At 25.0% G+C, this 72,089-nt stretch overlaps 4 protein-coding genes and 1 non-coding gene across 6 annotated transcripts; 2 read left to right on the forward strand and 3 right to left on the reverse strand.

The window, feature by feature from the left end:
* Positions 1-4,749: 4,749 nt before the first annotated feature.
* LOC129614088 (uncharacterized) lies at positions 4,750-32,656 on the forward strand. 2 transcript variants are annotated; one of them, XM_055528477.1, is made up of 10 exons: positions 4,750-4,950; positions 5,741-5,962; positions 6,198-6,441; positions 8,121-8,284; positions 8,683-8,757; positions 18,764-18,870; positions 19,391-19,509; positions 19,801-20,089; positions 21,085-31,083; positions 31,147-32,656. In XM_055528477.1, exons 1-10 carry the CDS (start codon positions 4,886-4,888, stop codon positions 32,247-32,249), a joined length of 12,387 nt encoding a protein of 4,128 aa, XP_055384452.1. In that variant the 5' UTR covers positions 4,750-4,885; the 3' UTR covers positions 32,250-32,656. The 2 variants fall into 2 exon arrangements, with proteins under 2 accessions (XP_055384452.1, XP_055384450.1); XM_055528475.1 differs by having other exon boundaries at positions 19,394-19,509; positions 21,085-32,656.
* Positions 32,657-37,922: 5,266 nt separating this feature from the next.
* On the forward strand, positions 37,923-40,968 carry LOC129614060 (FERM, ARHGEF and pleckstrin domain-containing protein 2-like). Its single transcript, XM_055528446.1, has 6 exons — positions 37,923-38,315; positions 38,421-38,892; positions 38,961-39,473; positions 39,727-39,828; positions 40,329-40,836; positions 40,902-40,968. The coding sequence occupies exons 1-6, from the start codon at positions 37,923-37,925 to the stop codon at positions 40,966-40,968; spliced, it is 2,055 nt and encodes a 684-aa protein (XP_055384421.1).
* Positions 40,969-49,302: 8,334 nt separating this feature from the next.
* Positions 49,303-56,444, reverse strand: LOC129614041 (ubiquitin-conjugating enzyme E2-17 kDa). Its single transcript, XM_055528426.1, has 3 exons — positions 56,218-56,444; positions 49,568-49,853; positions 49,303-49,442 (listed from the first exon to the last, which is right to left on the reverse strand). Exons 1-3 carry the CDS (start codon positions 56,259-56,261, stop codon positions 49,317-49,319), a joined length of 456 nt encoding a protein of 151 aa, XP_055384401.1. The 5' UTR covers positions 56,262-56,444; the 3' UTR covers positions 49,303-49,316.
* Positions 56,445-57,465: 1,021 nt separating this feature from the next.
* Positions 57,466-58,897, reverse strand: LOC129614081 (uncharacterized). The gene is made up of 5 exons (XM_055528469.1): positions 58,759-58,897; positions 58,239-58,356; positions 57,908-58,168; positions 57,782-57,832; positions 57,466-57,722 (listed from the first exon to the last, which is right to left on the reverse strand). The coding sequence occupies exons 2-5, from the start codon at positions 58,350-58,352 to the stop codon at positions 57,639-57,641; spliced, it is 510 nt and encodes a 169-aa protein (XP_055384444.1). The 5' UTR covers positions 58,353-58,356; positions 58,759-58,897; the 3' UTR covers positions 57,466-57,638.
* Positions 58,898-61,343: 2,446 nt separating this feature from the next.
* Trnaq-uug (transfer RNA glutamine (anticodon UUG)) lies at positions 61,344-61,415 on the reverse strand. Its single transcript has one exon. It is a non-coding gene; the product is annotated as a tRNA-Gln (tRNA).
* Positions 61,416-72,089: the final 10,674 nt, after the last annotated feature.

Below are 72,089 nucleotides of genomic sequence, written 5' to 3' on the forward strand. Positions count from 1 at the left end.
TGTATATATGTACTCGTATATATTACGGCTCTTATAAAAGGATAAAAACCTTATTTTCAAATATCCTTGTAAATTCTTTCAAAAACCATTTGGCTGTAGTATATTTAATATGAGCTATTAATTAGCATATATTGTGCGGTACATATTTGAACACTATTTAAAGGGCACATGTTTTACTTCGTGTGTTTTTCCATAACACATCAGCTTCAGTATATATCATTTAAAATCTGTTATATGCTTTATATAATATGTAAATTTATAATCGAAGAGATTTTTCACACAAATCCTTAGGGCATCGAATACATATATATTTTTGATATTTTTAGAATTTAAAATTCACAAATGTCTACCAGTGAACTATTACACAATAACAGGAAATGATGTCGAAATTTATGCGTATATATGTTAATATTTTTATTATAGAACTGTAAACTATTTAATTTTATTTTTAGGTGTAACAAAATTTTCAATATAATTATATTAAATTTATTTCTAAAAAATCATTATGAATTTAGTAAAATTAAAATATTATATTGCCCCTAAAAGTATGCAAATAAATTTAATATTCATAACAATTTTTTTGAATTTCATAATAAATTAATGTTAAAAATTTTATATATTATGTATTTCCAAATATTTTATTTTGTATACCGTACTAGAGTATAAAAATTTTGAATACTGAAGAGTATAAAAACTTGAGTATAAAGTTTGTAATCGCTTGAAGGAGTCGTCTGCGGTATGGACTGTTATATGTATTTATATTTTCGGTCAGCTTAAAATTCTGTGATAATTTGGACTTGTATGTCATTCCGTACACTCGATAACTGAAAACAAAATGAGGGAAATACCACCACACTCTCAGGTGCCTGTCATACAACTCAAAAAAATCTACATATTTATATAGCATATGAACACTTGGATATGAAAGAAAATTAGTACAATGTAAAATTAATTAGCAAAAAATAAAAGAAAGCAAGTGCGGGTACATATAACGTGTATACATTATTAATATCTATATACACTATTTAAAATCTCCAACTTCAATCTTAAACTTCAACACGTAGAACATCTTTAAAAAATGTATTTTCGTGAGCGTACATAAAATATTTATTTTATATTCTTAATATTTTAAAGATAATTTTGTTATAAAAACTTGTTGAAAATATCCTTAAACAATGAACACATTTCATACTATCATAAGTTCAACGTTCTTCTAATTCAATTCCCTGTTCTACTGTAGTAACATAATCTGAAAATTATTGTTTCTTATATAATTGGTCCCGTGTTAATTAGCCAGATTTTTTATGAAACGAAATGTTAATAATAAAATGCGTACATATTTTCAAAAGCCAAAATCGTAAGTCATGCTTAAAATATTTTTTGGCTGAAATGCTCAAATATTCTCAGCAGTGCTTTACAGCTAATAATCAAGAGTTTTATTTCTGAACTAAGCTAAAAGAAAACAAAAAACCGCTTTGACATGAATTTAGAGCTAGAATTTTTCAAAAATTAGATATTTGTTAAATTTTGGCTTATGTCTACATTCTTACAATTTTATTGCTCACATTAAAAACCATTTTATCATGTTAGTTTTTCGTTAAATCTACAAATCAGATTGTATCGTGAAGCGACACTTACGACAAATGATAAATAGTTAAAATTTATAAAAAAGAAAAGGAAAATAACTTTTTTACTTTTTTATTCACTTTGATTTTTATTAATTTTTTTCTCTTTCTTTTATTTTAGTTTTGGAATGAAAGTTGTCTTTATTTTCTTTTCCTCTTCTATATTGACAAAGTCCTTGTAATAATCCTTATGGCACTATACGTGTCAAGAGAATAATTTTTCAATAAAAGTAAACTAAAAGAGAAAATAGAAATGAAGTGTTTTTTAAGGATATTGTCATCATTATTGTTTCTTTCTTTTGTTTTTCAATCTTCAATCATTTTTTTTTTCCTCTTTCAAAACCAATTCCTTATAAAATTTTGTTTGCGTACTCAATACGAATTTAAAGTTCGGAAAGTGTATAGAATTTTTTTTTTGTATTTCTAATAAATTATAGCCATGTACAAAGAAATATGCTTAAAATAACATTATATAAAATATTTCTATGCATCTGTTTTTGAAAGGACATCCCAGTATGCTGAAAATATTCACAAAACATTTTACTATATAATAGATTGCGGATGGATATTCAATATTACCGAATATAATTTTGAAAATGTTAGTCATTAAATGAACATGTTGTTTATTTAGTAATCAGACAATTTATTTGTTTGACTTATTGAAAAATATTAAAATTTTGTAAATATTTTTAATCCAAATGTAAAACGATGGTCATAGGAACTATTTATATCACACAAGCGGGAGTTTGATCACAAATCTTTTCCAAATTAAAATTTCATTGTTTGATTCGAACTCGTGCGAGCGCATTCGGCTCATTTCAAACAAATTTGTACATATTTATTCTCTCTCTCTCTCTATACGAGAAAGTTCGTTTAATATCAGATTATAAAATGTATTAAATGATAATAAAATAAAATGTAATAAATTAAAAAATGTTTGCAAGAGAAATCAGTTCAACTTGTATAAGAAGATCAAATTACACCAACTTTAATATTCACGTATAGAAAGGCATTTATGTATACATACACATACATTATGAATAGATGTATATACAAAATTCTATTTTATAATTCTAAATTAACTCCATCTCTCACGAACAATAAAAAAAATATGTACATAAAAAATTTGCAAATATCCATGAGAGTTTATTTTTCTTATTTAAAATATTTGTTATTTTAATCTACATGACCGCGCTCTATTAACCTTACGAGTATTAAAGAAGCAATGATAAAATTATTTATATAACTCGTACATGAACTATTCATACATATGTACATAAATATATAAATTTGATTATTTCCTAAAATTTTAGATAACATATTAATTTACATAACTATACTACATAGTAGTATAAGATAATTATTACAACAAAATTGGTTTCCTGTTATACACACAAAATATGCCCATACACAAATAAAAATTTCCTGATGTGTATTCAAGGATTCAATAAATTTACCTTGCATCTGTATGTTTTCTTATATTATTAATACCTATATATGTATATATACTTAAATACATATAAATTTTAGTATCCAAATTTGGCCTTTTTCTTTTGTTATAGGTCAATGACGCTTATAGGCAAACACAAATCCCATGAGAATAAATTTAAGACCTAAAAATATATTTTTTTTTTCAAACAAAAACGAAGAAATAATAGTGATAAACCTGCTGAATCTATACTTATATACATATATGTATACGCATGTAAATATATGTTTATGTATGTGTATGTAGGTATAGGGTAAAGTCATTCTAAAATAGCTACGAAAATCTTTTAAAAGAATAGTTTTAAAAATAGAAATGAAAATGAGTTCAAGAAGAATTTCCATTTTTTTTTTCATTTCTAAAGTCGAAGAGAAAACAGCATAAAAATATCCGAAAGGTCAGGTGTAAATTTCAGAATGCCGCACCGTTTTAAGAGATAAATTTTTATTCTTGCTTTTGTCTTTGTCTTTTCCATTTCTTTTTCCACTTGAAAAATCTTAAAATATGATAAGAATAGAAAAGATATAGAAAGGACGAAAAAAAATATTTAAAAAAAATTGAGGAAATCGGTTTCCTATTTTATTTATTTATGTACATGCATAATTTTTCGAATTTAAGGATTTTTTCCTTTTTTTATACACAATTACATATAGACATTGAAAATGTAAGTGTAATTATGCCCGATATTTATTTTGTTTTATTTTTTTTCGTTATACCCTTGTACCAAATAAATTAAATGGGTTTTGGTGTTGAATAACAAAAGTCTATATGAAAGGGAAATTGTATTTTTCAATTTGTTTCAAAAACTTATCCATTTTCAAACTAATCTCGACAACTTCGAGAGTAGTTTGAAAACTTATTTTCCTTGAAATGGGCGCACACTATTCCGGATGCTATTCCACATTGCTGTAGGGAAAATGCGACCATAAATTACAAATTTCATGTCCATTTTTTTGTTCGGGGCTAATTATAAGGCGATTTTGTATACAATTGTTATAATTTTGATAAATTTTCAAAAAGAAAAAATTGTAGCACAAGTTTTTTCCTTTATTCAAAATTCTAAATCTGGCATATTTTACTGTCTGAATATGTTTTCGTTTCATTTAATTTAATTTTAATTAAATATATACATACATACATGCATACACACTTAAAATAAAATATAAAAACTTTATAACACCTTACCCTTTTTCAATTAATAAAAAAACAAAAAGAAAAATTGAATACAAAATTAAACTCAACCCTTCTATTTTCTCGGCACGTTTTGTAATTTCAAAATAAACAACAAAGGAATTTTCACTGTAATTTTAGAGAAATGTCAAAGGAAAAACAAAAAAAAAATAATAAAAAAATAGAAAGTAATTATTCTGAATCCTTGAAGGTATTGATGTTTTCAGTAATAACAAAGGTGACATTAAAAGGGATTCAATAATTTAATTTTATTTTTCAAGTCTATTGAATTATTTTAATTATTATTCAAAAATGACAATTAAAAAAAAATTTAAAAAAAAAAGATTTTTCTATCAAAAAATTATAAAAAAAAATTTTCTAGAAAAAAATTTTTTTTAAATTATGTGTTCATTTTTAATTCTTGTTTTTTTAATAGGCAAAAGCTCTTGGAAAAGTATTATTCGAACAAGTATGCCGCCAACTGAATTTATTAGAAGCTGATTATTTTGGATTAGAATATCAAGAGCAATCAACACATACAAAATATTGGCTTGATTTAGAAAAACCATTAAATCGTCAAGTTGGCCTTTCATTAATTGATCCGATGTTAAGATTTTGTGTAAAATTTTATACACCAGATCCAGCACAATTGGAAGAGGAATATACAAGGTACGTATAGATAAATGAACTCTTAATAATAACCAATAAATTTTTGCCATTTTTTACATTGAAATTATTCATATTATTTAATTTTTATGATACAAACTATATGTATACCATTAATATCATTTACTCCCTGCCATGTCCGACAAATTAATTTTGTTCGATTTGATAATGAAGAAAATGATTTGGTCTGTTAATAATTTTATTTAAACCAGGCGTATGTCTGCTGTTTCTATGTATGTTTTAAAAATTTAATAAAAACTTTATAGAACTGTTTATTATTAGCAATTTGAATCAATATAATATAATTCCTGAATTTTCATAATAATTTCAAGAATAATAATTTCAATATCGAGAATACGATATTGACAATTCTTTATCACAATTTTACTTATTGCAATTGACTACACTTTACCCATTCAGAATTCAGAAATTCCTTCTGCTATGTGATGATTAAAATTATAAAATAAAAATTATTGCCTTAGTCTACAGTTTTAACCAATAATCGACTTAATGTTATCATTATAATCATACAATTATTTAATATATATTTTCATACAAGCCATTTTCGATGTCCTTTTTTAAATAAAATTATCATGGATATGTCCTTATTACAAATACTTTGTACTTTAATAACTCCAGGACATTTTGACACAATTTATATCTTTAAAAACAAAATTTGCAAGTTGTATAAACATTTTATTACACTCATCCATACACATATTACATATTTCTGCACGTAAAAAAAATATTTTGCTTAACAAAAAATTTTTTTGCTACTTGTTTCTTTCCCCAGATATTTATTTTGCTTACAAATAAAACGTGACTTAGCAACTGGCAGTTTACAATGTAATGATAATACAGCTGCATTAATGGCTAGTTATATTGTACAGGCATCATGTGGTGATTATGTTGCTGAAGATTATCCAGATCATACATATTTATCATCATATCGATTTGTACCACATCAGGATTCAATGATGCAACGTCGTATTATGGAAAATCATAAAAAGCATGTGTAAGTATTAAAAATATTGAAAAACAAATTACATATAAAAAAAATTTATATTTATTATAATAATTTAAGTATTACAAGACATTCGTATTAATTATATAATTTTATAAGGATAAGATTAAAATATATTTTTGCATCTTATTACTATAAAATTTAATATTTTTAATATTATAATTTAATAGTAATTTAATAAATTTAATATTTTACTATTTATATATTCAAATATTCAATTAAACAGAGGTCAATCACCAGCAGAAGCTGATTTAAATTTACTTGAAACAGCGCGTCGCTGTGAATTATATGGTATGAAAATGCATCCAGCGAAAGATGTTGAAGGTGTACCATTAAATTTAGCAGTCGCACATATGGGTATTGCCGTCTTCCAAAATATAACGCGTATAAATACATTTTCATGGGCAAAAATTAGAAAAATATCATTTAAAAGAAAACGTTTTTTAATAAAATTACATCCGGAAAATTATGTAAGTATATATAAGGAAATTATATATAAGGTATAATAGGAACACAGAATGAACACAAATGCGCTGTAAACTTTCTCAATTTAATTAATTTTTTTATGTACACGAGCTTCTGCCATATTATATTCTTATTAACACAAATACTCACATAAGTATATAAGAATGGAAAAAATTAGCGTTATTTAATAAAATCTTGTAACTATAAAATATTAGACAAATTTCATATTCATACATATAACAATACAAACTACACGTTTTTGCACATTCAGCAAGAAATCATTTCCATTAGTCAAGTACATATTTTTCATACAAATTCATTTCATCTCCCAAATGAAGCAATACTTTCAACAGTTTCACACGAATAATTTGTCAATAGCTTTTTTTTCTCAGACTGAACTTTTTTCACCAAAATCCTTGGATGTTTAATTGCCTTTTCTAATTTACTACCAAAATTCTTTGAATTAAAAATAAAACGAAAATTTCAAGAATTTTTATAAAAAATTTCAAATTTTTAAGAAAAATTTCTAAAATTTTTCTAGTTTCTAAAGAGATCATTAGATATATTGAAAGTAGTTTAAGAAAAAATTCAAATTTTCATCATTAACTAAATTTTCTGTAGCACAAATTCTACTCAATTCTATTTCAGTGCAAGACAAAATTTGATATGCACCTGATTAAATTTTATTTAAAAATTTTTTTTCATAATTTTTTAAGAAGAATTTTTAAAACCTTTTCAAATGTAAAAAAAAACAGCAAAACTAAAACCAAATAATTTTACAAAGGAATTCAATAATTTTTTGTTTTTTCAAAAAAAAAAATTTTTCTGGAAAAAAAAACATTAACGTTTCTGAAATTCTTTTCAGTCAACTTATGTTTTTTTTATATTTTTTCTTTTCATTTCACAAACATCTTTTTTTAGATAAAAATTTTAAATTTTGAATATATAAATAAATTTACTTAATTAATTTCTTTCTTTAATTTTAATTTAATATAAAATTTACAGAAAAACAAGAAAAACATTTAAGTCGATCTCCTAACCGACTGAATTATACCCTACACCAGGGGAATCTGACTATAAAACTCTTGTTTTTAAAATATATAAAATAAGGTTTTAGACACGTGTGGCAGTTATCCGAACTAGTAAAGCCATTACACAAGAATTCAAGGCAAAGCTGGAGTGTAATAGGACACACACAGCTTACTGCATTATTTTTCAAATATTTGAAATAATCTTTTTGAATAGTTGTATGGCAACTGTCTGAAATCGTCATTCGGATTAGTTTAATTACCATAACAGCCGTTCTCTTTTTGTTTTCTGACGGACGAACAGACTGACATGTCTAAATCAAAGTAAATAAAATTTTACGCCGAATAAAAATATAAACATGTTGATCCTGTGCACGGCTCTTCAACTTGTTAAAAAATTCCATATCAAAATCTAAGGGTGTAACATAATTTTCTCTAAGGTGTAGGGTACAATAAAATTTTATACAAAGCATACATAAAGAAAAACAAAACAAAAATAAAGAAAACTCAAAAAAAAAATTTTAATTGTTTTCCATTTTTCATCGCCATTTTCATTAAAATATTTTAACTTTGAAAAATTTTTTTCTTTTTCTGTATTTTTCTTCTTCCAATCTTGTATTCTCTTATTGTATTTCATTATATTTAAAATTTTTAAGCAGGGCTATTATAAGGATACTGTAGAATTTTTCTTTGATACTCGTAATGAATGCAAAAATTTTTGGAAAAAAGCTGTTGAAAATCATGGATTCTTTAGATGTGCTGTTGTACAAAATCAACCGAGACGAAAAACACGTGTATTATCGAGAGGAAGTTCATTTAGGTAAAATGATTTATTCATAATCACGTATTATTAATTATACTTTTTAAAAGCCGTTAGAAAATGAGCTGCTTTCGATACTGAATTTCTATAATTTTTTAATTGTTTTGATTCATAATCTAACATCTTAAATAAATTTTAATAAATTATCTTAAATATACAAATTTGTTAAGTGTTAATATTAAAGCAAGCTTTTCTCAACAAGTTGTAATATTGTTGCATATTTTTAGGATATAAAAATTTTTATGCGTATTTCTTTTCATTACTGACGTAAAATAAATTTTTTTTAATCGAAATTCAGTAACGAAATATTTTATTTTTTAAAATACTAGTTTTATTTACTTGTACGTGATATTATTAATTTTAATATATTTATTTATATATATATATACATTATATAGGTATAGCGGAAAAACTCAAAAACAAATTATTGAATTCGTAAGAGAAAATTATGTGAAACGACAAAACTTCCAAAGGTAAATATAAAATTAAATAATCTAATTAATAAAATCTAATTAATAATTTATAAATTAAATAAATATTTTATTAATATAATATTTTTAATTATACATAATAATAATATTAATAAATTTTTAAATGTTAATTTGGTTGATTTTTTCTATTTCAAAACATTTTAAAAAAATATTTATAGCTATATAAAATTTTCTTTTTGTTTTTTCTATTTATTTTTAAGTTTCGCTTAATTTTTCAAAATTTTTAATATAGATACATTATTCATTTTAAAAGAAATATTTTAAATCATGCGTTCATTTCAATATTAAAATAAATATTATGAAACAATAAAATCTTAATTTTAAAATCATGAATTAAATAATCAATTTTAACAATTTTATATTAATGCCAAATTTAGATTTAAACATGATCGATTTCCATAAACGCAATACTGTAAAACATTAATTACAAAGCGAAATACTGCGAAAACATAACCTAATTGGTATGCAATATATTTTTGACTATTTTATAAGAGGAAAAGAGTTCATATTATTTGGTTATCGTCATACTTATAAGTATATTGTCGAAAATTTAGAAAACTTTATGAACAAAGCATATTAGCAACATTTGTTTATAAACATATATATAGCTCTTTTCACCACATATATATCGCGTTATAGTACGTTAATGGCTTAATTTAATTAATAATAATACGAATTTTTCAGCGACACCTATTGAATATTGAAAGAATTTATAATATTATGGCTGAAATAACCCAAAGGTTTCAATATCGTAAACGTTATTTTCCTTCCAAGTAAAGAAAAATATTAATTTAATTTTTAATATTTTAAAACAAAAGTTATTTAAATAAAATTTGGCAACAAATTTTGGCATAAATTTGATACTTTTAAAAAAAGATATTTAATAATAATGACAAATCGTATATATTAAATTTATTCTTCAAATATTGTTAGAACGCAAAAATGATTTAAATAAAATATAATTTTTATTTTCAAATTTAATGGAATAATAAAAACTAATCTAATTTTCCTGTTTTTTTTAAATGGTAACTTTATTTTAATTTTTTAATCGTAAATTAAAAAATTTATAAGTTCTAATATCGTAAATTTTAATTTTATTATCGTAAAATATATAAATGTAATATTTTTTGTTTATAATTATTTCTTTTCAAAATTTAAATAAAATATATATTTTGAAAACAAAATTTTGATATTAAAACGTAAACATTATTAAATTGAAATCTACGTCATTTGAATTCTTGGAAACGTTTAGTAGATGCTTAAAATTCGTCGTAAGAATTTTAAGAACATTACAACATATAAAATGTACTTATCGTATATATGATGCAATATGTTTTTTTTTCTTTCATTATACATTACCCAATCAATAATACATTAACACATTAACGGCCAATTTTTTATCTTCTAAATAATTCAATAATTATAATAATGATTCAAATATTTTTCGATTATTTTGGTTACGACTTCCAATTGGGTAAGTTGGTTCTAATTTGGAAATAGTATGGGTATCGAATGAGTTAATCGATTATTTATAAAATCACTTTCATTATTCATTTGAAGTTACAAAAATTCAGACATTGTTGATTTGTTTAAGTAAAATTGCAATAGAAATAATTTTTGTCAAATTATAATCGAAAATTAAATTAAAATTTAAAAAAGGAAATAAATTAAGAAAAACCTTTACTAATTAATTACTGTACTAATATCAAAATTTTGTAAGAAAATTATAATATAGTTATTGGAATATGTTATTAAATATTTTATTTCTCTATTCTTGCACATTTTAATATTTCTGTTTTTTTTTTCTTTTATTTCTATATTTTAATTATAATTTGAATTATTTTCGAATTAATTGTATTTCTTTATACTATTTTATAATTTAATTTTCATTTTTTAATTTTTAAACTTTATTTTTTATAATTAATGTATTTTCCACCTCATTTTATCAGATCATATCTTCATCAGACGTGTATACTCTTAAAGAAAATTATAATTGTGTTGTTTTTGTTATGTATATATTCATGTGTATACATACATACATATATAAAATGTTCGCATTAATATTTTTAAGTTGTTAAATCGCAATCTATATGTTTTTTTTTTTAAATCGTTGTTGTTATTCACATATCATCGTCATCATTGCGTGTAATCATTAAACACTTCTTATCATTACCATAACCAATCAAAGTCACTACCATGGATCGTAATTTTTCTATAATTTCTTGTGTCTCAGTTTAAAATATTCTTTTTTTTTTTTTTTATGTTTTATATTTTTTTACATATTATATTCATACATACAATATGATAATATTATTAACGTTGATTAATTTCTTGTGTTATTACTGAAAAATATTGTTGAAATATTGTTGAAATTGCGTTTAAAAAATTTAATTTAGTATTCGTTTACAATATACAATAATTTATATTTTGTATAACAAAAATAAAATTATAATTAAATTTAAATTTAAATATAATTAAATTTAAGTAGATACTAGAAAAATTTTCCTTAAAATCACCCACAGAAATTTTGTAAAACCTTCATTTATTTTATAGCAAAATTAATTGAGAAGTTTATTTCTGAATTTTCTTTTATTTTCGCTATAACAGAAAAATTAATTTTGAAATTTCTGATTCTATAATCCAAAATAGAAAAATAAGTATAAATTTTTTTTTATAATTATTAAAAACTAAATAATAATTCCGGCGAATATAAGTACGTATACGTATTCAAATGAATTCAATTGAGTATAATAAAGAACTCTTCACAAAAAAATAATTTATATTAGGTTATTTGAAAGCTATAACTAACTATCTAAATCAACTTTACTATTTTTTAGTTTTATTATAATAAAAAATCAAATTTCCCATATTTCAATCGAAATTATGAACAAAGAAATACTGAAATTTAAAATTTTCGTTAGACTTTACTCTCGAATTTTTAAGAAATTTAATAGAAACACGAATTTTTGACTTGAAGAGTTTTTAATAAACATAGATATATAAAACTTAATAAAAGCAGTCATATATTTGATTATAATAAAATTAAAAATCATTAATTGTGTTCTACATTTTGGTTGAACTCATTTCAACATTTTTATTTTTAATTAATTCCCCATACTTCATTAAACAATTACAACTAATTTAAAATAATGATGAATTATTTAATATAACTTAAATATAAAATTTATTCCCCCACTGTCAAATTGTTAAGGCTAAAGTACGAAACCATTAATTTTTTTCAATATAACATTATTTTTCAATATTATTCTCACAGACACAAACCAAGCGCATATATTATTATGGTTTGTGTCTGTAATATTAGTATTTTCAATATGACATTTATTTAATATTTTATTTTGAAAATTATTATGATTAAAATAAGAATAATTATTTGTGCATATTATAATATTTTACTTTTAATTTTTTTTTAGTAAATCATTAAATACATACTTAAATATTTAATTTTTATAATCATTATAAAATTATTCAATTTAGAAACATAATTCATTTTCATTATTACAAATATTATTTATTAAGTGTTTGTTTTTTGTTGATTTTTTGGTTAATTTCTTCTAAGCTTTTAATATGAATTTCCTTTTTATTATTAAAAAATATTGGAATATATTATAAAAATATTTAAATTGGTAGAAAAAATAAGTATGAAAAATTTTCAAAAGAAAAATTAATTTATAAAAATAAAATGATAATGAAAATATTTTATATAATAACGTGAAATGTAAAATATAAATTTTTTTTTTTCAATATTAATTTGAAAAATTTTAATTAAAAAAATTCAAAGAAAACAAAAAAAAAACAAAAGCTTTAGAAAAGAAAAGAGGATAAAAATATTTATTTTTTTTTTTTTAATTTTATAAATTTAATTTTCAAAATTTATATTTCTAATATATTTTCTTTTTGATCTCATATTTCTTTTAACACCTATGTTTTTGTTGTTTTGTAGTAGAAATTTAGTGAATTTTATTCAAGTCTTGTTTAAAACATAACCTCATTTTAAGTTTTTATTTTTAATTCGTTTTTTTTTTTGGTTTTTTTAATGCAATTGGAAACATTTTTTATAAATTTGTAATATTATTTTTGTATATTTTCTAATTTTATTTATTAAAAATAAAAATTTTATTCTTATTAAAATAAATAAACTTTTACAATTTTTATAAAATTCTAAAAATTAAAATCTATGTAGTCTTCAATAAATGGAAGTATAACAAAAATATTAGTTTAAAATTAAAAGTTACAACAATTAAAATAAAAATTATAATATTGAAAATAAATACATGATAATTTGTAATTTCGTATATAAATATTAATATGGAAGTTTGAATTTGAAATGATTAGTGTATTGTGACATTGTAGTAGCTCTATATTTTTTCAGTGCCGTTCATTTATTCCGCTGTTGTTACATGCTAAAAAGCTGTCCTAAAAGACAGCTTTTTTCTTGCAAAAACTTCGCGTCTATCTACGTTTATCTATATGAAAATACAAAAATTAAATCAAAATATTATGTAATCGCTATTTAATATCGCCCATCCGGTCATTAGATCAGTTATTTAGAATAAGTCCAAAACGATTTTGAATAAATTTGAAAATCTTTAAATATGATTGTACGGGGTATTATCGCAAAAGTTTCGGCGATATTTTTGGAAATCAGTCCTATGTAGGCTCTAGGTCCTAAAAAATGTATTACAAAAAAGTACAACGTTCACTAAGCAACTGTTTCCTAAAAATTTGTTATTGAAGTAAAAAGCAAATCGCTTCAGCTATTTCGAAACAAAAGGATATGGAGGTTTCTTATATTAAAAATCTAATTTTCTTGGATAAGAAAATAATATAAAATACAATATGCGCCCAATTTAACAGCTATATTTCTTTTAAACCTCTTATTTCTTCTACTTTAGTACTATACAATTGAGTTCCTCTATTTTGTTATACTGTGATATTGTGAAAATAAATTTATTGAAACTGTTATAGTTATTGAAATATTTTGTTTCCCTGTTCTCGAATCTCGAAAACATTTTAATTAGAAAAAAAAATTTATTAATTATAAAATATAAAATTATTACCTTATCATATTAAATTTTATTTAAATAATTGAAAATAAATTTGATAAAAACTTCAAATTTTCTTATAATAATATATAATTAAAAATATATAATATACATATATGTAAACATATAAATATATATATATATATATATATATATATATATATATATATATATATATATATATTAACTATATTTAAATTGTTCTAATTTTATTTTCAAGGATAACCTTGAGACTTAATAAAATTTCATAAGAGCTAAAAATAAGAGCATTTTTAAATGAATAATCCACTTTTAATATTAAATATTTATGTGTATATGTGTGTATAATATAGGACTTTTAAAAGGATAAAATTATCACTACAATATTATGAGATAAAAAAATTTCCATTTTATTTCATGTCATATAATTATAATATGCACTCTAAAGAGAAAAAACAAAAAAAAAACCTTAAAATTATTCACTTTAAGTTATATATCTGCATATATATACATACTAAGTATATATATATATATATATATATATATATATATATATATATATTTATATATATATATATAAGTATATAGTACATTTCATAGGGGAAAAATAAAATGTCGGAAAATATTATGGAATAGAATGCAACGCAAAATTATAATATTTAATAAAGTTTTGCCTATAACTTGCTCCAATAAATACATACTTTAATATTCATTTACATTATAGGTATAATGAGGGCAAATATAAATTAAAATAGACTCTACTTTTATCAAAACTTTCACAGTTTCATTAAATATATTTCTTTCATTAAATATTTCATGTCACATTTTCGTATATCTTCTAAAATCCTTACAAAAATTGCAACCATGTTGTCTTTTATGTTTTGTACTCAAAAAAAAGCTCTAAATTCTTATCGTTATCCTTTTTTTTAATTTTAAATTAAACTAAGTAGATATGTATATGTTTTAAGTAAAACTTTTAAACTGAATATGTCAATAATTTAACTATGTATGACTCCCTTTTTATGAAAATACATATTACATGAGACGACATACTAATATATTCTAGTTGTATTAGATTCCATATGTATAAAATGACTTTTTATGTTGCTTATTACTTAATCTTCTATGACATAAGAAAATTACTTAAAGAATTTAATTATATCAAATATAGCAAAGGTTAGAATATTATGCATGTACAATGGCAATGACAAGCATCTTTAAAGTGTGAAAATATTCACTCACTCACATATACACATATTTGTATTGCACAAGGGAAAATATAAATTTTTAGAAATTCGCAAATGAAACTTAAACAAAATACAAAAAAAAAAAAAAAACATGAAAAAGAAAATTACCGTAAAATGCATTTTTTTTTTAATTTCTTTTTTTTCTTCGGTTCATAACAGTTCAAGGATAATAACTATTCTACTACGTATTTTATGAAAGTTTTATGAAAAGTATAACATAATTGTGAAAAAAATTTTACAGTTTTTTTAAAAAAAAAAACATTATTAGCTATAAACATGTGTGTTTGTGTATGTATTTGATATGCGTATCCTTTGGTATATATAAAAAACAAAAACAAAAAGCACCCATTCAGAAATTTAAGTATCGTTATTTTAAAGAAAGCAAAAGTTTCTACATAATATAAAAAGGAAAAATTAAAAAAAAAAAGAAAAAAATAGCAAAACACAAGGATAAAAGCATAAGAAAATTTATTATTCTTTCCCGCTCTAGATATTTAAACAGTTGCTTTGGTGGTTCTTTTTTCCTTTTATACCCTCAAGTGTTTCATAAATTTTAATCTTTTTAAATGAAATTTATTTTATATTAAATTTTCTAATTTTTATGGTGTTTTTATTACAAGAAAAAAGTGAACATACATGCATATTTGTTATTCTATTCTTTCATCTTTACATAATATTGCAAAAAAATATTCTAGGTTATTAAACTAAATTGATTTATTACATTAAAATTATTAATATTATAAGGATTATTATAAGTTGCTCTATATTTATTTGTCGTATTGTAAAAAATTTTTATAACCATAAATTTTCTATATTTAAAATTTTCACTTGATAGTCTTTTTTCATTTCCTTTAAAAAAAAATTTATGATGTACTACATTAGATTCCCATCAGTATAAAACTGACCGTATAATATTAGTTTATGTAGATTTAGTATAATTACCAGGTTTAATTGAATATAAGAGAGAGAAAGAGAAAGAGAAAGAGTTTGATAAACTAAAATATTTATAAAAATTTATTGAACAAAATCAATCATAAATTATATTACGTTGTATTTTTTATCAAGTATAAGTTGTTAGTAAGATACCTCCATTAAGAATCAAATTTTTCAGCAAAACATAAAATGTCATCCATTACTCATCTTAAAAAAGAAAAAGGTAAAGTTATTTTACCGCCAATGGTTAAATTCTCGGTGGTAATTTCGCTTGATTCTATGAGCAGTCTCATTTATATAATCTATATTTTTTATGAATTTTGACATTTCTCCCAAGAAAATCGCTCTTGTTATGCTTTCAGCTTGAAAGAGAGAATTATTTCAATAGCGATTAATGTGATTTATATTTAACAGGTATACTCTTCTTCAATTCATTTCACCATTCTTCCCTATTTCGAATGAGCCGAAACAGAAAGACGAACTGTAAAACTATTTAAAATTCCATGATTATTTGCCTTTCGTTTTCATTGAAGCAGAAATTTCTATTGTAATACCTTCATAAAATACCGTTAACCATTTGTCTTACGTCAAAATTCATTTCTGGTTTTAACATTGCCTGCCACTTTATATAATATTATTTGCTCAGAACATACATAATTAATATATTGTTATATTGTTAAATGATTCATGCTTGCAAGTAATTAACATTTCTAAATGTTTCATTCTTAATTTACATTGTGTTATATGTATAAATTAAAACTATACATAAATTATTCACAAGTTACCTTGAAATGTTTTGTTTTAATATTTCTTTCTGTTTAGAATGAAGGAGAAAAAAGGATTTAGTGTGAAGAATTTCATATGTGCATAAAAAGAAAACAAACAAAAATAATTAGTAAAAGGCTGAAAGAGACCATACACTCATTCAAAAAAAAAATTTTTTGTTTATCTTTGTTAGAGGCTTGTTAAGCATAATACGATGATCGCACATAAATTTCATTATTTATGAAAATTACAAAAGTTGGATCAGTCGTAATGCTTAAGATTTCAATTTTAATTATGCAGCTACATATATTATAGACAAAATTTACATTTTAGTTGATTGTTATTCATAAAATTTCACTTACCGTCGAACTTTTTCCATTTCACTTTTCATCGTGCTATACAGTTATCTAGTATTGTTTTATCGTTTTCGAATATGTATGATCTAAAGTTCGGAGTCCTGTTTTAATTATGTGTGAAGATTTAGCTGGAAATATTAACTTTATTCAAAAATACATAATATTTTTACTATTATGGTGTTTTATAAGAGAATTTGTTATTGATGGTATTTAAATGTCATAATCATTTCATATTTATAAAGAAATAAGAAAATTGTAATTTAAATGTTAAATTTAATTAAATAAAAATTAATATAAAATTTTTAATATGTATAAAACATAAAATGATATTATTTGATTAATAATAAAATATAGTTTAATTTAAAATATAATAGTTTTTAATGAATTTTAATATTAAGTTGAAATTTTCATCCCTAACTCACAAACTAAAAATTTCTTCTTCCTATATACAAATTTCTCATATTCACTTCAAATACTTCACCATTTGGCATTTATCTTAATCGTTCCTAAAACTGTAATATACCACATTATATAACTTAATTATTTTTATTTTTGTTTTTCAATTTAATAAACACTTATGCTTAGACGAATTTAATTTTTCAATCATTCAATCATAATTTTATCGATATTTTGATTTTTTTTTGTCTAATTTATACTCTTTATATTTTATAGTTAGACTTAAATTGATGTTAAAAAAAAATTTAAGATAACAATTAATAAAATTAATTTAATTAAGAAAAAAAAAATTAATGAAAATTAAAATTAAAAAATATTAAAAATTAAAAGTAAATTTAAAATTAAAAAGGAAATTAAAAAATATTTCGAAGCACAATAAATTGAATTTAAATTAAATTTATCTATACATTCGTACATACATACATACATTAATATTAAATAGTTTTGTTGTTTTGTCATTAAAATATGTAGGGTGTATAATAGAGAATTTGCTTTTATTTATGAAATATTCGGAAAATTAAACAAAAATAAGTAAAATATTTGAAATAAACAAATTTTTAAAATAAATACAAATACTAATAAAATAAAATTAATAATTTTTTTAAATTGGTTTTTTAATTTTGTTTATTTTTTTTTTAATTAAATTATATTTGTAATTTTTTTTTAAATAAATTTATTTATTAATGAATGACGAAAATAATAATTTTAATTAATTATATATTAATTAATATTTAAAATTATTAGTAGTTGTATATATATAAAGAAAATGTGATGAATATTTTATATGTAAAATTCTTAATTTTCAATAATAATTTAAAAAAAACTTCAGTTGAAAAATAAAAGGCATTAAAAAATCTTGAATTTTTGTTTTGACTTCATAATCAAATCAGCTTTCACTTCTTTCTTATCTAGTTTTAAATTAAATCAAATTTTCATTTTAATTAAATCACGATTTTCAGTATTTCAGATATAATATTTTTATTTTATTATAATTTGTATTCTAAATATATATATATATACATATATATTTTTTTTTAATTTATATTTTTTATTTAAATATTTTTTTATATTATTGTTTTTTAATTATATTTTCACGTAAAAGAAGAAAAAAAACTATTATGTTTTTGTATTTATTTTTTTTGGTTATAATTTTAAACTGGGATCCTCTTGTCTTTTCTTTTGCCTGCAGGTCTCAATCATTCCGTCAAGGTCCTCTACACGCGAGTAGCCGAAGTCAATCGCATAACTACGTGAATTCCAGCATTTCAGCTAATCCCCTCCTACCAATTGACACTGGTTTGTATTTTATAAGTTTTTTATGTTTTCTTTTTTATTTTTAGTTTCTATTTTATAAGTTATGAATATAATATTAAAGATATGTATGTATATTATACAAGTATAAATATATTAAATTTTAATTTAAATTATTTTTTAATTTATTTAAAATTTTATTTCTGTTCTTTTTAAGTTCTTTTTCGAAAATTAAATATATATATAATGTAGTTATATAGAAATATTTTGATATAAAACATGAAAAATTTAATTTTTTCTAATAATTCTAAGACAATATATACATAATATATGTATGTATATGCATAGATATATTAAGTTAAAATATATGTATACATATACATATGTATTGATACACACTTTATACATAATGTTTACCTATATTTATTTTTTATATTTTAACTTTAGCTTGATCTTATTTAGTAAAATATTTTTTATATTTTGATAATTTTTTTATATTTTGTTGTAAAAGAAATTTAAACACTTTTACTAATTTTCTACTCTATTTAATTTTTCTTTTTTAAAGCAGCGGACTGGGATTATCGCAATCAATGCACAGGCTCGACGATGCCTTCTCAGACGAAGAAGGAAGCGGGTACCTTGGATCGCCGACAAGACAATCCTATCGACCACATGCGATCTCAAGTAAGTGAATATCAAACAGTTACTTAATGAAATACTATTTTGATTTCGATTTCGGATATACTTAAACTTTTTTATTTTGTTTTTTATTACTATTTCTAATATTCCAATATTATTTTATATTCGATCAAACTTGTTGTAAGCTGTACTATTATTCCGAAAAAAAAAAACAAATATATTTGGTGAAATTTGGCAAAAAATTTTAAAATATAAATGTTCCTTTTTTTGAATATACAGGACTGTAAGAGCACGTTCAAATATGAAAAATAATAATTTTTTTTTTCAAACAAAAAGGTCACAGCAGCCCAGGTGGAGATTTATCAGACGAAGAATTATGCGCGGGAATCCCCAGCATCGGTTGCAGTGGGAGCATCGGGGGCGGTGGGACAGCAACACCAATCGGGAGTGGGGGTTATGGAATCATCGAGCAACATTTCGAATCGCTCTGTATCGCCGGATCAAATGCGAACAGCGTCATGGAATTCCCCCAGTCATCTAACAACATCCATCAGCAGCAGCAACAACAACAACAGTATGCGAGGTCAAGATCGGGGTCGTGCGCTTCAAGGAGGTCACAGTTCAGGTATTGTTTATTAAATATTACATTCAATATACATACATATATAATAAATAAATGACAAATAAATCATTACTGATGAAATTTTAATTTTGATTATTTTTTCTTAATATTTTTATAATTACATTATATTTTATAGTTTACAGAATAACTTCATTTCTAATTTTTTAGAAATACTTTTATATTTATTATCATATTTTTTACTTATACTTTTGATTTATTTACGTTCGACATATTCGGGGCATGGTTACAACCATATTGTTTTTTATTTTATGTTATTGTTTTCTTTAAGAAAAAATGTGCTTAAGAAATATATATTTTATTTTTTTGTATAGTGCATGAGTGAAAATTATTGTTTTTAAAGTCTTGACAAAAAAAAAAATATTTAAAAAATCAACACAAAGTGTAATTTTGAAAATGCAGTGATGTCCAAATATAATTTATTTTTATTTAAAGAGCGCTTGAATTTTGTAAATTTTATGTTACCAAAACACAAAACGTTGCACGTTAGTATTCAAACTTTTTTAATTTTATTATTTTAATTTAGAAGCCATTAAGAAAGAGTAATGCTAAAAATCATTGTGAAACGCGTCAAAATTCTTCCTAAGGGGAAGGCCTTTCAATGTTGTACTTTCTAGCAATTTGTAAAATTTTTTTCAAAACTTCGAAAATAATTAAAAAAATATTTTTCAAAATTTTGTTACCCCCTTCTTGTTCAAAGGATGCTATTTTGCTTTGATTAAGCCAGACAAGAAAATTAATCAACTGGTTTTGACAATTTTAAGAATAAAATATTTTAAACGTATTTGAAATAAATATAATGTTATTAGACTAAAAATGTCATTAGACTAAAAAGATAGCTTTTTTGTTTTTAGGAAAGAAACACTGATTCTTAGCTTACTTGCTCCATTTACTTACTATCGAAATTTAGTTTTCGTTTATTATTACAAACACATATTAAAAAATAATATTTAGATAATAATTAAATAATTTTTTTTTAGGTCCGAGCCTCTTATCCCTCTCGTACAACAGTACCCCGCGTCGAGTCTCAGTGGGATCTCAGGTATATGTCCCTGTGTCGTCACCTCTAATGCTCCACCGGGAACAGGCACCACACCTCACTATCACCACCAGCAACAACAACACAATCACCACTCACACCAAATGCACCAACACTCCAATTTTGGTGGATCTCAACAACTCTATGGAATCGGACTATCAATACCAGGAGGAGGAATACCTGGAGGAGGAGGAGGAGGAGGAGGAGGAGGAGGACTTAGTAGAGGAGGAAGTGGATTCGGACTTGACACAATCTACCATCAATCGGGGGGAGAATATTGCACCTCAACCGGCATCCAGACAATTGCACCACCAAACACCACAACAGCCGCAAATTCAACGGGAACCCATCCAAGCCCTTTATAGCAGTACCAGTTATTCGATGTCTAAACAATCTTTGCTTAATAATAATCAAAATAATATTTCTACTGAAACAGAATCAGATAATATAATATACCAAGATATTAATGATTTAGGTCACTATAAACAAATAAAATCAAGTGGAAGTAGCAATGGTGGCGGTAGTATTAAGAGTGGAATTATTAATAATAATAATGTTAGCAACACTAACAATAAAAAACAAATTTATGAAAACCAATTTACAAATAAAATCGAAAATAATTTAAGTACAACTTTTAATGAACGGGATCTATATGCTACTGTAAATCGCAAAAATAAAACCAAAGCACGTGGAAAACATTTAAGTGATGAATTTATTGATGAACAGATTGTACAATATACTATGTCGAAACGTAATAATATTGGCATAAGCAACGATATTAGCCGTTCAACTGGTACAAATTATTTTACGAATCAATTTTCAAATGATGATAATAACTTCCAATATGGCAGTGAACTCAACCATCAATCTGAAGATTCATCTTCTGATTATTTCGGATTAAGTTCACTGCGTAATGGTAACATGAGTCGATTTGAAGCTGAGAACGCTTTAACACATTCAGCTAATTATTTATCACAATCATTAGAATCACAACAAAATTCATACCCAAGAAATACTCAGTCATTACCTAGAAATTCAGAGTTATCGGGTGTTGATTCAGTAGATTCCTATGATAGCCACTATTTAACTCATTATCTGGGTAATATGCGTCGGGCTTCAAATCCGGCTCCAAATAATTCAAATAATTACACTTTATACGCTAATGTTAAACCAAAAGAAACACAGATTAGGTCAGAACGGGATCGAAGTGAATCATCTTCTCCATTAGATAAGCATAAAAATTCTTCTGAGCGATTAGAATTTGAATTGTCAAGTATAAACTTGTATTCTGCCATTCCCGGCTATAAGGAGAATGGATATGAAGAAAATATTTACGACCACGTAGATAAAGAATCTTGGCTGAAAAGCACATCTTGTAAAGACCTGCTCGACTTTTCTTCGTTTGAGGGGGAGAAACCAAAGCCAATGGCATTTGATAGAGAATTTTTGTCTTTTGATCGAATTGATTCACCTATAACGCGTTATGATGATTCACGGCATTCTATGTATATAACGAAAAATCATTCAATTGATACTTATCAAGACTTTACTTCTATCCCGGATAGTAAAGTCTATTCGTCAAGCTATCCCGGGAGTACATATAATACTGTGGATCATCATAACAAACGTGGATATGGTCATCATTTCGATTATACTGGTTCGCAAGACGATATTTCTCATGATAGTTATGAACTATTAGAGAAAATTGATTTGGAATTGTACAGAAAACATGCGAAATCTGATGAAAATGTCCGATCATGTTCTTTAGATTCTGGTAATTATATACCAAGTGATGACGAAAGCATTTCTGAAGTTCAAAAATATCGTTCTGCAATTGATGTAAAGTCCAAATCAGCTGCAGATATCATGAATGAAATATGGGATTCTGAAGATCCGCGATATTTACCACGCGAAAAATTGTGCGTTAAATCAGATGGAAGTTTTTACAAACTTGTGAAAAAATCATTAGGTTCAAGGACATCAAGTCAAGAATCCCGAAGTGACATATATGAAACAAAAATATCCCGAAGCACTGATTCTAGCAAAAAATCTCGAGATAGTTTGTATCATACTGATAGTAAAAAATCTAGAAGTCAAGAATCTAAAGAATCTTTGATTGGTGATTTTATGGGATTAACGAAAAATTATGAAATGCCTGCTACAACAGGTAAAAAAATTGTAGACTTAACAAAAAAAACCGTTGAAAAAAGTTCAAGCCAAGAATCTAAAAGTGATTATTATGATGCTGTAGATGAAAGCGACGGCGTCTACAGTCGACCAAAAGTGAAAAGCCATGATAATTTGAATTCGGAAGTTAAAGGAGACTTTTATGATAATCGAGATTCTTATTCGACATTTCCAAGTAATAAAACTCATAAAACTTCAAATGTGCATTCTATTAGCTTACAGAATGTTGAAATCGAACGCAACGCTAAATCATTCGGTTCAAAATCGCCAGATTCGGCACCTATTAGATCACGTGAAGAGAAAGAAGTCCAAACATATTCCTCTATCGAAGCAACTGGTGATACTCATGGTGACAAAATGAGGGCATTCAGAAGGCGATCTGATAGTGAAAATATATTTAGCTTCGATCAAGAACGTATTGAGTCATTAACAGGAACTATACCTGAACCATCGGCTGCTATCAATGACAAAACAAGGCGTAGTCCAGAATACCCCTTAACTCCAGAATTAATGTCAGAATTTGATAAACAACAACACTCTGCCCAAGTAAAGAAAACTTCCCGTAAAGAAGAACTCATAGCGAAAACTCATTTCGAAGAGTACAATCCAAAAGTTCTCATTGATCCAAATAAACCACTTGGTGGAGTCCTCGTTCCATTATCATACCCGCATGCAACTGTTGAACGAACCAAAAGTGACCCAAATTCTTTGGCGAACCGTTCTAGGATGGGGTGTAACTTCCGACGCCATGTTTTGATGCATCAACAGTCAATCGATTTGACTCCAGCTGATTCTAGTGATGAAGATTATATATATAAACAGATTCCCAGCGCACCGCCCCTTTGCAAGACTCACGGGCACTTTGAAATACCTAAAAATTACGATGCTCCTGTTACAGCCACTGAAATTCCAAAAACCGGATTCGAAATGCCGAAAAGCTTTTTCCGCGATTATGAAAAACGTACAACGAAAATTTTAAAAGAAGATATTCCTTACGTTTTACACAAACGGCATATTATGAATGGAACAGCTCCCTCTCCGGGAGAGAAAAAACATTCCAAACCAAAAAGCCCAAAATCACCTAAATCACCCAAGTCACCAAAAGTTGAAGCCAAAAGAGAATTATCTGATTTACTTTCTGTCGATTTATTGCCGGATATACTCGACAATTTGAAACCAGAAGAAAAACAAAGTTTCCTTTTCACCCAAAACATAGATTTATCGAAAGTTGATCCTGTTACATTGGAAGTAGATAAATCGGGTCCCACAATTGAAATATCTAGTCCATCTCGTCGTGATATTACAAAACAAATTGATCCTAAATTACTTGAAAAGCTTAATAATAAACTAAGTCAAATTGAAAGTGATTCAGCTACTAGCTCTCGAACTGAGAGTTTACAAAAGCAGAAACTTGAACAAAAGCAAATTGAATTAATTCAAAATCTTAAAAAGGAACTTCAAGTTCCTTCAAAACGTTTGAATAAACCAAGAGTAATACCAAAAACACGGCAGCCTGGAAAACCTAAAAACAAAGGTAAAACACGTATAACATCATTTTCTTCCGACGATGAAAGTCTTGATACAGATGATGTTTTTGGATCAGCCGAAGCTATTCCATCGCGCTTAGAATTTTCTCCTCCGCAGTCTCGGAAAGAAATAGAACCAATACTAAAAATAGAACACAGCAAAATTATTTCAGCAGCTTGGGGAAGAGGCCAAACAATGAGTTCAACTGAAATCGAAGGTTCCCCACCTCAATGTCGCCGCTTAGCTGAACTTGATGCTAGATATAATCAGCAAAAATTGGACCCACCATATGCAAATGCCACCGAATTAAGGCGAATATCGGAGCGTTCAATTTCCATTCCTAGTTCTGAAGACGAGCCTCACACCCCGAACAAACGCGGAGATGAATGCACCGGAGATTATCAAAGGAATGAAAATATACCATCACCTATACTTGAATCAGCAGAATTCTTACGAACTGATGATGAAGTTTACGAAACTTGTCACGAAGATAAGATATCAGAGGGTGACTTAACGTACACTTTAAAAAAGAAAAACGTTGTTTCCCCTATGCGAAATGACCCTAATGAGGTGCCTAAATCAAAAGCGAAAATGATTGAAGAGTTAATAGACTCTTCCTTAATTATGCGATCCAAGGGTCATGCTCCAATTCTTTTCGCTCACGCTCGGTTAAATTTGTCAGAAGGATCAGCATTTGCATCTCTTCAAAGACAAAAGGCAACTCAAGAATCACCAGAAGGAGGTAGACGAACGAAAAGTTTAGATACTCCTGTTATATCTCTACATAAATTACCGCCAATGAATGCTTTTTCTTCGAAAGATGATACAGTTGGTTTCGAAGAGGAGGAAGGTGAATATTTAGAAGAAAAACCTTTAAGTAGAGAAAATACGACTGTGCAAGACGATGAAAATGCTGACAGTATTCACTCATGTGGTGGCTCAATTCCATCTGCGAAAATTAGTATAACACCACAAAGAAGAGATTCAATTTTGGGAATCTTAATAGATTCAGAAGAAAAAGATTTACTTAATCAACTTCAGTTTATAGAAAAAATTACTTTACAAGGCGTTAAAATTAAAGAAAAAAAAAGGTCAAAAATGAAATTACGTAGTGGTGATCATTTGATTTTAGATATTCCAAATTATAAATTTGACAAATCTCCATGGAGTTCTGCAAATAGTTCACGTAAAACTTCTCCCGGTGTTTCAAGAGCAAGCAGTGTTGAAAGTACAGGTCGTGGGAAACAAAAAACTAGTCCAAAAACTTCAGAATCTAGTAAACTCCCCAAATCTAAAAACGGTAAACCCCAGAAACCTACACTAGATGGTCTTAAGCCGGGTTCAAAAGATGCAGAAGATTATTTCAGAAATGGTAGAAGAACGGGATCAAAAGATCGTCCTAAATCTATTGAACGAGAATCAAGACGTTTAAGTCGAGACAAAAGTAAATCCCAAGAAGAGACTGAGGCTGACGTAGCAAAACGTAAGGAGCGACAACAAAAACTTTATGAGTCAGCTATGAAAAATACAATGCTCAGTCCAGTAAAAGATCAATTACCCCAATTCCCTGCTCCTGAAGACAAAATTTCAGTCAAAACTGAAGGTGATAAAATCATTATAGAAACTGAATTTAAAAGTAAAGCTGAAGATCACGTTTTAATTGCAAAATCCCCAAGAAAATTAGACTCTTCTTTAGTTAAGTTTAGCAGAAGTTTTGATGAAGGTCGAAGCCAAGAAAAAATTGAAAAAGCCAGTCGTAGCTTTGAGGATCGGAATAAATCTTTTGAAGATTCTGAAAGATCAGATACTCAAGAAGATATGGTAATAAAATCTCCTAGAAAAATTGCAAAAAGTCAAGAAATAAAACAGAAAATTGAAGGCTCAGTGGTTCATAAAAAAATTGAAGGCAAATCCAAGAGCTTGGAACGTAAAACTGAACATCATTATCTCGCAGCTGAAGTTAAAGCTCGCAGTTTGGATGATAAAATTGATGACAAGAAGCCAGGATCGCCAGAAACTAAAATTAAAATTATTAAACCCAAAGCAGGGGAACGTAGTCCATCGAGTTTGTCGCCTAAAAGAATAATTACGGATAAGAAAACATATGCTCAACCAGCGATAAAAGTCGTAGAGGAAATCGATATGCAAGCTGTAATATCTGAACGCCGATCGCTAGATCTTTTAAAACGTCAGTCCCTTCCGTCGGAAGACACGAAAGATGAAGGAATGTCTAGCAGAAAGCAATCTCGAGCCGGTAGTGAAAATGAATCTGTTATATCGACGGCATCTGATCACATAAGAGATGATCAAAAAAGTGAAGACCAAAGTGACTATCGCAGTGCTAAAAACGATTTTCAACACAGGGTACCAACAATTGAATGTGAAGAGCCGTCTATAGAAGAGGATGACGATTCAAATGAAATGGACCATTTAAAAATTTCAAAATTAGATACAAATAGATTGAGTCTAGAAAGAAGCGGCAGCAATGAAACCGCGTCTTGGATGACAGTTGAATGTGAAGAATATATTGGTTCTGAAGGATCAGAAGAACCTAGAACGTTAGAAAAAGATCGGAATGCTTTCGAAACACAAGAAACGATTGATGCAGAATTTAACACGGCCTTAGATTCTGAATCAGTAACGCCAGTACTAATTACTCCCCCAGATATAAGTCCAATGGCGGAAAAATCAGCAATTGAAGATTTTGCAAGACGTCAAGATGAAGAAAAAAGGAATAAACAACAAGGAAACGTGGAAAAAAAAGAAATATTTACAACCAGAGAAACAAGACATGAATGGAGTTTGGCTACTAATGCTAGAGAAAAAAGTTCTGTGGAAGATGAGTCTAGTGTAAGTTGTTCAATTTCAAGGCCAATGGGAATTTCTCAAGATTTTGGAGATGTTGATGAAAAAAAATGTCAAGAGCTAAGGGAAAAAATGTTGAAACTTAATACTGAGGAACTTAAAGAAACAAAAGAAGAACCTCCAAAGAAAGTATCTACGCCAACATTAGAAAAACAAAGTTCTATTGATATGGGGGTATCAACCGATTTTGACCAAGAGCAGATTGAAGAAAGAATCTCTCAAATACTTGAACGAGGTTCTAGTGGTGAATCAGGTAGCTCTGGCGGTTCTGGTAAGCTTCCGAAGATTGTGAAACCTTTACGTGTACATAAGAAACTTGTTAGAGAAGGTGGACTATCTCCTCAACTTCAAAAATCAAATGGCGGCAGTTCGCAAGAATCTAAGTCAAGTTTTGATTCCAAAGGGTCTCTTAGCGTAGAATCTCGCGGCTCTTTTGAAACTGAAAGTAGTTCTGGTTCACTGGGCGCTGCACAACGAAGAGGTGAGCTTCTTCAAAAGGAGCAACAAGTTACTTGGAAACCGTTCCCAATTGAAAGTTCTGGAAGCTCCAGTACAGAAGAACCATGGCAACATCCTGATGCCGAAACCTATGAAAGTTTTGATAATTCAATTCCCCAAGTTACAAAAGATTCTTCTGATAGCGACGTAAAAGAAATTTCACCAGAAGATCAAAAAGAAAGTGATTCAAGTTTTCAGGATGAACTGAATGATTTCCCTAATTCATTCGGTTATCCAACCGGAATTATGGCAGGTGGCGTAGGTGCAATAGGTGTCAACCCGACGGATATTTTAGGATATAGTTCAGCATTTTCTTTGGGTCGCACTTTATCTAGAATATCTGAAAGAAGTACTGCTTCTGAAAAATCAAGTATGGATGATGATTTAAGTAAAGCGTCTTCAGCTAGTATTCGCGATGAATCTGTTCAATCAACTGACCATCAAGCCAGTTTAAGTTCAGATTCGCGAAGCAATACCAATTTGGCTTATATTTCAGATGCTGACCGCAGAACTTCGGCAGAAATGCCAGAAATTCCGTGTGATTCAGCAACTGGTGAAAGACTTTCGAGTTTCTGCAGTAGTAGTGAACCTAAATCGCCTACTGTAAAAACTGGAAGATTTTCAGTAACTCAAGTAACAGAAGTTCAAATTGGTATTGAGAACCCAGACGGTACACAAAAACAAAATATACTATGTTTATCAACTGGAGGGGGCAGTCAAGATTCAGAAGACTGGCCCCTTCCGGAAATACCATATGACCACGTACCTGTTAAGCCCGTTGAATCAATATACGTTATGCCAGATCTAGATAAACCAGTTCCTAAAACTTTTTGTTGGAAACCTGGACCCGGTTTGCAAAGTCACGATTCTCAGGATTGGCCATCTCCTCCATCAAGCACAGCTGAAGAAGGAACTCCAACACCTATTATCGAAAGTATTGAAACCTTTTTTGTGAGAGAACCTGAAAGTGCCACCCAAATTATGGTCGAATCTTACACTGCTACTGATCACACGATTGAAGAAATGAGTGAATCACATGACGAAGACAAAATGGATGAAGAAATGGAAATGGAGCATGAGCTAAAACAACAAGCAACTGATATAAAAGTATTACCCTATGAAAAAACCGCTTATTTCATGTCTACAGCCTTGGCAAGTCAAGAGCAAATCGATGAAACACCAACATGTTTGAGCTCAACAATTAGTCTTGCCACATCATTCAGTAATGTAACATGTTGTTCATCAACAAAATCTCTTCAAAACCAAAATATGATGCGTGAAACAGGTCATGAGCCTGTTATAATATCCCAACCTTTACGTTCACCACAAAATCGAAGTCCAATTTCTGAAGACGACTTATTTTCTAACGATGATGTTTTCAGTCCTGGAACTGTAAAGATAGAAATTTCTCCGGATGATAGCAAAACGGGTGAATTTACGAATAAATTTTCAAGAGGTTCGAACAATTCAGATACTTCTATTGACGATATACTATCAGCCAGCACATACTTAGATGATGCGACAACTGTTCGACGTATTAGTGATCCACGACTCAGCACAAGTTCTTGCAAAAAATGCAGCCACTCCAGTCATTCAGAAGAAGAAACAAGTTCTTTAGGAACTGACTTGGATGGAACCGTTAGAATGGGATTACAACAGAAAAAATGTACTCATAGTTCTCACTCTGAAGATACTTCAATTGGTTTAAGTATTTCTGAATGGTCTACTGGTACGAACACTGTACGACAATACGCTAACTTATCAGGTTCAGACAGCCTTTCAGCTGTATCAAATCACTCAGGTGGCCCGAAAAGTGAAAAGTCTAATCATACTAAATCCAGTATAAGTTCAATTAACAAGTCAACGGAGAGTCTTAATGAGAAGAGTTGTAGTTTTTCTAGTAGTAAAAACAAATTTTCAGGTGACAATGGCTCATCTGAAGGTCTTCGCTATGACATTCTTTCAAGTTCTGAAACCGATAAATTTACAGAATCGATGACAAAAAGCGACGACACTACTTTAACTTTAACTGAAATGGCCCAAACTATAACGGAGTGGTCCACCTCTAGTAGTAGAACTCTTGTTGGAGTTCCACCTATTGATGGAAATTCTCATCAACCACATCAGCAAGCTTCATTTGACAGTGGTCGAGCTGCAGCTTCGAAGCATCGTGGTTCTATTGAATATGTTCCATTAAAGCACCCTAGAACTACTTCAAAAAAGCAATCCCCCACAGAAGAAAATTTACCGGGAATACACAAACGTGGTTCTTCTAGCAACGGAAATAGCCCCGAAGATAATGATAAACAGAAAGCTGCTCCACCAAAGGCCGCGGAAAGATCGTTTAAAACACAACCTCAGTCTCGGGGAAGTTCCGCTGAAGAAAAACAGAAACAAGAAGAATCGTCAAGAAAACGGCGATCCCTTGAAATGATGTCACAAAGATATCAGAGCCAAGATATATCTTCAGAAGGAGAAGCTTTCGTTGAACGTTTATACCCCCAAGCGGAAAAGTTTTCGGAAAGGTATCAAAGTCAAGAGTTTTTGCCTTTTCAACCCTTACCCAGAAAAACCGCAGTAAATGGAAGACCAGTACAACAACAAACTCAGCAACCTATTACGCAGCAACCGGTATCCCAACAAAAAGTGCAACAACAACAGATCCAACAACAACAATTGCAACAACAATCTCAACAACAACTTCAGCAAACGCAAGCTAATCAACCCAATGCAATGCAACCAACTGAGATTAAGCAATCCCCACAAGTTGTTCCGCAAGTTCACCGAGAACCAAACCCTTATGATAAGCCGCTAATTAAACACCACAGCTATGACGATAAAACTTTATCCAAATCTCAAATACGTGAGTACAAATCCAGCAAAATTCGACAATCACAATCATTTCACGAACATTTATTAACTTCAGGGTCAGACTGTCCTAAAATTGATGAAGAAATCGCTCAAATAACTCCTGCTGAAAGTAGCTCAACGACTACTACAACTCAAAATAGTGAAAAGTCAACAAGTACAGATAACTCTTCCCCAATGCCTCAAAGACCAGATAAATTAGCAAAATGTTCACCATATTATTCGAGTAGTTTAAGTTCGGAATCACCACCAATGCAATTGATACAAAAACCACCACGAAAAACATCTTTACCAAAAACACCAGCAGTTAAAAGTCCGCCTAGTGGAAATGATACCGATAGTTCAGTTGATTTTCGCCAAGATCCAAAGCTAAGAATACGTGGCTATCGTAAAAAGAGACAAGTACCTGCTAAACGTATAATAAAGTCTGAACGAGTTCTTACCGAACAAGAAAGTTCGGAATGTTCAGAAGGTTATTTTCCTGCTAATGATTCAGGTAGTTCTGATCCATCGAAACGGGAACCACCAGAATTTGATGAGGAACAAGAAAACGAAACTGACGATTACGAAGATTACCCAGCGTATCCATCTTCATCATCATATGCTGGTAAATTTGAAAGTCTCGATATGTCAGAAAATGTTGATGAAATGGGATTTCCCAGATACGACCGATTAGGACATATAACAAGTCCTATGTATACACAGCGTGCTACATCTGAAATAAATAATGTAATAGGACAACATACACAGCAGCAATATCAAATACCACAACAAATATCGCAACAACAACAACAACAACAACAACCAATTAAGCCACAAAGACGAAGGCGACAACTGAAACGTGAAGAATCAATGGATCCCAACACTTATTTCGACCAATATAAAAGAATTGAAGAAACGCAAGCTGGTCTTTCTGATGAGCCATGTGGTGGTGGCGGTTCTAGTGAAGATAGCTTTGCGGCTGTTACAGGTATTAGCGCAACAGCTGCAAGACGGTTAAGTAACGTTAGACAAGAAAGCTTAGAACTACCATATCCTGATTTCTTATCTGATTATGAAAATGAAGAAGGTGGACCGTTTGGTGATGGTGATTTTAGTTTTACAGTTGTTCCACCACCAAATTTTTTAAATGATTCCGATGAAAGCGGTAGTGGAAAGTAAAATGTAACTCTTAATATTTTATTTATATTAGTTTTTAAAAGAAAACAAAAAATAAGTAAATTATTACTCTATTACGGATTTTAAAATTTTGAGTAATATGGTAACTTTTCAAAAAAAAAAAAATTTAGCCAAAAGTAGAAAAAAAATTTTAGATTTATTTAAAAAATAGTGCTATATGTTTGTAAATATAATTAAGTTGAGATACTTGAAAATCACAGTGTTGTCAAAATAAAAATTTCATAAAACTCCTCGTGTTCAATAATTTCAGGTTTGTAATTCAACTCATAACTCATTTTTTTAAATGTTTTTTATGTTTTTTCTGCTCCTTGTGCACAGTAGTACGTAATGATATTAAAAACATGAGTATGGAATTAAATGTAATAATAATTACATTCTTTCTATTTTATATACATACAGTTAAAATTCTAAAATATTATAAATATACTTGACAAAGTTCATATGGTCATATAGGAACAACGGCAAAGAAAAAAAGTAATTTGAAATTCATTCGTTTGACATTCACATATCAAATATGTATTTCAAACGAATGGACTTCAAACTTGTTTGATTGCGTTTATAATAAGAGGAAAACTTTATACTACTTAAGATACTTCATAAGAGGAAAAAATGTTTTACTTTTAGGAATGTCATTTCTTATATCTCGTAATTTTATCATTTTTATTAACGATCCTCAATATTGATTTTTCCAATAAACTAAAATGCAATTGATTAAATTCACCCATCTGCAGGAACGTGTGAAAAATAACAATATAAATGTAGTATATATGAATAAAAAAATGAATAATATTTTAATGATCATTAAATATTAAAAATCAAATTGCTCATCAAATCCAATTCTTTAGCTCTAGAAATAAAATTTCCATTTGGTCTTCTTTTTTTTTTAAATCATTAACGAACCACAGAAACACTTATTATTTTAACTATGTAGAATTATAATATTAGTGAAAATACTTTGTATGTGTGAATGTTTTACATTTTATTAAGACTGAATTATTTATTTTTAAGCCTACATTAATGAAACAATGAAATTAAAAACCATCAAAACTACAGAAATATTAATTATTTATTGAAAATAAATAAAAGAAAAAAAGACCTAAACATTAATTGAAAAAAAGGGAGATTATAAATGATTCACAGTAAAACTATACTGAAAAAAAAAATTATGAAAAATTATTTAAACATTGTGTATATAAAAGAAAATATCGAATAATGTTTTAATAATTTTCATAAATTGATAATTTAATAAAGCAAAAATTGTTTATGCATCGAATAACTATATAAATCCGAACAAAGAAGAAAATAATAAAAATAATTAATTAATTAATTTTTAAATAATTATGAAAAATAATAAATTAATAAAACTTGTTAAAATTTATTTAAATAAATAATTTTTAAAAATTTAATATTTTTAAGAAAAACAAAACAAATACAACATTCATAAATTAATTCATATTTAAGGAAAATTATTATCAAATACAATTATTATTATTTTTTGTTTTGATTATTAAGATTTCAACAAAAAGAAATAACAATAATTGAAAAAAACACATGAACAACGTATTATTTATAGATTATATAATTATTATATATACATTATGAACATAATTAATAATCTAAGACGATACCTATAAAAAGTAATATGTATTTAATAAATATAAGGCCAAAATTTTAGTGCCAAAATTTTTATGTATAAGTATTAAAAATAAAACCAAAAAAAAATGATATATTAAGAATATCTCATTAATAAAGAAGAAAAATTAAAGCATATTAAGGAAAAAAAATTGAAGGAAAATTAAAAAAATATTATAATTGTATCGTATATCGCGGTTATATTTATAAACTTTAACCAGATATTCTGTTATTCACCCATATTCTAGTAATCACATCACTTCGTAATATTTTAGTTCTTAGTATAACATTTCAAACTCCCAAATTGATTTTACTCTGAAAATGTCAAAATTTTTGATTACCAATCCATCACGTTATGTGATACGACAATCAGAATATGGTTGATTAACAAAATATTTTTTAATTTTAATTTTATCTCAATTTAATATTAGTTACCAGTACTTCTATATTTCTTTAATATATTCATCAAAAATAATATTAAATTGCAATATGATCTTGTCACCAATTTGGATTATGCTCATACCAATAATTAAATTTTTAAAAATTTTCCTAATTTGGCCAAACATTTTGTTGCTCAATTATAAACACAAAATTGATTTAAAATTCAATTCTAACATAAACTTGTTAGAAGGGATTTGCGGAAAAAAATATTTTCTAAAATATGAAACAAAATAAAATTTTAGGTTTATCAAAAATACTGTAAATGTATATTACTAAAATAACCAAAAAAAATAAATCATATGAAAATAGTCGGAATAATGTCAAAGAGACTTAGAAATTTAGAAAATATGAAAGAAAAAAAAAGATGCCAAAATAGGATAAAATGGAGGACTATTATAAAAACATATTTGCCAAAAAATATATAAAGAGAATGTAATCAAAATATTAATTAAAAAATAATACTAATTAAATTACAAAAGAAAAAGAAAACTATGTAAGAAACTAGTAAAAAAAAATGAAAAGGGTGGGAAACAAAGAGAAGCCGTACTTAGATAAATTAAAAATTATAATTAGAAAATGGAATAAAAAGAAAGAATAACATAATATTATAAAATAAAAGTTGTAGGTTATGTGAGAATTTAAAACAAAAATATTTTTTAGTTAAGTTTTTAAAAGTTTATTACTTAGCCATTCATTTAAGGGTTTTTAAAGTAGATAAGAAACTATACATAAAAGTATGTAATTTATTATTAAACTTAAAGTAATCATACAGGTTATTTATTTTAAATTTTTCTTTTTGTTAATTTCGTTAATGTTGTTTTGTTTTCCTATATTCCAAAATTCATTATTTCTATTTGACCAGACCAGATCTATTTAAACTGTTAAATGTTAACCTTATAACAATATTTATATATTATATGTATTTATTATGAAAAAAAAATTGAATTTCAAGGAAGAACGTCTAGAAGACAAAAAGCATCTAAGGACTAGTATTACAATATAAAATAGATGTACTTAAAATATAGCTTATTTTTCTTGATAAAATACTTTGCGTGTTCTTAAAATTTTAGTTTTTACAGCACAGCTGAATTTTACTTATAAAAATCAAAAATTTTGAATACAATTTTTAAACTGTTAAATTTTTCTCTCTTAATTTAACTAAATTTCATATTATGCTCACAAATACGGCAGAGAAGACATTTTTGTTGACTGTTTAATCAAAACTTAAAAAAACAAATTTTATTGTTAAAAATTATTTATTGTTAATACGCATTATTCGCCTATTTAATTATAATGTGTAAATTACCTACATACATACTTATAAAATTTAATATGTACCTATTTGACAATTCATAATTTTTTTTTGTTTTGCTCAGGTACAGAACATTCTTTATGTTCATATAAACAGTTACAGAGAAAAAAAATTACAATATTGCCATCACATCGAAAACGATGAGGCAAAAAAAAAAATTCAAGTTAATTTCTAATTTTCGCAGCGTATAAATTAGAAACTAAAATTTTTGCAATTATTGTTAGAAAAAGATAAAATATGTTATGTACATATAACACTTTATAAAACCGTGAACACAAGATGTAAAATATTGAAGAAATCAATTATTATTGAAATTTATACTAAAAAATAATCGAAATTGAATTTTTTATTTAGTGATTAAAATCAACTTAGTTGACTCGTAAAATGATACATACAATGTATAAATTCTTTACGTCGCATTTTTTTAAAGAGTCCGAAACCATTTTGAAATTGAAAAAACCTCAATTCTAGAATAATTCCAAAAACAAATTTTTTGTTATACATTCAACTGCAAAGAATTCGAATAAGGACAGTTTTGAGCTGTACAAGTATATTTAAATATTTTATGAAATTTTATCATGTATAAATAAAAATTATTATACATTAAACTTTATTAAATATTGCTCAACATTTTTGTAATTAAACCAGAAAGCAATTAAATTAAAAAGAAATATTTATTTTTCATATAATTACTAAAATACATACGTACTTATTATATATATATACATATATGTAAACATACATTATTTCTGTTTTTATTCTCTACATGTGTATTAAAAAATTTTAATAAATAAATAATTCTGTAATAAATGAAATGAGTATTATTTAGTTAAATAACAATAAAAGAAAACATTATAGGTTAAAAAAATAAAAGAAGAAAATAAGTTAAAAGTATTTTTGAAATTATTTAAAGAATAGAACAAAAACAAAACCAAGATTTAATATTAATTACAGATTAATTAAAAAAAAATAAATAAACTGACACAAAATAATTTAATTAAAAAAAAAATAATATTTAATATTTTCAGTATTATTTATACTTTAAGAAACTATATTATTACAATAATAAAAAACAAAATAAAAAGCAAAAAAAAAACAAAAATTTATTATTATTAAAGTTGAGTCAAATGTTAGTTATTAATATTAATATTATTAAAAAAAAATAAAAAACCAAAAAAAAAAAACAAATTAAAATATATTTGAAAAATGAAAAATTTTAAATAAATATTATAATCTAAATAGATTTTGAATTTATTTATTAATTTTATTTTTGTTTTCTTTACCAAATAATACAAGTGTTGAAGAAAATTTTCTCTAACAAAATGGTCTTCTTGAAATGAAGGCAATTATACGAATCCTCTTTTCTGAATACAATCAAATTTAAATTAGGTAACTAATACCCCCATTCTCAAGGCAAATAATATAAGAACAAATACTTACGTTTAAATTTAAATATAAAAAATTTATCCATGTACATATACAAAACTATCTATACTGGAATCAATTTGTTTAATTACTTTTCTCAACTATCCCTTTGGATTTATCATGCGTGACGGCAAAAAATATGTTGCCAAAATACGACCATTGGAAATCGGATGTTAGGGAAGCATGCAGCTAGGAAATTCCTCAACCCAACTTGTCGCAATTGCCGGAAATGGACAGAAATTATGTAGTGGTCTATTTTTCGCTATATCGCTATATTATTCGACATTTTGAAAATTAATTAAAAGTTGCATTATTACATATGATTTCCTTAAGTTGAATTTTCGAATTTTAACAATCTCTTTTCAAATTTGCCTTTTCAATACTTAATATTTTTACATTCTTATATTTAGAATGTAGGAGCGAGAATGTAAAAGAAAAATAATATAAGCAAGACAACTAAAATTTTCAATGCTAGAATTTTTGTAAAAGGATTTTTTGAAAATGCTATTAACAAACGGCCGAAAAGTCTGTTCATTAAAACTTTCTTAAGAATTTATAAAAGTCGCATTAGGCCCTACATTAAAAGTTATATATGTATTTTGTATTCGAGTCAACAAATCTTTCGAAAACGAATCTTTCAATAAAAGAACAAAAATTCGAGATATTTTTTTTAAAAGAATTTTAAAAATTAATAAATCGCATATATGCTTGTAATTTGAAAAGCACTCCCAAAAAATTTCTCAGTTCTTAATATCAGTAAAGTTGAATGAATCACAAATATAAATTAAATATATTAAAAATACACATACTGTAATCAGAATAAAAATAAAGTTTTATTGCAATTAATGTGTATACTACTTACAGAATATCATGGTATCAATGGAAATATATCACTTGATCGTCGTGGAGAATTAGTTACATCAACACCAAATCGTTATGATTTAACATTAGGCTCTGATAAATCATCATCATTGTCACGATCTGAAGCTGGAACATATGATATATTACAAGCTGAAAATCGAAATAATAAAACGATACCCGAAAATGATATCAGTTCTAATAATAATAACATTTATGTGAATACAACCAATCATAATATCACTACGAACAATATTAACAATAATAATACAAATAATAATAGTATTTCATCACCTAGATCACAACCGTATATAACAAATGGAAATGTTATAATAGCAAATAATGACAATAATAGTGAAACTGGTGAACCAAAGAAGAGGGTATATTAAATTGTTTTTTCTTGTTTTGCTATTTTGTTATACAAAGAGTGTATTTTTTTTTCATTACTGTTTTTTTTTTGTTTATTTTATTTTTTTTTTATATAGAAATGGCCTACAGAAAAATCATACTTTTTAGCCAAAGAATTATTAATGACCGAACGAACATATAAAAAAGATTTGGATATTTTAAATACATGGTTCCGTCAAGAGTTAACAACTGATGATACTGAAAAATTTCAACCTTTATTTCAATTATTAGATTCAATGGTTCAACATCATAATATATTTTTACGTGATTTAGAACATCGTTTAGTTTTATGGGAAGGACGTGGTACACATGATACTCATAGAATTGGTGATGTTATGCTAAGAAATATGGCTGTAATGCCAATTTACGATGAATATATTGAAAGTCATAGCGAAATTTTACATTTATTTAATGAATTATTCGAAACTGATACGAGATTTCAACAATTATATCGTAATTTCGAACAACAGAAAATATGTTATCTACCAATTGGATATTTATTATTAAAACCATTACATCGTTTACTTCATTATCAATTAATATTAGAACGTAAGCTCATACTTTTAATTTAATTCTAATTAAAAAGAAAAACTCATTTCTTCTTAAATGTATTTCAGGACTATGTGAATTTTATACAGATGAACATTTAGATAAAGCAGATTGTGATGGAGTTTTACATATGTTAAGACGTACAACAGAAAAGGTACACGAAGTATTACCGGATTCTGAAATTTTTGTCTTATTATGTGAAATACAACGTGATATAAATGGTTTTAGTACATTGGTACAAAAAGATCGACATTTAATACGTCAAGGATGTCTATTAAAACATTCCAAGAGAGGACTTCAACAAAGAATGTTCTTTTTATTTTCTGATATTTTATTATATGGTACAAAATCACCAGTGACACAAAATTTTAAAATATTAGGACATGTACCAGTTCGATCATTATTAACTGAAAATGCTGAACATAATACATTTACAATATTTGGTGGACAGAGTGCGATAACTGTAAGCGCTGGTACAACAGCTGAAAAAACATTATGGTTGGCAGAGCTTTCAAAAGCAGCAGCTGATATTAAAAATAAACCACCGACAACTTTAACAATCGGATCATTGAAAAATTGTAGTGAGTATTAATTTTTTGTTATATAACAGCTTTAAATTACTTGCTTTTCAAGATTCCTAGATTAAAATACCTAATTAAAACAAAAAATATTCAAAAATTGTTCGTCTTTGCAAGAATGGGAAAAAAATTTATTTAAATACTTTTTTTTTTGTTATAATTTTGTTATCCCAATGATTTGAAGCTTTGTCTTCCCATAATATGAGTTCTTATTCCTATGCATTTTTATTACTATATTATATATCTTCTTTTAAAGACATTTTAAATCATCTTCCTAAATCAAAATTAAGATTTCTGAAACGTTTATCTTTCATTTTTGGGCATGAAAAGAAACCTACCAATGCTACTGCGAAAGTCGGTAAGTTAATATTAAAGGGAAACTGTGTCAATATCTTCTGTATAGATAATTTGTTATAAAAACGAAGCTAGAATAAATGTTATAAGTATAGTAAAAATATATACATATGTAATATTTTGGATCTAACATTAGTCTACTAGAAATATAGATTACATTCTACCAGCTCCAAAAGTATTAAAATATATTTGTGTATATTTTCAGTTTTCTGAAACCTTAATAATAAATTCCTTATTTTTGAACTCCAATTCTATTTTAAAAAAAATTTGTAGCAATACTATGATATAGATATACATATACATATTGAAATTTAATATTATGTATGTACTTATATATGTAGGTTAGTATAGGTATATAAACATATTATGTAATACAATTTTAATAATCAAAAATATTGTACATATTTATATCCACCAAAAACTAAAATTTAGTTTAATATATAATTTCATATGCATATACTATTTACTATTAAATTATTAATAAAATTAAAATAAATATTTTAGGTTCATCCGAAGAGGGACTCGAATTGTGCGGTTTAACATCAACGAATCTAACGAATGGGGCCAATATATCATCGATAATAACAGGACAACAAACAACAGTAAATACAGCCGAACAAATCACAACACAAACAACAACAGTAGGAACTTTACAAAACAAAACGCCACCATCGCGGAGCAATACCGCTCTACACGTTTGTTGGCATCGTGGCGCAACCGTAGGCTTAAAAGATCACCTCGTGGCCGCTGAAAATGAATTATCCGGTTATTTATTAAGAAAATTTAAAAATTCATCTGGTTGGCAAAAATTATGGGTGGTTTTTACATCATTCTGTTTATATTTTTATAAAAGTTATCAAGATGATTTTGCATTAGCTAGCTTACCATTATTAGGATATTCAGTTGGTCCACCAAATCATCAAGATGCAGTCCAAAAAGAATTCGTCTTCAAATTATCATTTAAAAATCATGTTTATTTCTTTAGAGCTGAAAGTATACATACATATAATAGGTAAAACATTTTTACTTTTTTATTTTTATATATTTCTTACTATTTAAAATTTTTTTTAATTTTAGGTGGTTAGAAGTTTTGAGAAGTACAACTCAAACACAAGATTTTAAAAACCTTAATTTTCATAGTTAGGAAAATTTTTGTAATATTTATTATTTGATTGTTATTATTATTATTTTTTTTTTCTATTAATAAACCTTAAATACTAAATTATAATATAATATAGTATATAAATTGCACTATGTATCCAAAAACTTTTGTAAAACTTTTATAAGTAATTTAATATTTTAAATTTGAATTTCTAATATCATGTAATCTGCATTAACCCTTTTAATGAAAACTTTTAAGTGGAAATTAAATTAGAATTTTATTTAAATATGATAGACCATAAAAATAAATTTGAATTAAAGAAGTTTATTAAAAGAATTGATCTCAATTTACTTTAAAAACATCAAGTACAAAAATTTAATCGAAAATAAACATTCTTCTATAAAGAATAATTTGATCACTACTAATTCCGAAATATTCATTTCATTTTCATTTTATTAATCGAAAACGTCACTTTTTAATATTTAAATTAATTTTAAAATTTTGTTTCAATTGACAATTAGATTCAATTATTTCAAAATTTTATTCGAAATTTCAATTAATTGAAATTAAAAGTCGAAAATTATAGAAAAAATAACAAAAAAAACTCACTTTACTTGTAGTGAAAGTGTGAATATTTTAGATCTCTTATTACCTTTTATCATTCCAATTTGTTGACTTTTGTCTTTCCTATCATTTATTTAAATAAAAAAATTTATTTATATGAAAATATACAAACAATAAACTTCTGCCAATTCAAATTCAGAGATTTTCAGAAAATTTAATTCTAATTTATGTAAATTTTAATATAGACCATCCATGTTCGATAAAATAATAACTACAAAATCGCTTTGAGCACTCGAAGATCGTAGCATACATGAGGTTCTAAAACGTTTTTTAAAATTTTTTTTTAATGTTGCAAAAATATTTTAATTTTAAAAAAAAATCACATAGAAATAAGGGAGATATTAAAAATCTGAAAAAGAAAATTAGTTAATTTGTGTAGATCTGTCAAGATGCAAAAAAAAGGTTTTTAAGATTTAGTTTACAACTTTAAGTGCAAGTCTAAATTATCACAAATCCTCTTATACATGAGTATATATACATGTACACATATGCAATAAATAATATTATGTAATAATAAAACGCATTTTATTCAAAAATAACAGTATTCTTTCAAACAAAATTACTGTAAATCACAGCTTACTATCATCACAATTGTAGTTGTACTTTAAAAAAACAAAAATTACTGTAATTTTTAAAATCAAATTTTAAAATTTTTATTTAATTTCCACTTAAAAAATTGTTGCCTTTTTTATTATTAAATATAATAAGTTCCACCACTAAAACCATTGTAATTGCAATAACTCTTCTTTAAGAATGAAAAATGTTATTTTTTCATATAAAATAATCAAAATAAAAAATAATAATTTTGATTAAAATTAAAACAACAATATTGAGCTTTTGATTGATATTTGAAATTTTTCAAAACAATTACCTATTACTTTATATTATGTGGGTTATTTATTATGTGCGGCGAATTCGTCAAAAAATTTGTATGCGTGCTATGTTCGGTAAATTTTTGCCAAATTTGTTTTCGTTGTGGAAACTAAATAAAACGATTGTAAATATGAAAATGACAATCAAATGAATTTTTATGGTAATAAAATAAAATTTTAAAATATTGTCAATATTGTAGAATGCTGTTGAATCGCGTAAAAAAATTAGCGAATAAATCCCTTTGCCAAACATATTGCCGAATGTTAGCAACTCAAAAGTATTCAGCTAGTTAACGAGTTTGCCATACACAATAAATTAGACCATTGATTTTAATATTAGGATTGTTTTAAATTTATCACAAAAAAATATTTAACAATTTTAAATAATTATTTTTTAAAATGAAAATATTTTTTATATTAAAATCAAAAACTCATTAGTACTATTATACAGAGTACCATTCGGCATATATATATTGAGTACCAAATTTTATATTATAGAAAATATACTGATGGGTTTTTTAGTTTCAATATAATTGAAAATACTAAATAAAACAATTTACTTTTAATCATAGATTTTTCAACTTAATTTTATTGTACATTATTATATCCTCTTAATTTCTTTTTAATTAAAATAACATACACATATAGAAATAATACATATACAAAAATAATTCATTATAATAGCCTCAATAAAATTTTTTTTAACATATTTTTTTACTAAGTACATAAAATGCAGTATGTAAGAGAACAAAAAATTAATAAATTTAAAATATGTATATAGAAAACAATTCAAATAAATCAAAAAGTCTTCGTAATATTAAAAACATTATATATAATATAATCTTTATAAAATTTTACTTCTTTATAGTATATTTAATTTTGCCAAGTGTTTTGTTTTCTTATTTTCAAAGTAATTATATAGTATAAAATGAAAAATTTATATCATATTTAGTAAAATAAAATAAATTGTATAAATATTATTATGCATTTAAAGCGATAATAAAAGGAAAATAAATAAAAAATTTTGTTTAATTTGGATTTCTTAATAACTATTGAGCCTTATTCTAGTTGTCGTGTCACTTACGTGACATATGGCGTTGTCGTTGTCACATCATTTGAAATGTGGTATTCTAGTTGTCGAGTGACGTGACTGCGAGAAATAAACGAAAATGAAACGTTTCAAGTAAAATTGATACATTTTAAAAAGAAATTTTGGCGAGTAAAGTTTAAGCTAAAAAAAAAATCGGTGTATATATTTATTATATGGTTTAATTTATGTATTAAATTACAAAATTTATTAATTTTTATAATTTTGTTAAATTGTTTTGTTTAAACTTACATTTTTGGTGTATCCATCTCGCTTGTCACTTGTTAAATACTTTTCGACAAAAAACGTCGTTTCACTACGACATGTGTCGCTCTACAACGACAACTGGAATATACCTGAAACACATTTTCCCGCTATTCCACGACACGTGTCACTTTAATCGCCATTTAGAATATCAAATTCAAGTCGTGACGACAATTGTCGCTCTACTTCGACAACTAGAATAAGGCTCATTACTATATATTTTATTATATAACCTTAATTGTACCTGGTAAACCTATCAAATATTTTAAAATAAGTACAATCGACGTACTATAATAGATTAACAAATATTTAAAACTTTTTATAGACAAGCAAAAAGTTCTGTTAATCAAAGAAATAAAATAATTTAATCATGAGCATGTTTATTAAATCAATGTAAACATGTATTATAACTGAGGGAGCTGACAATCTCGTTCAATAGTTCATTCCCATTCCATCTTACAGAGAATGGAACGCTGCCTTTGCAATACAAAAGAAAAAAAAAGTTGTTGAGGACTACTTGTACTTTTGCTTTAGTACTGAGCCAAAAATGCTGTTTTAATTCTAATTTTTAGTCGCTTCAAAATCATATTTCTCATTGATTTCAATTATACCTACATAATACACGCAAATTAGAGAATACAAAATTAACATTAAAAGAATATACGGTGCTCACCCAATTTCTTCTTATTCAGTAAGTTAAGACATAGAATTCGCTTTAGCACTCTATGGCTGCAGTGACCTAGTCAACCTATTCACTGACACTGTTTATAATTTATATTTCTTTCGTTATCGAATGAGCAATTCGACAACAGTTAATTAATATTGGACTTGGTATTGATTTTGGAACAAGTTCAAAAATATTTTCCTAACAGAGTACCAAATTAATAAAAGCTGTTACAGCAAAAAGACGGCAATAGAAATACCAGCTTGTAATATCTTGGTTGTCAACATTTGTATTTATCGCACCATTTTATTTTAATGTTTATGCTAAATAAGTCACATAATTATCCACCTAGATATGTTTCACTAAAAGGAAAGAACTAAATATCCATTGAGTCGAATTTGACAAATTTTTCAATACTTGAAAAACTCTTAACAACTACATATAAAATATATTTATGGGTATAGACACATAAATTAAAATAAAACTCAATTAATTAAATTATTTGTAATTTTTATTTTCACTTATAATTTTTCTTATTATTAATATGTTTTATTTTCATTTTAATTACAATTATTTAATTTTTATTAATATTATAGTTTTACAACTACTCAATATACATTTATAATATATAAACGGTAATATTAATATATATATATATATATTTTTTTTGCCATTGAGTTTTTTATTTTGTGTATCGATTTTGATTCTTGAAAAATGTGGACAATCTTTGTTCTAAACTAAAAAAAAAAATTGCAACTAATTAAAATATTTCTTTTGCATTTTTATAGTTTTTTTTTTTTAAACATTTTTAAATTTATTTTGAAAACAATATTAGAATTTAAATTAAAAACGAAAAATAAATAAATTTATTTGGAAGATTCACTACAAATCATTTACATAGCATATAAGACCTTTTAAACGTTTTAAATTTATTTAACAGGTAATAATTCAAGCTTTACTACAATTTTAATATTCTACTATCTCGACTTACTTCATAATAATTAATGACTTTGATTACATAAGTCTATTATTTCGTTCGATTTACACACATGGTTGACATTACCCATTCTTATATGCATGTGCTCTGGCAAGTGAACCTAAGTTATTCTTATAATTCTATACATAGTTATAAATTATCATATTTTACAATTTTTGAATCAGTAGATCAAAATCTATTTAAAACTTTTAGAAATTAGGTTTTTTTTTATGAAATTACTAAAATGTGTTTATAAGTTAGTAAATAGTTATAGACAATATTATATAGAAAAAAAAATATTAAGTATTTCAGATGGAAAAGAAAACTATAATTGAAAGGAACGAAATTTTTTTCAAGTACGTGTATGGGAATAATATAAAAAAGTAGAAAATTTATTTATTTTATTTTTCTTTTTCTTAATGACTTAATTTTATTTATACATATATTTATTAATAATTAATTACTTTCAACTTTTGCTTACTTTTCTCTTTTCTCAAATCAATATCCATTATATTATAAATTTAGTGGAATTTTAATTAAGTTATTTATCTTTGAGATTTAAATAAATATTTGTTTATACTTTTATAAAATTGTATTAAACTATCAAAACTTAGGCCAACGCTAAGCGTTCAGCTTACGTTTTTTTACAGGATATTCTAAAATTTTATAATTTTAAGACTCCTAAAAATTAAATTTGAATAATATTTAGTATGTAAAAATATATACTTTTTAATATTTTTTAAGTAAATCTACTTTAAAAGTAAGCTACTGAGCCTTTTTTTTTGGATAAACGTATAAGGGGAACAGTTATGAATTTACACGCAAGGTACATCTACAACAGTGCTTTAAGAGCTCACTCTAATTTACAAACAAAGTATAGGTATCTATGCTTAAAATCCTAATAAAAATAATAAGTATGCAGTGCCTAGAAATAGACCTTTCCAATTTTCATAAAAGTATAAACACAATACAAAGTTCAAGTGAGAGTAAATTGTTTTTCTTTTTTTTTTTGTTATTTTATTATAAATTTTTTTTTAATATTTTTTAGATGTATAACTTTTCAACTAACACAGATTACAGATAATTATTTATTAATTTAAGTCCTAATTAATCTTTTTTTTTTTCAGTGTTTTTATATTTTTTTTTTTTGTTTAGTATTTTACCATTGTATTTATTCTTATTTCATGTTAATATTTTGTTTTTTATTTTAATAAATTAATATCTTATTTATTACGATGTTAAATTTTGAAAAGAATCAAAAAAAAAAAAATAAGGAAAATTTGTATATATTTTTTAAGATTTTTTTTAATAAAAATTTTTAAATTTTTTGGTTATATAAAAAGTTGAATTAAAATACCTACTCTAAGAAATTTCAAAATCTTATGTAGATAAGCGAAAAATGCGAAAAATATATTGAATAAGATATATAAAGAACTGGAAAAGACCTTTACATATATAATTCCATTTTTACTGTAAAACTGTTCGAAAACTTTTCCAAAATCTAAATTTTCTAAACAGGTAAATATTGAAAAATTCAAAAAATATAAAAATTTATTTAGAGTTATAAAAATTATTTTCTTTGCGCATATAAAGTATATTTCGATACAGTGTTATAATAACCATGGGTCCATCGAAAATTCTATAGGCAATTAGAGAATGTTCTTAATAATAAGACAAAAATTTAAAAATGAAATTCATTTAATTCTAAATGATCTAACTTAAATAATTTATTCAATTTGTAAGCAACAAAATTTATTTTGAAATATTTATAATAATAATAGTTAGAACTAAAGTAAATTTATAAAATATGTATTTTTTTTTTTTTATTTTTAATTTCCAATGCTCCACACCCCTTTTGGAATCGTTAAAATAAACTAGCCAAAGTGTGAAACTAATTGAAAATTCAAAAAATATGATCTTAAAGTTATAAAAATTTGATTTCTTTGATATTAAAAAAAAATATACAAATATATAAATTCAGTGAAACGATATTAAAAAAAAAAAGTATTCCATATTATTTTAAGCACTAATAGTTATAATTTAAAAAATTTCATTTGATTTTCTAATTTTTAAATTTGAAATTTCAAAATATCTATAACATGATTCAGATAATTAAAAATGAAAATATTGTAAAATATGAAACAATTTAAAATCTTAAATACTTCTTAATTAATTAAGGCATTTGTAAAAATTAAATTAGTAAAAAAAAGAAAAAACAGAAACTGTTTCACTGAACACTATAATTTTATTTTATTTTAAAATAATTTATTTTATATTTAATTTTTTTACTAAAAGTTTTAAAGACTTTTCTTTTTGTTCTACAACGGTGACAACAGCTAAATAATCAACAATTTGTTGTGTGTTAATCTAAGAAATTTTTATACTATTTTATTAATATTGGCATTTTCTTATTTTGTTTATAATTTTCCATGTATACAATATATTATATAATATGCATTTATATAAATTTTATTGATTTTTCTTTTAGTTATGGGTGTTTTTTAGACATTATGTTTATGAACGTTAAGTAAATTTTAAATTTTCTATAATTTAATTTTAGTTTTTCAATTAAATATTATATCCACGTTAATAAAATTTACATGAATTATGAATATATGTATAAAAAAAAAGTTTAGAAATGTTTTGAAATTACAATCGAAAAAAACAATGTGATATTGTGATGACACAATTTTTGTAGTAAGCTTACATAAATTGCTTTACAAATAAACATTTTGTTTTTTGGCAGCATTAAAATAGAACAAATAAAAATTTTAGCGATAATCGCTAATAATCCTATATTAATTAAAAATGTGAAGATTTATTTTCAATTAACTTTTATTTTGTAATTTATGTCATTTCAAAATTTAATATAAACGTAATTTTTGTTCTAATATTAATTAATATATTTTATATTTATTGTAGAAAAATCTAGAGAAAAAATTTTAAATAAATATTAATATTTCATTTCAATGAATTCACTTTATATTTATGAAGTAATTTTTGTATTTAATATTATTTTATTCTAGGTTTTCCTTGTGAAAACGTAGATATATGTATTTAATTTTCTGTTTAATTTTAAATATTGTATTTAAAAAAAAAAAATTCTTTTTAAAAATCTTAATTCAAGAAATCAATAATGAGAGCATATAATTTCCAAATATTTATTTATATATGTATCAATTTTTTAAACTTATCCTTTTAATATGATTTCTCTTTTACTTTCAATTTCTATTGATTTTATCATTTATCAAATGATTATAAGCTACTCATTCTTCTAATGTATATTTGAAAAATTTTATTAAGTATTATTCTTAGTTTCTTTTTAGTATCTTGAAATTTACTAATATTTTCATTTATATTATTTTTAATTTCCTGTAAATCATTCATTTTAATATGATCTGACTGAGATGTTCTAACATTAGTATTCTCTATATTTTCTTCTGCCATTGTCAAATTTGTATTTCTATAAGAAATAGATTGGCTTGCATTTCCTTCATTATTAGATTGATTTTGTATACCAGGTGATATAAAATGTGAAGAGGAAGATGTTCCTGGTATTGGTGATAGAGATGTTGTTGTAGTTGTTGATGTCATTGTTGATGAACTTGATGATGGTGTTACAATATCAAGAAATATTGGCAATTGTTGCAATTTTTGTAGAAATTCTAATATTCTTAATAATCTGGTTAAAATCAATTCAGCTTTTGTAATAAGTAATGGTAAAATTGTTTCAATATCATGTATTTCTATTGTATTTGAATTTTGTGTTAAGGGTGGAACAGATTGGCTTTCTTCTGATACTTGTTGTGGCGGTTGTTCTTCTTGTTGTTCTTGTTGCTGTTGGGATATTATTATTGATTGAATTACATTTGTTGATGTTATTGGCTCTACAGAAGTTAATGGCTAATCGATAAAACTTTGTTCTACACAAGCCTTCACTCGCTTTTCATATTCTCGGCGATTTTCTTTATATAATTGGGCAGCGGTTGAATTTGCTGGTGAATTTGGATTTGGGTCACTCAATAAAGACTAAAAATAAAAATAAAAAATTTTTTTTCTAAATATTTTTATGACAAACTATTATATTTTATTTATTAACATTTTCAACTTTAAATCATAAATTTAAATATAGTTAAATATTAAATTTAAAATACCTGTATTGATGTTAAAATTGCTGATACATCATATGTAGGACTCCATCTATTTTGTAATATATCCAAACAGATACCACCATCTGCATAAACATTTGGGTGAAATACTTTAGATACAAATCTTACTGTTGGTGGTTTATTTGGATATTCTTCAGTAAATTCTATTGTTAGCTTAAATGTACCATCTTCAAATGGCGTATCATGTGGGCCAAAAATCACAGCATTCCATATCATTATATTATTATCAGTTGGTGCACCAGAAACTCCAGTTGGTGGATCTTCTTGAAGTCTAAAATATCATAAAAAGAAAATTATTCATTCATAATATCAATTATTGCACATAATCTATATACAAAAATTATTTAAAAATTTATAAATATTTATAAACAAAATATTTATAATTTAATTCTTATGATTTGGATGCTACTAAATAGGTAAGTTTCCTTCATAAAAATCAATGTAAAAATTTTTCAATAATATTAAAAAAAAATATCGGAACAATAATGACAATGACTTTCGATTTTAAAAATAGAACAAAAGTAAATTCAATACCATTTCTATTTTTATTTAATTAAAATAAATACAAAATTTAGATAACATTTAAATGCATTAAAAATATGAAGCGTACCACAGTAATGAACAAAATTTATAAGAATATTTTTCTAAAAAAAAGAAATATCTCTTTGGTTTTGACATAAAAATACCACCGATTTGAAAGATTTTCCAATAATGATTTTCTAAAAAGATTCTGTAGAAATAAGTCCAATTTTACATAACTTTACAAACATATTTTATATGCAGTTACTCTAGAAAAGCTTTATACTAATTTGGTATAGAAAATGTAAATGACATCATCGTAATATCAACGTAATAGCACATCTAACAAAAAAATTCTTTTGTTCTCTAAAATTCTACAAACTAAATACAATCGTTTATATTACGAATTTTGCTTATTATTAATTATTTGATTATGAATATAAACCAAGATTATTATTACTAATGAATTTTTGATTTAGACGGGGTGAGAAAAACGAACCTCCTCCAAATACTTGAAGATAATTACTTATAATTCACAATTTTTCCACTAGAAATGTGATAAGTTTACCGTAAAATGTGAAAAGTTTCCCGTAAAATTATTTTTATTCCCTAATTAGTTTCCCTATCACGTACGATAGATTTGAACTGAGTATATTTAAAATAATTTTAATATTACGATAAAAACAGTTTAACGTAAATTCATTTTGATCTAAAAGAATGTTAGAATCGTTCCGGTTAGTTTCGCAAACATAAAATTCATTGGATAATTTTTTTTTACTTTTTGAGAAAATATTTTTGATATTCATTGAAGAATTCATTTTGGATCTACTAAAAGTTTATTTATCATTTTCATTAAACATTACGTTTTTTTTTCTCTTTAATGTACATTTGTTATAATTTTAACATGTAAACACAATCACATATATATATATATGTATATGCATGCACATGATTTATATTAATTTTATTATAATGTCGAATTTATCATTTGGAAACTTTCCAACAATCTATTTTTTTTTTATTTTATGTTTATTTTGTGAGTTCTTTTTCAGATGATCATGAACAAAAACTTAATCAGATGAAAACTTAACTGGCAAATAAACGCAGAAATATTTTTTTTCAACTGAACGCATTTGAAACGTAATGAAAATTTAATTTTTTTTTTTTTGTTATACTTACAAACTTTTTCAATTATTATGAAATTTGTGTTTTTACGAATGTAATTAAAAACACATTGGTATTTCGGGGTATTAACTTTTAATTGATTCACAAAATGATTAATTTAAAGGTATTCATCTATATTTTGTTTCTAATATTTCATGATATTAGTTATTTTCATTAAGATTTACTTAAATAATATTAAGAGGATTTGCTTACATTAATTTTGTTTTATAACAATAAAGATAATGTTCACTTTTTTCACAGCGATTAAAACAAAAATAAGCTAGCATACATCGCTCTGAATATTGCTAAAAAATTCCCATTAAATTAAATGATTCAAATTTTTTAAATTTAATATAAAAAATATTTTAAATAAATTATTTTACTTCTTACATAAATTTAATTAAACATTCTTTCGGGTACTTATTAAGTAATAATTAATTTGAGTACTTAATAATTAATCGCACCCCCATCGTATACTAAAAAAATTTATTACACAAATTATAAACAGCAAATAACTAAATATATTTAATTGACAATAAAAAATTTAAATTTTTTTCAATAATAAAAATAAAAAAATTTGGTAATATTTTCATAGTAGACCCTATCTTGTTTTTGTATAACAATTTGAAACATTTTTTACGATATCATTTAGGTGAAATGCTTGATTAACCATTCCGTCCATTCTCCGAATTCATTTAATTTTTTAAACTTCGACAAGAGTTTAACAAAAGCGTTATAATATAAATCTTAATTATAAACGTTACTTAATGTCTAAACCTATAAATGGCTTAAAACATTTGATTCTGTTAGAAATTTCAAAATTTACTAATATATAACATTAAGCCTCCTTGTAAATGCCTTTGCATATAATACGAGTATTTCGAAAATAGATTATCTTTTGCCTTAAGTAAAAGTACAGATCTTAAAAAGATAATATTATATTGAAATTAATTTGAAGTTTGAAGTAATGGTAAAAATTATAAACATATTTTTATGAGTAAACTTCATACAAATTTTAAAAATTTTACAATTTTGATATCTGAACATTATTATAGCAAGTACGTAAGTAAATTTGGATGATAATTACCGATATAATAGTAAATTAAGGTATTTAGATTAATCAAGCATAATTTAAAAAATCAATTAGAAATTTCTACTTCTTCTTGTTACTAATATTTCTAATCTACCATTGATATTATTCAGTTTGATTCAATGCAAAATTTAATACCATTTGACAATTGAAAAAATAATTTCGATAAAATTAATTATAAATATGAGCTTGTATGCCCAAATTGTATAGTAGTATGGTAAAATATATACCATAAATATATAAGAACTCAAATATAAAATGTAAAAACGTAAACATGTGACGCTTTAACAGGAAATTGAAGAATTCAAAATCAATAAATTGGACGTAATGAACATAAAAAATTCATACAACATACTTAAATAATTTCGTATTGTCAATAATATCGTCAGTCAGGCAATATTGAATGATATAAACTAATAAATTGAAAATTATTTTTATTGAAATATTTAGTACTATTACTAAAATATTTAATAAAGTAGAAGAAGGAAAAACATGAAAATAAAATTTTAAACAAAAACGACAAAAAATATTTGATTTTGATTTCTTATTGCTTTTGTTTTTCATGTTAACAAATTGTCTTCGTCCTTGAAAATAAATTTTCTATGAAAAACAAGATTTCAAATATTCATATTGATTTTTCTTGCAATGTAAAAAATTACTTTATTATAAATTTTTTTTAATATTTAAATAATATAAAATATATTCAACTTCAAATAAATTTTGGAATAATTCATACCTACAAACTTTTCCAAAAATTTATTTTAAATTGTAATAGGTTAGTAATTCGGATGAATAACTATTATTTAATTTTTTAGTTATAATCACATATTTTATTTCACTTAAATAGATTGAAACTTTGAATAGAATTTTTTAACCAGAAAACCATTGCGTCAAAGAAAATTTTTTAAAGTATTGAACCATTACTAATGATAAATTATATCAAATAATTATTAATTTATGAAATAAACTTAAATCGTAAACAAAAAGATGTATTGAAAATATATTACTCACGAATTTTATTATATGAATATATAGGTACCACGCGTTCCTACGACCTCGAAAGAAAGCAAATTAAATTACTTTTTTTATTTATTTTATTCTCGAAAAATCTCGAACGCATTAAGATATTTCTGTTGATTTTTGTAAAACTACATGATTATACAAAAATTTGGTCATGTCGCATATCAGTTAAATAAATTCTGATATGTTCATTTAACAATAATTAAAATATTTTTTTTCTCAAACCCTTTCTCAGGAATTGGAGTATTACAGATTTAATTTTTAAAAATATCTAGGAATGAAAGTAGTTTGCAGATCTTTCAGCAATTCGGCCGACTCTTTTCAGCAATTCTGCCAACTTCATGATTATCAATTTTAGTATCTCATGATTTGCAATTTTAGTAACAAAAAGACTAGTTCCCAACGAGTACCTTTGTGATTGGATTAGTAGTACACTATCACGAGATTTCCACATCAAATAGATAAAAACTTTCGTAATCAAAAGAAAAAAAATATTAATGATATTCATTTCTCTTTGTTTTATAAATTTTTTTCGATGAGGAAATTTCCTTAACAAAATGTTCTAAACTAAAAATATAATATAGCAATAGTTACGAAATTTTTATTAAAAGTTTCATTTTTAAATATTTTTCTTCGAATTCCATTGAAATATGCGTCCTTCATATTTTATTTATACAAAGAAAATAAATAAGGTATTTTCAATTATAAACGATAATTCCAATAAAGTATGAATTCTTTTTTTCTTGTACCTTGGGGGGTACTGCGTGTATCTCTCTACACCTCACTTCCATTTCAAATACAAATTTAAATTGTAGTTAAAATCATTAAATTCAGTTACAAAAAAATTCTGTTACCTATACGTAATAATAAATTACTTATACATAGTCTATTAAAAAATTAAGATATCTATAGAATTAAGATATCTATATGTAGGTAATCATTCAAGGCTGTTTACCAAATATTTCAAAAATATAAAAATTTTATTTGAATCTTCTATAAACACTATAATAGTAGTCATACGTATGTTTATTGCAACACACTTATTACATTAATATAAGTAGAAATAGAATACATATCTTGTTCTTTCAACTGAAAAGCCAATCATATCCTATTATAATATCAGAAACTTATATGCATATGTAATCTAATCATACAAGTATACTTAAGATAAATAGTTGAGTAGGTACCTATATGTAGGTACACACATTAAAGTTTTGTGATACGTATCCATTTAATGTAAAAGAAAACAAATTATCCACCAACCTACTGACGAAAAACGCCACGAAATTATTTAACAAATTATACATGATATTCTTTTAGAGCTTATTTTTGTTAAAATTAAAAGAGAAGCAATTTTGCTGAATTTAAAAAAGTTGAAAGAACCTTAATTGAATAGGTAGGTATGCCTACACCTGCCTACATCAAACTACGAATATTAAAAAATTTCTTAGAATTTTTATTTCTAATGGATCCTTTTAAATAAATTTGTTTCTTTTTATAAATAGGCAGATGACTATCAACATACATACATATATTGATTTATTTTGTATATGTACTTTGTTGGGGTTCTACAAACTAAATAAAAATACGGATAAGACGTTTCGTTATTCAAAAATCTGAACTAAATAACTGAAATGTTATGCTTGCTCTTATTATTATGGCAACCCGGATATCCATATCAATCAGTTAAAAAGAACACTAACACATTTCAATTGTAGATTAAATGCAAAATTTTTAAAAGAAACCAAATTTAACTAGATTATTATGCTATTAAGTCCTTTTTAGACAAAAATAAGATATGATACTTGAAAAAAGAACATAGGTTAGGTACCTATTATACTGAACCCTATTGAATTTCAAAATAAAGTACATTGGTAGGTTGACACATTATCAGTTTTCCTCTAAATTTGATTTAGAATGCAATAACCCTAAAGACAGCTGTAATCGTGTACGTAATACTAAAAGAAGCAAAAATAAAATATTTGTTATCAATTTTTTCTGCCTTGCAATGACCTTAAAGTCTGTGATTTTTCAAGCATTTCAATTAATTTTTTGTTTATTGATGATTACTTGTATAATCTTTAAGATTTTACTAATTTCATCAATAAAGTAAATGTTTAAGATTCCATAATCTATTAGTAATATTATAGATATTTCTATATAATTGTGAGATAGTTACCTACTTTACTTTGTTAGTCATTCTTTTTGTTAAATTTTTTACAAAATTTCGTAAGAAAAGCATATTATGTGGAAAGGCATATGTAAAGTTTTTCTTTCATCAATTTTTCAAGTGTTTATGTATATTTTTGGAATTCATTTTTAACATAACCTCATAAAAATTAATTCCGTTTCTTTAATTCTACATTATATGTATACTAATATACTACTTAGAAAGTAACCACTTTGATTTTTTTTTTCTTTTTTTTTTATAAAAAAAGGTGTTTGTGTAACAATGACATGGGATGATATCGAAAATTTTCCAACATATGATTGCAATTATCCAGAAAATTGCATGAAATAATTATCCACAAAATAAATATTTGTAATAATTTCAATGAGAAATTCTAAAAATAGATGAATCATCAAATATATTTTTAAATGTCCATCATCGCCAAAATATAGGTATATACCTACATTAAATAAATTTTTTTTTCAATTAGGATATAGAAAAAAACCGTGTAAAAATACATAACTTTAGCATTTTATTTTTAATTTAGTCAATCAAAAATAATAAATATTAAAATTTTCAAATGAATTCTGACTTTTTAAAAAATAATTTTTAATGTTACAAAACTTATGTATCCTAGATCTCCAATATGGTAATTTTTTTTTGTATATTTACCTTTTAAAATCCCTCATGAGACGTCTTCTAGCTGGTGTTGACATTTTTACTAGCTTATATCTTTATTCAATTTGTTAAACAACTTCCTAAATATATTTCTAAATGTTAAGTTATTAATATTTTACAAAATTCCTATCACTTTGCTTTTTATTGAATAGAAATTCTTTTCTAAATTTTTTTTCCTCCTAGCAATTGCAATTCAACTACGAACTTTTTTTTACATTTCAATTTCGAGAAAGACTACACGAAAATTCAATTCATTTGGCAGCAGCATGAAATTTTTGTGAAAAGGATATACAAAAAATATATATTCCTTTCTTTCTCTTAGAAAACTGTCAACTATGACAAACAATATGAGATTTGACATTAAAATTATTATCACGTTTACATAAAGCAATTGAGTGATTAGAGTAAACAGAAAATTAGTCTTTATTCACAATAGCAAAATTCGTTGTTCACAATAAAAAAAAATTTATGAAATTTGAAAAATTTTCCTGATAGATTCCAAAACTTGAAGTAAAACTTTAAAAACTTTTCAAATTACCTTTTCGGTATCCTATAACTCTCCAATATTGAAGGAGTTAAGGCATTTTTAATAACTCTAAATTAATTCTTAAAAATCTTTTCAGATATACATTCTTACAAATCTGCAGAAACTGAATAATTTACTTTTGGTGATTTGTAATATACTCAACTAATTCTTCAATAAACATTCTTACTATGATGGGTTTCTAATTTATGATACTTTTGAAGTAGCTACTAGGAAACTTGAAAATTCCTTCAAAACTTATAGCACAACTGTCATTTTTTAACGTACTATTTCGGAAAATTTTGATCTTTCTTTATTTTAAGATCTAAGTTAGGACCCAGAATTATCGACAATTCCTTCACATACAATCTTAGGACTTAATTGACAAAAACCGAAATTGTTCATTTGGCGGGAAAGTGTTTTAGTGGCCTTACTATATAATTCAATTTTCGTATTTGCAGAAATGGAAAGATAGTATGTACCATACAAATTGATTGGTGCTATCTTACTTTATTTCTTAATACGAAAATCAAATTATATAGAAAGCCCATGAACTAAAAAACTGGAATATGTATTGAACCAAGCGGAATTGTTTACATAAATAAATTAAAAAAAAATCAAACTCTTGCAGACATGGAGTTTCATACTCTTGAATCTAAGGCAATTTTCTAAATTTTACCTGCAAAAACAAATGAAAATTCAAAGTATATTTTGTTTTTTTGGACGGTATTATTACTACAATATATATAACTTTGTATAAATATATAAAAAATTTGTCTTAGCAAAATTTCGTCTTAAATGATATCATATTCGAGTTTAAATGCTCTTTGTCATAACTCATAAATCTTAAAACTAAAGTTAAAATGGAATTTGTCAAAATTTTTTAGAATGTTTAAGGCATCAATAGCTCTATATTTGGGTTTTGAGTTTTTAAATATATTTGATATAATGACATCACGCATAACCAACAATATATCTAAAATAAAATTCGTATTAGATATTTCTAAAAAATTACATTGTATTCATATTGCTTACATGATATGCTGTCCAGAAGAAATTTACTAATGCAGCAAAGGTGGCTTCAAGCTAAAAAACCGTTTCAATATAGTTATATAGAAGAGAAAAAGATAAGATATTTAAGATTATAAAGAAAATACTCACATATATATAGTAACCGCCAATCAACCATAAAGAGAAAACGATTTGAAAAGCAATGCCGATTCCTGCAGTTATCATCCAAGGTAGTAACCATCCTCTTACATTAATTTTAGTTGCGTGGTAAACCCCAACAGATGAAGCAATTAAGATCAAGAAATAAAATATGAAAATGGTCCCTACAACTTGCATGGACAGTCGTATATCAGTTTCAAATAGAGGCGAGTACAGTTGCGAAGAGTCTCCACCTAACATCGCATATAAAGTCTAAAAAATATTTAGAACAATTTCTTTGAATTAGATAGTTTTTTAAAAAATTAACTCATAATAAATTTACCAGAGTTGTTAGAACAACTGATAACGCTGTCGTGTAAAAAGCAACGCATAACGAGCCCGTTTTCACATTATCCGTCCAAATAAAGGGAGACCAACAAGATTCAAGTACCACCATTTCGCTAAAATAAAATAATTTAGATTTTGTGTTGTTTTTTCTAGTCACACAATAAAATAAACAAAAATAAGCTCTAATACAAATGTATTAAAAAATTAATTCAAAGTTCAGTAAGTTCAAGAGTTTTTACTCTATGTTGTCTCCACTTTTTTATTGTTGATAAGAAAGACAATCTATCATCCAACCCTTATTTAAGATTTTTTATGCCTTTCTTTCTTTCAGCAAGTCGAAATTTTAAACTGCCTGCGAGATAACCTAAATCATCTAACTTATGTTTTTATAACTAATTAACTGAAAACATAATTGTTGTGATTTTAGGATAAATTAGGCACGCCCAATTATGAGTGGTCATACTGAAAACTATTTACCTGCATATGGTCCATTTATGCACAAATCTTATTATTACCTTTTATTCCTTAGTGATTCAAAGTGCAATTTTAAATTTTAATGTAAAAAATGATAATTTTATAGAGATTAAATGAAAAATTACAAAAACAACTTTTTTATATTAAAACAAACACAACAATACATAAACACGATGATGGAAGTGTATAAAAAATGTACACATTAAATTCGAGTTATACAGATGTCAAATATTATAACTGTCAAAATTAAGCCCTTTGCTCTAAATGTCAAAAATTTTAATTTGATCGAAAAAAAAAATTCACAATTATTCACAATAGTTACGTACAATCTGAAATAATAAAATACAATTTAAAAATGATGCATACATATTGTATAGAATATAGCAATACTTCAAACTGCTCCAGAATTTGAAAGACTTTGCTGGGGCCCCTAGAAGAGGAATTCTTAGGTGTAAAATTACCTTGCGATTGTACATTCGTCTTCAGTTTCAAAGAAAATTGCGCTCGTTTAATTGACAGAATACAGCCGGTTCCGAGAAAATGAAGTGGCTGGTATGAGGCGCCTCTGAGGTCGATTTCGGGCCTTGACCATTATGTAAATTGTCTATCGATCGTCTGGTTAGGACCATCAGGAATGTTAATACAGATTTTCTGGAGTCTAAATGCAACAAAAACCAGAATGCCGTTGCGTATACCAAATATTAGACAATTCGCCAGTTTTAGAGAACTTGACAAGTTGCCGAATTTGCTATGCATTACGGACTTATTTCTTTTTTAAATTTATATATTTTTATGTTCATGTATTTGTTCAAATAAAATAATATATTTTTTGCTTTTATTTATTTTGTAGGAAACTAAAACTTTATGAGTAACTTTATGTGGTTAAAATATTGTGCCGAAGTAAAGGGTAATAATAATAATAAGAAGCCTGTTTCATCCTTTGCCCATACATAAGTTTGTACATATATATGATGTAATATTTCACAAACACCTGTGCACGTAATGAATTTTACAGCTAACCTGAAAGTTATTAATTTCTTCATGATCCACCATGAAGTGTTAATTAAATTTTTAGTTACATAAATTAAAGGCATTTTGGTACTCATAACATTTTTTTTGACTTCTATTTGAAAAAAGAATTCCGGTACTCATAACATTTTTTTTTTGACTTCTGTTTTGTATTTTTATTTGTTTCTACGTTTTATATATTAAAATTTGATTACACTTTAAAATCTTTCCGAATTTATGTGGGTAGTTGGGTATATATATATTGGTTATACACGCACATACATACACACACACTTATTATTTATTTGTTAAAATACACATCGACGTTTAAGAATTGAGTTCTAAGGTTTTATATTAAATTGCGCGACCTAGGTACATCTTTTTTTAAAATAACAGATTTTTTTTTCGACCATAATTACACACATATACACACATATGTATATTATAAAGGAAATTACAAAATTAATACGCAATAAATACAAAAGTGGGATGTGTAATGTTATAGACTTATAGGTACATGAAATTCATACTATGTAAACTTCCTATATAAAAGTGTGCTTAAGCATTCAATAGGTATCGGGGTTTGTACCTAATTAGGAAAGTTTATATATGGATATATGAAGCGTAATGTATATGGATATTTGCATATACATACATACATATCGTCGGCAAAACTGTGATACCACGTAAGTGCAAATATTTCCAAAAGTACTTTATCAATTTTCTGTTTATGAAATCTCAAACAGTCCATCTTTAAAATTTACGAAACAGTAAAAACTAATAAATAATTACATATTCTTTAAATAATTTTCATACTTTCATAAATTTAAAAGATGGATTGTTTGACATTTCCTAAACAGAAAATTGGTAAAGTACTTTTGGACATATTTGCACTTACGTGGTATCACAGTTTTACCGACGATATGCACCTAATCTATTCAGATAAATCTTCAAATTTGAATAATCTAATAGTAATTGCGTTTATTATATTCGATTAGTGGTTCAAAGCTCTGAAAATTATAAAGCTATATGTATGAATGTGTGTATATATATAATGTGCACAAATAAATATAAATAAATTTTGTTATTCAATTTATTAATGAAAAATTTTTGCAAAAAAAAATTTATTGACCCCGTCCGTTCTAGATTTAAATGTAAAATAAATCTCTTTATTTCAATAACAAACTACAAAAAAAAAAATAGGATTAAGAATAATAGCGAAAAAATAAAAAAAGGAAAAAAAGAGAAAAAAATTGTTTAAAAATAAAGCAAAAAAAAGTTCACTAGCGTTAAAATTGCGAAAAGCTTTTTCTTACCTTTAAAAAAAATTCTTTTTGTTCTTTAGATTAGATTACGATAATTTGCCGAATTGATCAACTAAAAAATATAAAATATATCATAGACACAAACACGTTTCTATTCAAATATGTATGTACATATGTATGTATACCAAATTATGTGAGAGTTTTATTTTTTTACATTAAGATACCCTTGAATTTGCTGTGATTTAAATATAAAAGTAAAATGGAACAAAGAAATTTTAATTTTTTTGGGATAAAAAAAAACTTGCTTAATTGTTTTACTGGAAATAAATTTCGTAAAGAAAGCAAATTTATAAAGGTTCTACCGAGATTTGAACTCGGATCGCTGGATTCAAAGTCCAGAGTGCTAACCATTACACCATAGAACCTGTTGTTTTTACTACTTTTTAATTTTGATTATAATTGTAAGAAGAAATACTTTTTTTTTTTATATTTTATGATCTAGCACTATGTAAAAATATTTCATAGTTTTGTTGGATTTTAGTACTTTGTTTAAGGTTATAAAATTACGATAATTACAAAATGTTAATCAAAAATTAATAATTAAGCTCATCAAAAATTTATTTATTTGAATTTTTTTATTAATCACTAAAAATGCATTAATTCATGCAAATGCACGTATATACGTGCATAATGTGTGTATGTATATACCCACTCAGCATAGTTTCAGTAAAAATTATAATGATAATAATAGAGTTAATAAGCTTGCTATATACTAGTGTATACATATTTAACTGTACATAATGGCATTAATTTACATGTATGTGTATGATTTCGTTACTATAATTAGGTAAATTTTTAATAAGGGAAAGTAATAAATTGGAAAAAGAAAAACGAATAAAAGGCGGTATTTATTTAATTTTCTAATCAATATCTAATTCAAAGTTTAAAAAATTCTTTTTTATATTTAAGTGTACAAAAAAAATCAAGTCACAAAAAATGGCTTGTATAAAAGATACCAAAACAACTTGTTATTTTTAATTCTTAGGTATATACCGAACTTATATACTAACTATAGTACAATTTATAATAGTATAGTATGGTAGTAGTTAAAACTTCAAAAAAAAAACTAAAACAATAGGAATATTTCTTTAAAATTTAGTGATTATTTCGACCAAAAATTGATAATAGTTGATAGTTGCAGCAAGAAAAATCAAATACAGTGACAATATTTTGAGTTCCTACATTTTGTTATGCCGTTTAGAATCTTGTCATAGAATTGATTTTTGTCCTATATAGTCTTTACTATTAACAGTTTTTTTAATTAAACTTAAAAAAATACAAAATGAAAAAAATTGGAATTTTTTTAATAGTCGTTCGAATGGTTATGTTTCGGAAAATACATAAAATATAAAAAAACGTATTGATTTTAACCCCTTCACACTAGCCCTTTCAAAAAACTTTTTGTTTGTAAGCTTACTTTCTTTTTCGGAACGGAAGCTATAAACAAAACAAGTTGAAATTTCGTGAAAGTTTGGTAAAGCGTCTCTATATATTAAACACCTTTTAGATTCGACACCTATAGAGTTCTAAACTAAAATTTTTCCCATTTTTAATGTCTTAAGCGATTGCATATGTTGTGATACTTATTACTGAATGGCTCGTTGTTTAAGTATGTATTATTAATTTTATTATTTTATGGTAAATACAATTAATAAGGATGCATTAATATCTTATTTGAACCTGTAAAGTATTTCTTTGTTTTAAAAAAAAATAAATAATATACATACAATTTCTTTTTGAATTAATTGAAAAAAAAAATTATTGCAAATATGTTTCCCTAGTGCTCTGATACAGTATGATCCGGTTCTTTTATACAATACTTTGCTGTATATAATACAAGTAAATTTTGTATATAATTTTATATGAATGTATGTTATTCATAAATAGTATAGGTATGAATAACGTATACATATTAAATAAATTTACAGATTGCCGCTTTCTCATTTATCAACACGTTAAAATTATATTGTATTTATGTATGTGCATAAGTATACATATTATAGCTTAGGCATATTTATGTATACAATATAATAAATATAAAAATTCTGTTATTTTCATAATATGTACTCCTTTTATATTCCTTTAAATTTGGTAAATCTTATAAATTATTAGGATCTCCCATAACCATTCACAATTTGAAAATACAAAAAAAAAAAACAAAAAAAATTACTTAAAAATTGTCCATAATAATTCTGTTTTTAATCGTAATTTTTATTTATTTACATTATTCCGTTATTTGTACTGTTACATAATCCAACATCTCTTAATATACACTGTTTTTTTTTTAAATATTTTTTTATTTTTCGTTTTTTTTTTCATCTCTTTATTTATAATCGATTATTTTTTATGGATCTTAAGTGCATATCCATGAATCGATTGTTTTTTTCGTTTCAATATGTTTTTATATTTTTTGTTTTTTTTTGTTTTTTTTTTGTTTCACTTTTATCCTGATTTGTGTTTTTTCAATCATGATGTTTATTTATTTGAAATTACAGCAGAAAGTTCATTGATTTAACATAATTTACTTTGACTTCCTTTCAAAATATTGTAAAAAAACAAGAAGAATAAGAAAATGAAAAAGAAAAAAAATTATAAGAATAAGAAATAATGAAAATTAAAATTAAGGTTGTGTTACAGTTGCAATAATGTGTTGTGGAAATGACAGGAATTTAAAACACTTAAAAAAAAAGCGGTGACTAATATTTACCGACAATAAGTGATTTTTGTATACACTTATTACCGACAATAAGTGTATAAAACCACAAATATGAAATCTTTTGACTACAATATTGCGCGTAAAGATGTATGTATGTATGTGCTTGAAAATATTACTAAAGTATAATTGAATTTTGTTTATAAGTTTTATTTAATATTATATTTTCTCATATTAAAGAAGAAAACTCCAATTTTGGAATAAAAATTATTTTTTTTTTTTCAAATATTTTGTGACGCTTATATTAAATTATAATTGCTATAAATATATTGAAATCTTAATAAATAAAAATTTAATAATTTCAAAGTCAAAGTCGATAAAAATTTTTTCATAATTTTAAACAAAATGTCAATATTTTAGAGAAATTGAAAATTAATTTATGCAAATAAACATTTGCATAAATTAATTCTCAATTTAATATGAATAAGATTATAGCATATTTGATCGTTTCAATTCAGAATTTAGAATATTGTATTTAAAATTTATTTAAAAAAATAATTCCGCAAATATTTATTGAAATTTCAATAAATATAATTCTTTACTCGGAAAACCTTTACGATCTTTACGGCTAATATATTATAATTTATAAAATTAATTATTTTCCTTTTTCACTTTATGAATTCTTAGAATGGAATTCCATTTTTGTTATACAATGTATATAGGTAATATTTCAAAATCATAAATATATTTGCAAAGTATTTCAATTTTATTATACTTATATTCATAAATATTTCAAATTTTACCATTATTGCTTTTTTCTTTATAAAATATTTCCCTTTTTTTAAGAAAATGTGATTTATACTTAATTTTTATTTTTCTTTTTTGTATTCATTCTTTTTTTATATTCTTCATTTTCCGTAAACTTAAGTATAAATAAATTGAAAACAAAAAACAACAAAACAACAATCTCATAAACCTATCGAATATAATCGCTTTAAATATTGGAGGATTTTTGGGGTCTTGTATTTTATTCCTTTTGTATTCTTTTTTTTATTATCATTTTTTTTCCCCAACAAAAAAAATCTTTTGTAAGAGAGTGAAATTTACAGAAAAGCAAAAAACAACATCATATAAAACAAATTATCAATATTGTCATTATAAATTTTCGATTATATTTTCGAATTTTAACATTTTGATTGTTTTCAATAATTTTTTTTTTTCTTTCTTATTTTTACCTTTACTCCTTTCTTAAAGAAGTATATACAAAAAAGCAATAAAAAAAAAAGAAAACCAATTCTTTTTGATTTTCTTAAATTGAAAGTGTTTTCGCCACCCTTTTAACCTTTTTCAATAAAATAACAACAACAATAGAATATGAAAATGAAAAACAAATGAAAATTTGTTATTTTTTAATTTAATTTTTTTTTTTTGTTTTTTGCTTTTCTTATTAATTTAGCATATATTATGAGTTCTTTTTCAGATCATTTAATTGAAATGAAATTTAAATTAGATAATAATTGTCAGTCAGTCAATTATTTTTTTTTTTTTTTTGCTTATTAATATTAAAAATCAAATTAAATCGTATAACTTTAAATAATTTGTTATACATACATACATATATAAGTTATTAATCAATAGTATTTGAAAAATTTGGAATGAAGAAATTCCAATTAAATTGAAAAATATTGTTAATGACAGGAAGCACATCGTATTTATTATAATTTTTATAGTTAGTGGACAATATCAAAATTCAAAATATTCAATACGTAATTTATAAATTTTAGAATAGGTATTTAGAATTAGTTCATAATACATATATGATATAATTCCTCATATAATTATTTATTTTATAAAATTAAATTGAAAATTTTTACAAAGTTTTCTTCTATAAAGATTTTAAAAAATAATATTTTAGAAAATTCTATAAAAATTTTGAGAAATTTTATATTTAAAATACCTTCTCGAATATTCATTAGAAGATATTATTACATTTTCTGTATTGTGTATTGAAAAGAAAAATTGAGAAATTGTGTATTGTAAGACAAGTTTTTAAAATATTGTACAGTACTTGTTGGTAATTAACACATTTAAATTTAAGAATTTGAATATTGAAGTTAGAATATTACAAAAACATTATTTACAGACTTAAGAGTATTTAATTTATTTATTATTAAAAATAATTATATAAAAATGTTCAAAATCTTCAAAAAAAATACTAGTGAAAATTACTTTTGATTCTTATAAAATAATTCCACAAAAAAATAAATAAAAAAAATTAGAATAAAAAAATTGCATATTTTTAGGCATTAACTTTTTGTTACCAAGTTTCTTTTTGTCAAAATTTGGGATTTACGTGATTTTAATTGAACAAAATGTTGAATTTGATCATCAGAAATCACCATATCCGAATATTCAAAAAAATGACTGAAATATGAAAATATTTAAATTTAATTTCCAAATTATAATTATCAAATTTAACACGTTCCCTGTCCGCTGAGCCACATATGGTTCAGGAAACGTGCGCTTGATAAGCGCTGATACGTTCCTCAGCCATATGTGCGTCAGGGGATATATGAAACTTCTAAAGCAAATTATTCGACTGGACGTAACGGAACTGTATATTTTCTGCACTGGACGTACTATTTTATGACTACAAAAAAACAAATTATTCAAAAAACCCTGTTGGACTTGTCGGTCAATTTTGCATTTTTGTATTGGGACAGGGAACGTGTTAAATTAAGAAAAACATTTTAAAAAATTCATTATTAATCCTTTTCCAATACGGTATACTTTTTTTACCTTAACTTTTAAATAAAGTTCTTTTGTTTTGACCTTTATATTAAAATATATTCAAAAAGTCAAAAATATTTTTTTTTTCGAAGCAATTTCAATAATATGTTCATTTCCCTATATCTATGTATCTCTTTCTTTCTTGATTATGTTTTATTTTCTCGTGCTTTTCGATTCACCAGATTATGTTCACAATCAAAACAAGTAAATCTTAAAAACATAATAGAAAAAAAAAACACAAAAATTAAAAATAAAAAAAAACAAAGTAATCACAACAAAAAAAAAAAGAAAGAAAAAAAATTTCTCTTGAACAAAAGGGAAAACCTATGCCCTGTAGGGCCATGTGCTTTATTCAAATTATTCCGTTATTAGCAACAATAAGAAATAAATTTACAATAAAAAATGTATTAAAAAGGAAGAAAACATCAGAGATACTTAAATTTCATAAAAGTGCATCGAAATTTTGGAGTACACGAAAAAAAAAAATTGATTTAAATTAAAAAAAAGGGCAGAAAATTGTTTATGTGTTCCAAAAAAAAAAAAAAAAAAATTGTTTTACTTTTTCATCTTATATTTTATTTTTGTTTTTAAAATCACTCACAGGTAGTTCAACTCATTCACACATTTAATTACTATTACGGTGAGGTAAGAAATTTTTAATTGGTGTAAAACGATTTGTAAGTGTTTCTTCAAAAAACAAGACCATAAATTTAATTCAAGAAGATGTTATACATTTCAGTACACATGTACCTGTATACATATATAACAGCGCATTTATGTGTTCTATGTATTAATTGTACTTCTATAGAGATGTAAGAATGATTTTACATAATATTTTCTAAAATTCAATTGGAATACATAATAATATTTATAAAATATGAGGTTATGATTAATGAAGTTTTTAAAATGAAATTTCTGATTAAATGTAAATTTTATTAAAGTTGGTAATCTTAAATTATTAATATACGTATGTAGTAATGGCAGGATTTTAAGTGATTTGCCATAAAACCATAAAATGTTGGTTGTGCGATTAATGCAAGTAATTTTTGAGGATGTTTCAAGGAAATTGAATTCATAGTTTAGATTGACTCCAATTCCAATTTCTAATTTCTGAAAAATAATTAATTTATATTAACTTATAATTGTCAGAATGTGTATTATACAATAGAACACCCGATTGCAATAGAACCGAGTTTACCCGAGTAAACAATTACCCGAGTAAACAATAAAAATTTTCAGTTGAATATTGAGCCAAGTTATTATTAATTGGTACCCTCATTTGCATTGCAAAATTGAAATAAAAATTTGACAAAAAAAAATTTTAAATTTTCTGTTTTTTTTTGGAATTTATTTTATTTATTTAATCCCTATAGTAGCCAAGAAAAATTAAGGAAATTTAATAATTACTTTACTTTTATAAAAATATTTTATTAAAATTTTAATTTTTATTTCTTATGTTTTATAATTTATATGATTATGTTTTTCAATTTTTGTTTTACTTCTTTTACTTTATTTTACAAAAAAAACAACATAATGAGATTATTTTAATACAAAAAATTAAAGATAAGGAAACAGAAAATATACACAGAAATGAATTAAAGAAAAATAAATACAAATAACAACAATAATAAAAGAAAAACAACAACAAAATATGAAAGAATCAGCAGCAGCTCTCCCTGTATGATTTTTCAATATTATGAAAATCTGTATTTTATTAAATTATTATTGTTATTATTATTTTATATACCCATCATCAAAATATATGGGGCCCAAAAATAAAAGAGAAAAATGAAAAGGTGAAAAAAAAAAATATTTGTACACATAACGGCAAAATATATAAAGAAAATGAAGATGGGAAAATACAGATGAAAAATTATAGTAGAGTACCAATAAACAAATTGAATCAACCACCATGTCAAATTTATATAAAGAGTATAATATGGTGGTGCTAGGCTATACCAGCAATGTATGATGGGCAATAAACCAACCAACCAAACCCAAGCAGACAAAATATTCTGTTTCCAAAATATTTATTACATTACATCTGTTATTATTAACATACACACATATATACACACACATTTGAACATAAATACTGGCATAAGATATCTTATTGTTTTTATTCTTTTATAATTTTAAATTGTTTTTTTCTTTAATAGTTGCATATTAATGCATTTTTGTGTTTTTGTTTTTTTAACAATTTAAAAAAGAAAAAAACTGAAGTGAAATAATCAAAAAAAAAAAAAATTTGAGAGGGAAAAATAATAACAGAAAAACAAAGGCTACAAAAACAAATTAAAAGTTTGGCTTCTCCGATTTCCTTACATTCGTCATTTCTTTTAATTTGTATTTACTTTTTTGTTGTTATTTTAAAGGTCAGTGAGCCTTCGAAAGCACATTGTTGTCATTATACAATAAATATTATTATTGTATATTATTTAAAATATATTTGAACATGTAAGTTATACATATGTACATATGTATTAAAATACAAAAATGTTAAAAGATTTATTTTAATGCGAATACAACCGAACCGGCACAATATTAGAGATGAGTTTTGTGTTATTTATTAATTTCTTTTTTCATTTCGCATGCTGCACATTTTATTGTTATAAATACCGTATATATATATATGTATACATATGCACCTTCAAATATCCAGATGATTAAATAAACAACTTTTATGCAGTAGTATACTATACTAATATTCACTGCGGGATTAAAATATATCCGATCTTCTACCTATAATATACATTTAATATTATTTACATATGTTTGTTTTTATAACAATTATGGTATAGGTATAGGTATTTATGAATATATAGTAATATTATACATAATATTTTTTTTAGATATATATAGGCTTACGGTCTGGTGATTTGATGTTAATTCATGTAGGTACCGTTTTTTCTTTATCTTACGGTTAAAATATATTTTACTTTTTTCTTAAAAAAAAAATTTAACACAAAATTTAAAAAATAAAAATTAAATAAGTACACAAATCTTACAAAATTCCGTTTATAAGTTGTAACAACAGCGGTCACTATATGTATACAGCGGGTACATGCTCATATTCACAAATGTATTTATCGGCTCAGTTTCCTTCCTAGGAGTATAATGACAAAAAGTATAAAAAGAATATGTTTTTAAAATTTTTTATTTAATTCTTATTTTATTTTTTCGTTTCTACTTCTTTTGTAATGAACCTGAGAAAGAAGTAGTGAACATAAACGCAATTTGCGTCCACCTAACGTTAAAACTCACTTGTATATACGAGCAAAGAAAAAAGAAGCTACAACGTATGTTAAAATTCACTTTTGCTTGTATATTTATATGCCTACTTCGTATACACATTAATTTACTATAAATCTATATTATATTTTACAAGATTTTTCCAGTTCATGAACAGGTATACATATAATCTAATAAATAGCAAAAACAAAAAAATGAAAATAGCAAAAGAGAATACTGGGTAGAAACATTACTCAATTGATTATACATACTGTAAAACAAAAACAAAAAATGAAAAGCGAAAAGCGAAAGAGAATAAAAAAAGAGTAGTAATATTTTTTTTGGTTTTTTGCTTTACTACAACAAAATTTAGTTTACTTAAACAAAAATAAAAAGCAAAAGGAAGCGAAATATTTTAAATGAGTTAAGTAAGAGTAAAATAATTTTTTGTTGTTGTATTTAACATGGAATGGAATTAAAAAAAATAAAACTAAAAATTGTGAGAGATATAAGAACACGAATAACGTTACGTTACGTACTAAGGCATTTATTCTTCGTGTGCTTGCGAAATTTCAATTGAGTAAGTAGCCAAGCCAGGTCTGTATAAAGAAAAGAGGCATTGATTTTTTATTAATTCACATTCACTTTGGTTTTAAAGTTTAGCGTGAAAGGTACTATTTCCTTTCCTTTTAATTTTGTTCGTCATCAGTTCCCCATCCGTCTTGCATATGCCATGTCTATAAATAAGTCCCAAGGGCAAACTTTTGAAAAGGTTGGCCTCTATCTCCCCCAGCCGTGCTTTTCGCATGGGCAATTATACACAACATGTTCAAGAGCCATAGACTCCAATTCTTTAAAAATTCAAGTCAAAGATACGGTTCGTCAGGGAAAAATCGATGATGGAAATATTTTAACAGATAACGTTGTTTATAAGGAAATTTTTCGTTCTTAATTGTTAACTAATTCTTAAATTGAATTTTAATCATATCTATGTAATTAACAGTGACACATATTACATCTTAAAATTTATTAAATTAAAAATATTTCCATTACTTTTATTTATCATTAGTATTCAAACCAATATGATATTTATGCATATACAAGTATATACCTGCATATGTATGCCATAATATGTACAAATTTTTCTAAACTTATTTTAAAATTGATTGCCACAATCCTGTTTTTACAACAAATAATGCTGCTTATAAGCAAACCACAGGGGCCCCTAGTATTGTATGTAATTTATAAACATGTGTATATATAATAAATATATATGTATGTATATACATAAATACGTACACATTTTATGGATACGATATTAGACTTGTATGAATTTTTTGCATGTTGTACTTTTGTTACTGTTTTATTATTTTTGTACAAGTATGTATATAAAGTACGTATGGTGAGAAGCTCAAATGCCATTTGAATCGTTTTAAATAATAAATGGAAATTTGTCTTAAATTGGAGGACTTTCAAAATGTGAGATAAAGTGGCACTTTTTGATGAGAAAAAAATAACAAAAATTAAAAATTATTTTTTTTTCATTGATTCGTTTTTGTTTTATTTTATTTTTTTTTTTTGAAATGTAAAAGTAAGAAGAAGTTCTGGTTTTCAGACGTTTATTGTTCATTAAAAAAATGAGAGGAATGCAGATAAAAGTTTAAGGCATTATGTATACTATTTTATATACTCAGTATTAGAGTGTAGTATAGGGTTTATTAAGAATTTATGTGCTGTATAACCTACATATTTAAATAAAATATATTAATTATTCCACGTGCTCTCATTATTTAAATATCAATTGATTTATTCGTTATAGAATTTTGGATTACATATTATTTATACAATGTCATCAACCAGTTAGGATATATCTAAGTATTTAATATGTAATTTGTAAAGTAAATCAAGTTAGGGCATAGATAATTGAGTTTTGATTAAGTTGAATAATGACAACGAGAAAAATGCTTTATTAAAAATTTATTTTGAACGTATTTATTGTGAACTTAGAAGCGACATTAAAAGGAACTATTGTGCAATAAATGGAAACATGACGTATGTGTCAATTAGTTTTTCAAAATTTGATTGTGAATTTTGATGCGAAATGCAAATGCATTTATTTCGTTTATGATTATTTAGAAAAAAAACCACATTTTGGCTTTATAATTACAATGCAATATTAGTGTGCTTATTTATGATGAGTGTTTAGTGTGCTTATTTATGAATGAAACTTATGCTAAGTTTCAGCAAATGACAGTTCATTTCTGTATATATTTAAAAGAATCTAATCACAATATTATTGTCAAAGCGCTAAAAAATAAATACAAATTTAAATTTGTGATGAACATTAAAACTATTTTCTATGTCA

Source organism: Condylostylus longicornis, unplaced genomic scaffold (genome assembly GCF_029603195.1).
Source record: "Condylostylus longicornis isolate FDR11 unplaced genomic scaffold, ASM2960319v2 ptg000100l, whole genome shotgun sequence".
In the NCBI taxonomy this organism is placed as follows: domain Eukaryota; kingdom Metazoa; phylum Arthropoda; class Insecta; order Diptera; family Dolichopodidae; genus Condylostylus; species Condylostylus longicornis.

Coding starts and splice junctions, on each gene's coding strand:
- LOC129614081 (XM_055528469.1), bottom strand. CDS start 58,352: ATGGTGGTACTTGAATCTTGTTGGTCTCCCTTTATTTGGACGGATAAT. Junction 57,833..57,907: donor TTGGCGGTTACTATATATAT/GTGAGTATTTTC, acceptor ACGGTTTTTTAG/CTTGAAGCCACCTTTGCTGC. Junction 57,723..57,781: donor TCTTCTGGACAGCATATCAT/GTAAGCAATATG, acceptor ATTTTATTTTAG/ATATATTGTTGGTTATGCGT.
- LOC129614041 (XM_055528426.1), bottom strand. CDS start 56,261: ATGTCAACACCAGCTAGAAGACGTCTCATGAGGGATTTTAAAAG. Junction 49,854..56,217: donor CTCATGAGGGATTTTAAAAG/GTAAATATACAA, acceptor ATGATATTTTAG/ACTTCAAGAAGATCCACCAA. Junction 49,443..49,567: donor CAATTTTAACATCAATACAG/GTATTTTAAATT, acceptor TTTTATTTTTAG/TCTTTATTGAGTGACCCAAA.
- LOC129614060 (XM_055528446.1), top strand. CDS start 37,923: ATGTGTATACTACTTACAGAATATCATGGTATCAATGGAAATATATCA. Junction 39,474..39,726: donor CGGATCATTGAAAAATTGTA/GTGAGTATTAAT, acceptor CTTCTTTTAAAG/ACATTTTAAATCATCTTCCT. Junction 40,837..40,901: donor AGTATACATACATATAATAG/GTAAAACATTTT, acceptor TTTTAATTTTAG/GTGGTTAGAAGTTTTGAGAA.
- LOC129614088 (XM_055528475.1), top strand. CDS start 4,886: ATGTTAAGATTTTGTGTAAAATTTTATACACCAGATCCAGCACAATTG. Junction 6,442..8,120: donor AATTACATCCGGAAAATTAT/GTAAGTATATAT, acceptor AAAATTTTTAAG/CAGGGCTATTATAAGGATAC. Junction 18,871..19,393: donor CCTCCTACCAATTGACACTG/GTTTGTATTTTA, acceptor TTTTTAAAGCAG/CGGACTGGGATTATCGCAAT.